Source organism: Dasypus novemcinctus, chromosome 1, assembly GCF_030445035.2.
Source record: "Dasypus novemcinctus isolate mDasNov1 chromosome 1, mDasNov1.1.hap2, whole genome shotgun sequence".
Taxonomy (NCBI): Eukaryota; Metazoa; Chordata; class Mammalia; order Cingulata; family Dasypodidae; genus Dasypus; species Dasypus novemcinctus.
The window spans coordinates 162,045,635-162,117,723 of NC_080673.1; positions in this window are offsets into that span (position 1 = coordinate 162,045,635).

Here is a 72,089-nt window from a genome sequence, read left to right on the forward strand (position 1 = left end):
TCAGAGTGAGGTAGCTGTAAACTTTACTATGCCACAATAATCAATAATGTTATAGTTTCAGCATTTTACTTGTGTATTCGGTTATAATACTTGATATTGCATCTAAAATTGCTGTCAGTGAAATGAATTAATGAATCTATATTTGCCATCTCTGGAACATTTCTCATGAGTGCAATAAACAGTTGTGGGTGTTAACTTCCTCCCTTTGTTACATAAAGCTATTTAAATATATCCTCTCCTTTATATATTTCTGACTTATTTATTCTTTGGACCCTGCACAATGAATTGAATTAGTTACACTCCCCAGTAATTCAGAGTTGTTATTATCTGTTCATTTAAATAATTTGTATTGTTTATTTATATTAGTGTTGTACTGTATTGTATTATATTATATTGAATTATGTTGTGTTGTATTATTTTCCCTTTCTCTCTAGACTTTACTCCTATTTTCTCTCTCCAATAGCACCCACTTCATATGCTTGCCACACTTAAATAGTCTTAAACATATATGTGTGTTTGTGTGTGTAAAATCATTTTCTTGATGCTATTTTCTGCTTCTTTACAATTTAACTTTCTTTAAAGACATTGGTCTGTTCGTAAATTTCCAGTTCTTCTTAAATTTTGGCATTTTATCGTGACTCTGGAAATTCATTCCTTTGAATGATATATAATTATTAACATGTTATTTCACAATTCAAGTTTTCTTAAGTATTAGTCCCTTGTTTTCATTTTGCTTTATTTTCATCTTCTTTCTTTTTAATGTTTATTGTTTCCCAGAAGATTGTTGTGTTAGTCAGCCAAAGGGGTACTGATGCAAAGTACTAGAAATCTGTTGGCTTTTGTAAAGGATATTTATTTGGGGTAAAAGAGTCAGCTCAAGGCTGCCTTCTCACCAAAGTCAGCTGCCATGTGTTGAAGCAAGAGGGCAGGTCATCTATGCCTGGTCTCTCCTTCCTTCTTCCTCTTAAGGCTCCCAGGGCCCCCAGCTTCTTCTGATCTCAGCTGTAGGCTGGTGTAGGGCTCATATACTCAGGCTTCCTATATCAGTCATTTCCTTCCAGGCCTTATCAGCTGCTTGGCTGCTCTGTTCTCTTCAGCTAAAAACTATCAAGTGAATGGCTCATCTCTCCCCAGGGGCCTAGGATCAAACATGACTGAGCTATCTCCTCTTCCATGTCTTCTTCCATGTGTCTTCTTGAGTGAGTTCCTGTTTATATCAGTCCACCAAGGGGGCAGGGACTCAACCCTGATTCACATCCTACTGATGTGTTCAAATCAAAACCCTAATCTTTACAGGTAATTTAATCAAAGAAGCATCTCAGGTGAATCTAGTACAATCAAAGAGGATCACACCCAGAGGAACAGACCTTTTTTTCAAACATAATCTCTCTTTGGGGGATGCATAAATAATTTCACACTATCACAATTGTCTATGATATTGATCGTTCCAAAAGTTTGACTTTGCTATCTTTTTAAAACATTAAATATGGTTCATACTTATTATTTACTTAATTCTTTACTCTTCTGGAGTTTTGTTTCTCTGTTTTCTCAAGTTGAATATTAATTTGTTTTACTAATTTTAATTTCTTCTGATAGACTAATTAAAAGCTACAAATATATATGTATATACACTATTTCTGCTGTAAATACTGTAGAGTATTTTCACGGCAATATATTTTTTTTCAGTATTTTGCAAATTTCCTTTGGATTTCTTCTTCAATATAAACTATATTATTCATATATTTTTTAGTTGCAAGGAGGCATGTAGTTATTTTTAGTTAATTAAAAAATTTTTAATTCATTTTTTATTAGAGATGTTTTAGATTTACAGGAAAATCATGCAGGAAGTATAGTCTGGAAGATGTTTCCCTATGTTTCTTTCTAGGAGATTCATAGTTTTGGTTCTTATATTTAGGTCTTTGATCCATTTTGAGTTAATTTTCGTATATAGACATTCAGTTTTCCCAGAGCCATTTGTTGAAGAGACTAGTCTTTCCCCATTGAGTGGACTCGGTACTCTTGTCAAAATCAATTGGCCATAGATTTGAGGGTGTATTTCTGAAATCTCAGTTCAATTCCATTTGGTGTCTATGTCTATAATTGTTCCAGTACCAATACCATAGCATTGTAATAAATTTTAAAATTAGGAAGTGAGATGATTCCAACTTCAGTTTTCTGTTTCAATATGGTTTTGGCTATTGAGGTCCCACACCATTCCATATAAATTTGATGATTGGAATTTTTATTTCTACAAAGAAAGCGGTTGAAAATTTGATTGGGATTGCATTGAATCTGCAAATTGCTTTGGGTATAATTGACTTCTTAACATTATTAAGTATTGCAATTCATGACCAAGGAACGTCCTTTCATTTATTTGGGTCTTCTTTGATGTCTTTTAGCAATGTTTTCTAGTTTTCCAGTATAAATCCTTTAAATTCTCAGTTTAATTCATCCCTAGATATTTGGTTATTTTATTTGCTGTTTTAAATGGAATTTTTCTTGATTTCCTCTTCACAGTGTTTATTAAAAATGTATAGAAACACTAATGATTTTTGTGTATTGATCTTGTACCCAGCCATTTTGCTGAATTTGTTAGCTTTAGTAGCTTCGTAGTAGATTATCTAGGGATTTTAAAATATAGGATCATGTCATCTTGCAAATACATTCAGTTTTACTTTTTCATTTACAATTTAGGTACTTTTCATTTATTTACCTTTCTAATTGCTTTTGCTATAGTGTGAGTTAAATTTTGAACAAGAGTGGTGCTGTTGGCATCCTTGTCTAGTTCCATATCATAGAGGGAAAGCATTCAGGCTTATGCTGTAGAGTATGATGTTAACTGTGGGATTTTCATAGTTGCCCTTTATCATGCTGAGGAATTTTCCTTCTATTCCTATTTCTAAGTGTTTCTTTATCAAGAAATGGTATTAAGTTTCATCAAATGCCTTTTCTGCCATAATCAAAAGGATCATGTGCTTTTTCTCCTTCATTTTATTAATATGGTATATCATATTAGTTTATTTTATTATGTTGAGCCACCCTTGAATATATAGAATAAATCTCACTTGATAATGATGTATATTTATTGTATACATTAAATATATATCATAATGATAATAATGTATATTTAATGTACTTTTATATTCTGTTTGCTAGGATTTGTCGGGGATTATTAAATCTATATTCATAATGGATATTGGTCTGTAATTTTTTTTATTTGGTATCTTTGGCTGACTTTAGTATTAGGGTAGTGCTGGCCACATATAATGATATAGGAAGTGGTCCATCCTCTTTCATTTTGGGGAGAGATTGAACAGGTTGATGTTCATTCTTCTCGAAATATTTGGCAAATTCATCAGTGAATCCATCTGGCCCTGGGCTCTTTGTTGGAAGTCATATGAGAATAGGCTAAGTTTTGGTTACTGATTGTCTTGTTTGCCAAAGGCTGCTGATGCAAAAGAAAAAAAATGTTGGCTTCATAATGGCAATTTTATTTAGGGGAAAATTTTGTGAAATTTCCAAATCAAGGCATCATCAGAGATGCTTTCGCAGGAATGTCAGGTACTAGTTTTCTGGCATGCTGCCCCATGATGAAGCAAGATGGTGGACGATCTCTGCGGAGGTCTTTGCCTTCCCTTCCAGAATCTACCTTTCCCAGAACTCAGCTATGGGCAAACAGACATAGGGTTTGTCTCTTTCTGGACCTCCTCTCTCAGTCTCTCTGGGCTTCTCTGCCTTTCTGTAGCTGTAGGCAAACTGCGAGTCCTCTCTCATATAACAGGATCGATATAATTCAGCAGCTTCCTTTCCTTCTGTGAGTCTCCATTTATATCAGACCCAGCAAGAGGGTGAAGACCCAAGCTGGGTCATGCCTCACTGACAATCAAAAGGCCCCATACTCATAGGAATGGCTTAGTTAAAAATACAATCTTTTTTTTTTTTTTTGGAGTCATAAAAAAACTTCAAACTGTTACACTGATTCCATATCTTTTCATTAATCTATTGCGATCTTTTATTTCTTCTTGAGTCCATGTAGGAGGTTTGTGGATTGTTAGGAATTTGTCCATTATGTTTAGGTGAACTAATTTTAGTTCATCTTTTTACATTTCAAGTTATATTAATTTGAGTTGGAAAAGAGCCTGTGCTACATTAAAATTGTAGAATTTATGTTATTTCTGTTTGGACTATAGTTTCACCTATTTTTGCTTATGTTCTTTATGTACTTGCTCTCTGCTAATTGATTGTTAATTTTATATACACATAGATTTTTGCAAGCTTATTATTTGTAATGTTTAATTTTGGCAGAAGTTATATTTAAATTTTTTTTCTGCATGATCTTTTAAGCTTCTGAGTGTTGTCATTTTTAAAAAAAGCAAATGTTGATTTATCTATTTCCCTATGATTCTTTAAGTTGCTGCTTTGTTCTTTTTAAGTTCTATATTTATGTGCATATAATCATGAACATTCCAAATTTAGATTCTTTTAATAAGATATATTTTATACTTTATGATGTTTTTGTCTTAAATTTTACTTGATGTTTTATAGATGTTTTATCTGTCCTTTCTTGTAAGTCATAATTGCCTGATATATCTTTTTCTGCTCTTTTATTTCTACCCTTTCTCCATCATTTTTATATGTCTTTTACAACACATATTGCTAGATCTTTTTAAAAAGTTTTCTTCACGGGAAGCGGACGTGGCTCAAGAGATAGAGCATCCACTTACCATAGAGGAGGTCCAAGTGTTCAATACCCAGGGCCTTCTGACTCGTGTGGTGAGCTGGCCCACGTGCAGTGCTACTGCACACAAGGAGTGCCAGCCCACACAGGGATGCCCCCATGCAGGGAGTAGTCCCTGTGCAAGGAGAGCCACCCTGTGACAAACTGCAGCCCGCCCAGGAGTGGTGCCACAGCAAGAAGAGAGTTGACACAGCAAGAAGAGACCCAGATTCCCAATGCTGTCTGATGATGATATTAGAGGACACAGAAGAAAACACAGTGAATGGACAGAGAAAGCATACAATGGTGGGGGAGGAGGGGAGGACGGAAAAATAAATAAATAAATCTTTAAAAAAAGTTTTCTTCTTACCTGAGAATCTCTGTGTTTTGATAAATGAGATCACTCTACTTACGTTTATTGCAAAAATCACTATTGTCAGACATTTTTTCTGTTTTATTGCATGTTTTTAATTTACTTTCTAAATTATTTTTCACTCCTATCCTGCCTTCCATTGGTTAGATAAAAATTTCCCCTTCTGTTTTAAAGGTAATATTGTCAAACTAAATATTTTGTATAAATCTTTTACTTTCTAAGACATATAGTTATGTTTACATTCTTACATGTTTTTTGAGGTTATCAACATATTGATCTTGTCATAAAGCAAATAAATGTTTCAGAACATTGTCTTTTCTTCTGCTCCATTACACTGGGTCATGTTTTCTTCTATGCTATCTCCAGTGGTAAAAGTAGCAGCCTATGCTATCTACTTCTTAGCTTCTTTCTAGCACTGGGTATTTATGAGGACTCTCCAAAAATGTCATTTGCAAGGCATTATAAAGACAAAAATGAACAAATACATACATAAAATAATGTCTCTCACATCCTACTATTTTTATTTAGAAGAATGCTTTTAAGAACAACAAAAGTAGGGGTACAATTTGTAGAATATGTACATAAGGGATTACATGTTCTATCAGTGGAAGAAGGGCTAGATGATTAGTACTTTTATTCAGAAATTTATTTTAATTAAAATTTCAGTTTATCATCTTAGGTTAGCCTTAACCAATTATGTGAAAAGAAAATGAAAACATGGACAAAAATATGATGGGCCTTACCTAGCAAATTCATATCCAACAGGATATAACGATGTGTTTTGGAGGGTACACTAAAAGGAAAACGTCACCTATTACTCAACTGAGGGGAGGGATTTCTGTAATAACTAATGAAATTATGATAGTTTCATTCTTCTACCACCATCATTTGTTTCATACAACCTGAATCTTCCTAAGTATTAGAACTACTTGCATAATGCTAGTATGTAATACAAATCCAGAACAAATTAAGAGTTAGACCATCAGGAAAACCAGTCTGCTGGAATTAACATAGTGTATCACTGAGTTGCTGTTAATGGTCTGTAATAGTAGTGATTTATCATTTTGATCATCATGAAAATTCAAACCCATTTTCAAAGAAGAAAAAATTTTTTGAAAACAAATCCGTTTTCTAGTCATGTTTAAACAAACAAGCAAAAAATAAATGGTCATTTAGTTTTATTCCATTTTATTGCTTTGTAGTGCATGGATTATCTTTTTATTTTATTTATTTAGCTTTTTTCTAACTGTCACTACCTCCCTTCACATTTCTTCCCTTCTTCCTCTTCATTTGGGGGCTCCTCCTTTATTTAGCCCAGGTGCTCTACTGAACACTACTCCCTCTTTACCAAGTCTTTTTTTCTGACCACAGTTGACTAGAGCTAAGCTGTATAGTTATTTCATGCCTTATCGATCACGATTCTTCTGTGAAATTGTAAAATGAGAACTGGTAGCAACCCTGTGATGTGAGGTTTTTCAAAGCTTTTGTGCCTATGTTTCCCACTATGTGGGGAAACTCTACATCACAGAACTTCAAAACGGACATGATTTAAAGAGGGGAAAGAGAGAGAGATTGAGACACAGACAGACAGAAAGAGAAGAGCAAACCTTTTTTTTTTCTTAATCCATTTTCTAATCTCTGGTTCCCATCATTCCTAAAGCCCACCTCTGCCTTTTCTCTGCCATGCTTAGGTTTGTTTGCTCCTCCTTCCTATAATCTCATTATCTTCAACTATTAAAGGACAATATAAGTATCCACCTAGAATACTTGTGAGGTTTGAATGATGATATATATGTATGTACAAACTCAGTGGTGCCTAGAAAGAGTAAGTTATATACAATATTATTTAATGTTTCCAATGTGAGCTTCTGTAGGTCTTCATATATATGCATATAAAACAATTCACATTCTCCTCTCCTAAAGTACATCTAGAATCACCATAAGTATTTTTTTTCTGTGCTGAACACCCTAGTACCCTATCTGAGGTGCAACCTTATCGCAAAACAGCAAAACAATAATGGCAAAAATCACCAAAATTGCTTCTTGTGCTGGTTATTACAGTGGTATTTGTTAATTTTACTTTTTAGTTGGATTTTTGTCTTGATAGTTTCTTTTATCTGCACTGCAGTGATTTGTGTGATTTATTCTGAACTGTATTAATGATGGTTTATGTTTATGTAAATATTTAGCTTTTTAATATTAGAGATGATGATACATTTTGATCTTGCAGTGCAAACAGAACTGATGGATATTTAATAGTGCTGTTCAAGAATGAAAACAGTCTATTTCTGTTGATTACATTTTTCAAATCAAATTCATATAAAATAAACAGACCTGTGAATTCACTTATTATATGACATATAAGGTGCACATTAGATTTATAGTGCTCTAAATTTAGGCAACTTTATAACACAATTTTAGGTCCTTTTTGTCACCTGACATTCGTTTTGTAAGGACGTAAATCATTATATGTCACTATCTATCTAGTCAAAATGGAGCAAAAGGAAAAGATTTAAACTTTAACACCATATGGAATTTTCTTAATTTTATAAGAGCACAAACATAATATGAATGTGTGTATGTATGTGCATGTATGTAAATACTTGTACACATGACCTGATTTTATATATGTTCATTTATATATTGAGGTCATGTCTGTAAATGTGTATTAGGAATTATATCATAAATCTGGTGAAATTAAAGAAAGCAATAGATGATTAAATGGGGGAAATAAAATCTAAACCAGGAAAAAGGAGCTAGGTAAAATGCTTAAGGCTCTTTGCAGCTAGAAAAGGCAAAGTAAGATCAAGGAAAATTCAGCAAATCTATGACAAAAGGAGCCATGATTAATGTTGCAATGTTTGGAGAATGGGTTTATGGAGTGAAAAAAAAAATTAGTGCTTCACAGATTAGGATTTTGAGTGACCTGATTTGTGTTGTTCTCAAAGTAAGATTTACAGTGAGATTTGAACATAGGAATATACAACTAGCAAAATGTCATAAAAAAATTTGCACAGATTAGATCAGAGCTTCATGGAGTTACCTATGGAGTCCTATTTGAGAGTTGGTCTATCTTTAGCCAAGTAAAATATACACATTTCCTTCCTTCATATTTGGAAAGTAAATCCTCTAAAAACCTTAGGTCTTCTCCTTATACATACCTACATTTCAAATCTCCTCTCAACCACACATACTTTCTATTAGTTTCCTTTAATATTTCCAAAAAAAATTTTGCTGTACATAATCCATTTATTTTAGCTTCAAGTGATATTAATACATGAGAGAAAAACTGTAAAATTTCCCTTTTCCTGTTTAGAACATATAATCTCCAGTGAATTTTGAAACATATTTCATTTAGAATATTCTTACCCAGTCATATCTGATTTTAATTTCACCAATATAATTGATATATCTTTAACATCCCAGGTGATGAGAAAGTGAAACAGTGTCTATAGATCTGAATTTAAAAACTGCTTGCCGACTGAATATGCAGGCTTGTTAAGAAGATAATTGATGTTTGTAGGGCAATAAGAGTAAGTCCAAATACTAAATTATATATTTGTTGCTGCTGTGCCATAAAGTCTGAACTACCAGGTGTGTTTATAAATTTTAAATTCTACTTGCAAGGAAGATATACTTCTAATAACTCTGCCTTCATGGTGAAATTAGGCTTTGGAAACATGATTCAAATACTTTGACACTGCCTAAGAAGATAATCTTTCTTTATCCTGGGATGAATATTTTCTGAGTAAAAAGTAGTTAAACTGTATTTCTCGGTAATATGGAAGGATAGAAAAGTGCCAACAGTTCTAGAATAGTTTCAAATGAATGTTTAGTTCCTTTTTCATCATCAAATTAGAAATTGATATGGGACATACCCATTGGTGTAGTTAAATTTTGACTGATGAAGATATAGAGATAGTGTAGAAAAATATACATGGGCAAATGGCCAAAAGGAAAAGAGGAAAGATACTCTATGTGACTTTAGGATACCTTAGGTCAAACTCTTCTTCAAGCATATGAAGTATTAATTAGAGATATGGGGAAGAGGATAGCTAGAGGGTTAAAGAAAGTACTATTTAATTTTCACATCCCTAAAAGCCACTACTGAAACTTCTCCAAAATGCATTACTGTCAATCAGCCTCCAGCATACAAACAGATTGGATTATCAAAGTTCATTTCTGCACATTGCATGTTTTGAAAGTCAAAATCCATTTTCCTGTGAAAATAATAACAGCATTATAATGTTTAAATGTGACAATTATATTTCTAAGCCAGACAACATAAATTTACTTAATCTGCTATATAGTTTAATTATGATCCCAAAGATATTATAGAACCAGTCTAAGAGTTATAAAAATTAATTGTACAGGAGATGTTTACAACTGGGTATTTGAAAAACATCTTCTCCTCTAACCTAGGAGTGAGACTTCTAGAAAAGGTGGTTCCGGAGGATGCTTTATAGAGTTGTATGTTTAAAACTGATGTAAAACCAGATTATCCATGATCAATAAATTCAAAGGCAATTTATTATGTTTCCTCCTATGAATAGGAATATAACGATAATGGCATTTTCAGTTGGCACCATTGTGTAACAGAAAACAAAATCCACAGTGAATAAGAGAAGAAGCAAACTTTAAGAGAGGTTAAGGGATTTGCCCAAGATCATACATCTAGTAAAGGGGTAGATTTAGGATCAGGGACATCTACATCAATTGTGGGACCACAGTGGAGAATGAAAATGCAGAGCTCCTTGTTCAAAGAGCAGGATGAAAGGCTTTTCCTTTCTTCCACAGACTCTCTTGACCTGATTTGTTTTCTGTATGCTATTTAATATCATGCTTTCTTTGGTATGGCAATATTTTTGGGATGAGTGCAGATCTTCAAAGGCACCTGGAGTTTTGGCCCATGACTCTCTACGTGTAACATGTGCATGACACTGACCCTCCCACTGCCTTTTCCTAGCCCTCCCCCCCACCATGGGTAGGGTGACGTAGCTATGCTAACTGGGGATGGGGGAGCAGATGATGGAGAATGCATGCAGGGGAGGTGGGGAACCAGAGGGAAGCATTGAAGCTGCAAGTCCCAATGCATGCATGCGCCATTGTCCCATCAGACTTCATTTATAAGACATAAATTCAAAGCTAAAATTATTAAGAATTTCAAGACGGCTACTTTAGAGCATTAAACTCCAAGTTTGTATGTGTTGGTCAAATGTACATTTCTGTGTGACAGTCAAATGCACTTGAAGTTTATTTGGAGGATGTTTTTCTTGAACTGTAAGATTCCCATGGAGAGGGCCTGAGATTAGAGGTCTTATGACAGAGAACCCTGAGCACAAGGTTCATAAACTTGGGCCTTTGAAATGACTCTGAAAGTGTGTCCTTCACACCAAAGCACAAGGACTTTGCTTCCTTGTCACCAGCAACACAGGACTGATCTTAGCAGGACATCCTCTGTATCCTTTTATAATAAAACTCATCACGTACAAAATATACATTCTCACTTGATACATATTTACAATCTGTTACCGAAAATGATAGAACTAGATATCAGCGTTTCAGTTTCATGTTTGATGCTTTCCTCTCTTCACCATGCAACCCCTATTTCAGCTGGGCTTTAACAATTATTGCCTGGTTCACTCTAATATATTAGACCCATCGGGGACTCATTCCATGATGTAACTTTAGTGATATTTTTATGTTAGGGATTTAGGTGCAAATTGGGAGAAGAAATATGAAAAGGAAATATTATTCATATAGATCTTATTAATAAAGATTCATATAGATCTTATTTATAATGAATAAATTAATATACTTTCTCAAGAAGATGATGAAATGTATATTGTTGCACATTTTTTGCCAGTTAGCTTTCGAATTCTGATGGAAAGAAGTTTAGATATGTGCTTGGTTCTATAAATGGAGACAAGTATTTATATTTTTTTCTCTAGGAAAATTTTAGAGTTTTGAAATATTAAGTTTCTAAATATGCTATCAATTTGCTTACCAGTAGTTTCTCAGCCACATAAGCCGTTTGTGCTCATCTTTGTTTTTATTGTGAGGTTGACAGGCATTTTAACGGTCCTGGCTTGATCTAGAATGATAGTTATAGCTTTTTGTCAATGTCTCAAAAGCACTCTAAATCTCTGCAAGTAAAGAAAGCTAGTTAAGATTGACTATGTTTTATAAATTTGCTGAGATAGAAATTTCTAAATATTTTATGTACTCAAGTACACATGAAAAGTTATAGGAATGCAGTATTTATTTGGGAATAGATTAAGAGCTCAGTTCCACCTATGATTGATTCCAGAGATTTCTATTTTAATAGAGTGAATATGAAGATGGTGCTACTTTCTTATCTTTCCATCTTTTTCCATCTAATTATCCAATTTATTTATCTTAGTGGAATAAGAAAGAAGGCTCCATTTTGAATCTCTCCTCTGTCTTCTATTTGCAGGTCCACCAAAAGAAGGTGGCAGGGTAGAAATGATGACATAGAGATACAGCTCACCTCTTCAAACCTACCCAACCAGAATATCCACGGTAGGAAACCAAGAATCAGCATAAATAATGCACTCTCTGATGATTCTTATGTCTTTTTTATTCAGACCCCAGGAATCCTTCTGCTTCTGTTATACTTCCTAAGACCATCACATAATTACTTTCTTTTTTTCTTAATTTTTTTATCTTGAAAGAAGATTTATATTACATAAATGTTACATAAAAAATAAAGGGTGTTCCCATATACCCCACTCTGTCCCTCTCCTATACTTTCCCACATTAACAATATCCTTCACTAGTGTGGTACATTTGTTACAATTGATGAACACATATTGAAACATTGCCAGTAACCACGGACTATAGTTTTCAGTGTAGTTTATATTCTGACCCACACAATTTTTCAGGTTATGACAAAACATATAATGGCCTGTATCCGTCATTGCAATATGTAGGATGATTCCAATAACGTGAAAATGACCTCATATTACAAGTGTTCTTCCCTTTCCCTCCTCTCAGAACATGATTGTTTACTTATATCATTCAGGTCTCATATTACATGTCCCTTCTGTAGAGGAATCTTTCCTGAACAACTTAGCTAATTTAGGTAACTTCCTTCATATCTTATCCTGGTCACTATTCATTACCTTCAGTAATTTTCTTTGCTATATTTACTTGAATGTACATTTTACTTATTTGTTTTTGTTGATGTTTTAATTGTATAAATCTCAGTAGAATTTAAGCCTTCATGGAGTCTGCCTCTGTTGTTTATTGGTGACTTATAGTCACTACTATTTTAAAAGTTAATTAATGAATGAGTTATATAACTGTGTTATATTGTTAACAGTCACAAACAATTTTTGACATTAATACAAAATTAACCCTGCTTTATTGATTTTTCTGCCTGGAAAACAGTGCTTGGGGACAACAAATGGTTTCTCTAATACCTTATCTCCAAGTTGCTTTCTTACAGGTAATGTCAAAACTAAGGCCAGATGAAAGATGCCATTAAAAGGTGGATCATTAGAACTAATAGGGAAATTAGGAGAACAATCTGTAATATTTTAAATTTTAACAGATTATGAGAAAGGTCCAGGCTGAATAAGTGACTTATTTTAAGACACAAAGATCTAAAGGGGCACTAAATCCAGAATTTAGATTTATCAATTCTCTAATCTGGCAGAATTTCCACAGCTGCCTATCGTTCAGTTAGAATTTTTAGTATTAGAAATCCAACTCAAACTACCTCAAGAATAAAGGGAATGTGCTTATCATCCAAGAGAGGAAGAAAAGAAATGCCTGCCTCGTAATTTAGCCTAGACCTCACCCAAGATTGTGTGTGCCTTTATCTCTCTCCCCCATCTCTTTTCTACTTCTCTCAATGTATTGGTCTTATTTTCTCTGAGGGCAGATGAGAGCTTGCTGGTGATAAGACCGGTGTTCACTCCTTTATACCAGATCCTGGTTTAGTAATAGCAATGAGAGGAACCGGCATATTTCCCGAGAACCATACATTAATCCTTCAAAAGACTCCTGAGTTTTCCATTCATATCTCTGAACCAATCACTGTAGGAGACAGATTGGTGGTGATTAACCCAAACAGTGTTACATTCTCACCCCTGTGTCCAGAAACACAGGTTCATTAACAGAACCAGGAAAAGATAGTTTTATATTTTACAGAGAAAAAAAAAAAAGCATAGCCACCTTAGAGAACTATTTACAACTTATTTCTCTACATCTACAGAGTTATATATATATAAAATTTATATAAAAAGAAGTTACCAAATACCTTCTGCTTGATTCTAAGATCTAAGTTCAGGAGTTTCTTTCTGTCTAAATATCCAATATCTCTTTTGTGATTATCATATATTTTCTTGTTGATCCCTTGTAAATAATATCTCAAAAGGGAAAAAGATTTGTATTGTTTGAATATACATCATAATTCAAAAGGAGAAATCTAGTGCCTCCACAGAAGAAAAATATCTAAAAATGTAATTTCAGCTAATAAACATTAATCAATGTTATGAAAAGTTTTATACATATTTCCTTAACTACTATTGAGAGTTACCCATATTTTTCTTAAAATATAACTTATAGAGAAATCACCAAATATGTTCATAACATTTAAGAGAAAATTATTCCATATAAAAGGCTGAATTCTCTTTTACTTTCTTGCCATGCCAGATCTCTGGACTGGCTCCCTCTGCAAATATTGCCTTTCCCATAAGTAAAGATGCCCTCACTATTTTTGGGTAAAGGAAATATTGCCTTTCTTTTTGAAAGAACTACATTCCAAACAAGAGACAAGCAGTTTCCTTAATTCTTCACAGGTTAGTCAATTCTAGCCATCAATGATGGACAAGATTTTCTAAAGGTTTAAAATTTTGGAATAGAAATAAAACACAAGTTAAAGCTACTGCAGAATTTCTGCCTTCTGGGACCTTTAATGCACTACCTCTCTGCCTTGCTTTTGTATCCCCAGCATGTGGCATTGCATCAGAATCCAGAGACAGAACGATGCTTGTACTTAGCAAGATAAAAAGTTCCCTCACTATTTTGGAAATCCTCCTTCCTGAGACTTTATTTCCTGGGTAATTACCAAGATAATTTGCAATGGTTAAATCTAGTCCTTGCAGAGGGCTACCAACTCCTGTTTACATCATAGAGCTTCTGCCAGCATTATTCATAGTCCATGTGTGAATTCGAAAAAGCATCGTCTTTAGGCAAATATTGAAGGGTGCTCTTCAAAGGATCAGATCTACAGGGTTCACAGCTCAGTGAGTAGATTCCACTTATGTGCCAAAAATTAAGGCTGCCCTTTCCTCTAGTGGGAACCAGAGCTATGCCAGTCTGCATTTCAACCTTTATCTTTCCCCAAACATGTTTTCACAGTGCCCAATTTGACAGTATGCCTAGCTGTATGAGTATTTGCCAGAAGATATCAGAGAACAATAGTTCAACATTATTTCATTTCCCCCATATTAAGAAATTTAGTCAGAAACAATAGCACTAGTACCCTCTGAGCCTGCTACATCATCAGACTGAATCTGGTTGTTCTTTGCCAGACCTACCAATTCATTTGCATTCATTCTCTGAAGATAAAAGCTGCAGAGCATATCACACCTGGAGATATGCCATATTGTTTTAAGGGTCTACACTGCAGACCCCACAGGAACAAATGTTCGAAGAAACACATGCCCAATTCTGAAAGAGAAAACAATGACTTAAAGATATAGGAGGGTCTAAATTCTTCTTCAGAAAAGACATTCAGCTGTAGGAAACCTAAGCAGGGATATAAATCTGCTGCAATAAACAGTGATTTTTACATTACTAAATTTAACACTTAAATGTTTGATCCATAAATTCTTCCTTTGGGCTGCTTCCCTGCATTTAAGTCTTGCCTAATTCACAAGGTTCTCTTTAGTGATTTATTTCTCATTGCCTAAGGGGAAATGGCACAAAGATAAATTTAAGTTTTAACACTTGTATTAGTCAGTTAAAGGGGTGCTGATGCAAAAATTTGAGAAATCGGTTGGTTTTTACAAAGGGCATTTATTTGGGGTGGAAGCTTATAGTCACAAGGCCCTAAAAAGTTCAACTCGTACCATAAGAGGTACTTTCTTACCCAGAGTCTGTTGCCACATGTTGACCCAAGATGGCAGGTGATGTCTGCAATGGTTCAGTCTTCCTCCTCCTACCAAGACTCCATGGTCCCAGTTTCTTCCAATCTTAGCTGCAGACTGGGACAAGTCTTGTCTCTCGCCTGGGGCTTGTTTCTTGAGTGCTTACTTTCCGGGCTCCAGGATCAAAAACTCCAACTAACTTGTTTGTGGTGTAGTTTTCTCTGTGAGTCCCAGCCCATCAAGGGGGTGAGGACTCCATGTCCTCCTGATGTGGCCCAATTAAAGCCTTAATCATAATTTAAGCAAGTAAGAGTGAAACTTCTGAATCCAATCCAATATAATATGCCCAGAGGAACAGAACAGTTTCAAACATAATCCAATATCTAGTTTTGGAATTCATAAGCAATACCAAACTGTTACAACATTTAATAAATTATTTCCAATGTTCAGATGATATTTTCCCTACCTTTTTTATAGGAAAATGTCTATACTGTCAAAGAAAATCTTGATTAGACAAGTAAAGGGAGACAGGAATGTATTAATTAAGTTCCAAAATAATCTTGAGACTAATAGAACTTGTGGTGATTTGAAGCTGTATGAACCCCAAGAAAACATGTTTTTAAATGTAATCCATTCCTGTGGATGCGGATCCATTGTAAGTAGGAATTTTGATGAGGTTACTTCAGTTAAGAAAGTATGGCCCACCTCAATCAGGATGGATTTTAATCCTATTACTGGAGTCCTTTGTAAGCAGAGCAAAATTCAGGCAGAAAAAGAGAAAGCCATAAGAAGTAAGAAGCTGAACCCAGAAAGAAGGGAGAGGCCAAGAGATGCTGCCATGTGACTTGCCATGTGACAAGCTAAGGCCCCCAGGATCACCAGCAGCCAACCCCAGAATGCCACAGTCTTCAGGGAGAAAGCAGCACATTGATGATGCCTTCATTTGGACTTTCCTTTAGTCTCAAAGCCGTGAGCTAATAAATTTCTGTTGGCTAATGTGGCAGTTGGATATTTTCGAAGAATTCCAAACAGAAATAGTGGATTATGTTTGTAAACTGGTTTTGGTGGGTGGGGACTCACAGAGAAACTGTACCACAGAGAAAGGAGGTGGGAATTTTGATTCTGGAGACCGGGAAGTAAGCATACAGAGGAGCAGAGCAGCTGACCCTGGAAAGAATTGGGCCTTGGGGTGAGAGAGCCAGTTGCCTGACAGTCTACAGCTGACCTTGTGTGGAAAACAGAAGCTCTGAGCCCAGAGAGAAATGAACCCTGGGACGAGAGGAACCCAGGAAGCCTGAACCCTGGCAGACATTGGCCACCATCTTGCTCCAACACATGGCAACAGACTTTGGTGAGGGAAGTAATTTATGCTTTATGGGCTGGTAACTGTAAACTTCTACTCCAAATAAATACCCTTTATAAAAACCAACCAAATTCTGGTATTTTGCATTAGTGCCCCTTTGGCTGGCTAATACAGCTAAGCCAACCCATTTCATGGCATTTGCTTGAGCAGCCAAAGGAACTGAAACAGTGCTTCTCTTTTTCGCGCTTCTCTCTCACTCTTTAATGCCATTAGCTATCGAATAGCCTCTTCTAAGGTTACTTACCTCCTAAATTTTCATAATTGTGTATCCAAGGAAAAATACCCAACATAACTTTGAGTTCAATAAGAAGAGGGTCATCCCCAGATGTGTATTCAGCTATTTCCATGTTTACAATATAATCCACCCATTTCTGGTTTGTCTCTCAACCCTGGGAGCTGATCACCATAATAAGTGTGGATGGCAATCAGTAGGATAGAAGAGATTTTTTTTCCCTAACATGAATTTGTACAAATACTTTATCAGTAGAGCCAAATTTTGCCTTAGCTTCTTTTTAATTGATCAGAGTAAAGAAATGTTAGCCAGATTCTCTAGTCCTTACTTGATCAGTGACCTCTATCTGAAATGTCAAGAAAAATGTTTGTAAAGTTTTAATTTCCCTTAAAATATAACAAATTTTTCTCATTAGATTCATGTACCCTGCTAACTATCAAATTTGTGGAATTTTACTTAGAAGTTAATATTTTCAGCCTTAATTTTCAGAAAGCATAATCTTGGATAAATAATTAGATAATTATATATTACATATATCTAAACGAATAAAAATTTCTATTTTTTAAATCTACATTTCAATTATTAAAAATAGTAAAGTGACCTTTATTGGTCTATCAGTGATGTGGGCTATGGGTGGGAGGCTCTTTGTCTCTTCAGAGATAACCTAAGCTGTCTGACTTGTGGGTGTGGAACGGTATGAGGCTGCAGTCCTGCCCTTAGTGACAATGGCAACGACTCCAGTCCCAGGAAACAGTTTAACAATGCAAGGTCTATAAATTTTAAGTATTTAGGGGAAATGCAAACTAAATATGCTAAAGCTTATCTAGAATGTCTGAAGTCCATGCTAAAAGCTTACCTAAGATGTGGAAGATATGTGTGCTAATTCAAGCCTATTGAGAACTGAAACAAAAGGACTCTTTGGGCTTTCCTCTCTGTATAAAAGGGACTCAAAAATCTTGTTCCGGGCTCGCGATTGAAACAGAAAGCTCCCGAGTCCTGCTGGCCGTCAATAAACCATTTTTCCTTCTCAAAATCATTCCTGAGTCCTGGCCTCTCTATACGCAAATAATTGAACCTCTCTCAAATTCTACAACATCAGTAGAAGGGAAGAACATACAAATGTTTAGTAGACCCAAAATTATTGATCAGACATTGCTTCTTTTCATTGAGATTGGTTCCACACAATATAAAATTATTATTTCACTTCTGTACAGAGAAGTCATTGATGTGTAACTTATGTTTATAAATGCAAAATGACATTTTATTTATTAAGTATAAAGCAATATTCAAAGAGCGTCACCAAATTACACTTAGAAAAACATTGAGGGTGTGCCAGTTTCAGGAAATTCAATCTCAAGTAATTTTAATGAACTGCGTATTGACTTATCCTCTGTTACAGTTAATCTCATTTTCCTTGTATTATAATAAGAATAGTAAAGTCATTTTAAAGTTACTAAAAATTATAATACAGAAATATAAGTCCCAATTATTTTCTTATATTTATCCAAATTTGTTGCCTTCATAAATTTTTCATTAGCAGATGTTGTTTCATTTATTAATTGTGTATCTGTTTATATTCTTTCACCAACTAAAATATTAACTAATAGGTCATTTTTCAGCTCTTTCAATGTGGTGTCTCTAGTGAAAGTATGACATATTATAAACACCTCATAAATATCTTTTGAATGAAACAATGGATAATAAAGTATACTATATTATGCAAATATTAAAACATTCATTTATTAAATAAACACTTATTTACACCTACTAGATGAAAACTACTTTTGTAAAACATGATAATATCTTACCTTACAATGACATGGAGAATAATATCAGATACACACCTGCTTTGTTTTCCATCTCTGCTGAGTTTTACTTGGCTTCAAGATTTGATTTCTGTTTAATCTGTATCTGTTTATATTCTGCTTTCAATGATTACTAGTCAGGGTTCTCTAAGGAAACAGAACAGGCAGGAAATACATGTAAATATTATGAGATTTGTATGCGAATTGACTCATTTTACTGTGGGAATAGGTAGGTCCAAATTCTGTAGGGCAGTCTGCAAGCTGGGAAATCTGTCCAAAGTTTTTGATGAATTCACCAGGAGAAACTGGCTGGCTTAAATAGAGTTGAAAATTCTCTCTTTGACTGCTGGTGTGATCACTTCTCCTTCTAAAGCCCTCAACTAATTGCATGAGACTTCTCTCACTATTGAAGGCAATCCCCACAGCTGATTGTAAATATAATCAGCCATAGATATAATCAATTTACTGATGATTTAAGGCCATGAATTATCCTCACAGGAACAATGAGGTCACTGCTTACTTACTTGGTCAAATAACTGGACACCTTAACCTGCTCAAGTTGACACATGAACTTAAGCATTATAACCAACTAAAATATAAACTAGTATGTCATTTTTGTCTTTTCAACAAAGTGTCTGTAGTACAAGTCTGACACATTATAGACAACTAATAAATATCTTTTGAATGAAACAATGAATAATAGTGTACTATATTTTGTATATATTAAACATTGTCATTAAACAAATGCTTATTTTTTACCAGATGAAAAATACCTTTATAAAACATGAAAATATGTTATCTTACAATGACATGGAGAATTATATCAGATACACAATACACAAATGTGTTTTCCAAATCTGCTGAATATATTTTACTTTGATTCCAGTTTAGATTTCTATTTTAAGACTCAATAGAGGTCAAGGAAAAAGAAACTTTGTATGTGTTGTGTGTTTGTTTTTTACTAAGTAAGCTGGGATGAAAAAAATGGGAATTTTAAAAAATTATAAAACTCTTCCAGAGATTTAATGATAAAAATCATTTCCACATTTTAATGGCAAAATCTCAAAAATAATATTATGACTTCAAACCTTTATAAAAGGACAGAAATTTATGTCTATATTTAAAAGAGTACAAGCAAAGGTGCTTTCTATTAAAACATTTGAGTTAGTTTCAATTTATTTCAATCTCTGGTTATTCCATGAAATCACAGGAACAACTTTCTGTTGTTTTTCTAGCAGTAATTTTATATGTATGTGTGAGCCAACCCATATATATATTTCCATTCATTTAATATACACTTAACAGTAAATACTGTTCCTTCAACTTTTCAAATCTATAACACAACTAAAAGTAATTTCATGTGGATTTGGTAGTACCATGAAAGCAATGAAATAAATGTTACATGTGTAATTGTGCTTGTTTTCTTATTCATCATTCATTCATTGTCCATGCATTTATTGAGTGCCCACTCCATACCTGACATTGAAAGGTTTACTATGAGAAACATAAATGATAACTATTCCCTGCAAAATGACTTGAAATCATATATAAGTTGGATAAAATAAAATATTTGTTAGACTCTGGAATAAGGAGGTGATATCTATGTGCAATAAATAGTTTCCCCAAGTGCTTTGGGATATAGATCAATTTATTTTAATCTGAATATTTTGCATAAAATAGCCAATAAAATGCTTTCTATGATCCTAAAAGATGACTATATGTGAAACCATTCTACATTAAAAATGTTAGGTACATTTTTATTCTTCATTAGCTGCTCCTCAATTAATAATTTTTAAATAGCTATCAATAAGTGCCATGTCAGTTCAAAAATACACATGTTATAAATTACTTCTTTGAATGTAAAGAAGAACTCCTTTACATTGAGGTTTATCATTTGCATTGGGTTACTGAAAGATATTATCAAATGATGTCACCAGATAGCTTTATAAATAGGATTCTCAATAGATAGTTTATACGTGATACTCTGAGGGAGACATCCATGTTGTTTCCCAAGGTCATGTCTTTTCTCTATGTATGGCAGGTACATTTGTAATATACTATAATTCTTGAAAGTGCTAGATCAAGGTATTACCAGGCCATAATTTCATCACCCAAAGTCAAGGGCTGCTGTCTAAAGAGTTGCAATTACGGCAGAGACATTGAAATTTGTTACAAATGTCTAACAGTTCCCATTCCAACTTCTGCCATATGAAAGGATTAATGTTGTGCCATTTAAAAAAAGTTTTATGTTGCATTACCTTTCTTAATGATTAGTGGAGCTATAATCAAGTGGGATAGAAAGACCAGCTATTCAAACTACTGAATACTGAAAAGGTCACAACATTGTAGCACACTCCCATAATTTACTGTCTTCTATTACATACTCTAAAAATGATCACATTCACTTCTCAAAGGCAAAACACTAACTATTTGACACAATGTCACTATACACACTGAATCCAGATCCAATTTAAGCCAAAGCTGATATATACATAACAATATAACATTGTTACCTGCATGAAAGTGTTACTGTGAATAAAAGAGTATAATTGAATTAAATCAGAACATATAAAATTAAATTTGCAACCATAGTTATCATTAGGGATGTGGAATTGAAAACATTGTATTTTTATAAGTAATGCATAAGATATTTTTTAAATCCTAGGTGGTGCACATATAAGGACTAGACACTTTAACCAGCCATTGTTTTCCTGATGAAACAGTCATCCAAGGCATTCCGACCTATGTGTTTCACCAAGGCATCTGGGATTCTCCTTGCATCATTCTTGAGGTGATGTCCTGTATTAGTCAGCTAAAGGGGTGCTGATGCAAAATACTAGAAATCTGTTGGCTTTTATAAAGGGTATGTATTTCGGGTAGAAGCTTACAGTTACCAGGTTGGAAAGTGTAATTTACTTCCCTCACCAAAGTCTGTTGCCACGTGTTGGATCAAGATGGCTGTTGACATCTGCAAGGGTTCAGGCTGATTTTTCCTCCCAAGGCTCCATGGTCCCAGATTCTTCCAATTTCAGCAGCATACTGGGACAAGTCTTGTCTCTTTCCCAGGACTCATTTCTCTCCAGGCTCAACTGCTCTGCCCTCTCCAGAAGACCAGCTGTAAACTGCCAGGCAAATGACTTGTCTCTCTTCCTGGAGCACCTGCTGTGTCTAATGGAGCCTTCTCTCTTTCCTCACATATCTATTTCTCTCTGTGCTTACTTCCTGGGCTCCAGTAGCAAAGCTCCAACTTTCTCTTCTACCATGTCCTTTCTCTGTGAGTCTCACTCAACATCCTACTGATTTGGCCCAATCAAAGCCTTAATCATTATTTAATCAAGTGAAAGTGAAACCTCTGTACCCAATCCAATCCAATCCAACATAATATTCCCAGAAGAACAGACCAATTCATAAACATAATCCAATATCTGTTTTTGGAATTCATAAACAATATCAAACTGCTACATTACCCATGCCTTTTCTTTCTTCTGTTGACTCTTCCCCACAGTGATTTTCACAACATACTCATGAAATAGCAGAGTACAACTTGTGAGTAAATATTACTAATTTCCAGGTTCATACTATCATATTTTAATGTCACACTATTCCAACTTTAAAAATTACTTCTTTTTTCTTTGCTCCCAGATTTGCTTATTATTTCAATGAAACATTTGGGTTCCTGCGTCCCTTTATTCACGAAGTGTAACCATTGGTTTTAACTGTCTTCTTTGCCATTTTGTGGACCCAAACATGTAAATTCAATGTTTCCCTTGTAACTTCCCAGAATATTTTAGCATATGTCATTCTTGGAGGATATCATTCTCTAATTCAATTACAGAAAAAAGATGTCTTACATGTTAAATAACTTAAGACAAAAGTAAAGCATCATAACTGTCCCTCACATTGTAAACACAATAGAAATAGATTTTTTAAAATGATTTTATTTTGTTTTATCAAAGGTTCACAGGCGATTTTTAAGTAAAGAGTTCCAATCCTCCTTCCCACCACAAATTGCACTGTTCCAAACACTTTTAATCCTCTTAACCTTTCTTGTTTTTTTAACCTGCATATCTCTTAATGATATCCTGATATCAATCTTTCTTGATTTATTAAATTTGTGCATTATCTATTGACTTTTTCCTATGGCAGATTAAGATAAACACACTTCTACACCCTCTCTCCCTTTTCCTCTTCTGACAATAATTTACAGCATTAAAAAAAATCTTCTATTGATTACTTCTCTAACAATGAATAGTAAACTTATTCAAGGTGTCCTGAACCATTCCCTCTAGAGTGCATCTCGTTACTCCTCACCTTGTCAGATTACACGGTAATCTCTTATACCACCCTTTCATTTTCCCTCATTCCATTTAATTCCTTGGCTTTGTGGGCATGTAAATATATTTTTAATATTATGGTATAATTTCTCATGCTTAAGTATTCTTGCTTTCACGATCTGTTAATTCAAAAAGTTAAAAATCAATAGATAAAATGTTTATAGCTATGATAATGTAAATATTGTTTCTTTTATATTCAAGTAATGTGCCTATATTTTCTTTATATAACTTGTTTTGTTTTTGTTCTCCTGTGTTATAAATGACTAAAGATAGTAGAATTTTCCTGTATCTCTTTTTCCTCAATAATAAAGTTCCCTCTTGCATTTCTTCACTCTCTTGCTCTAATGTGGAGTATTTTCTTTACGACTAGTTGTACATCTACATAACTTTTTATATCAGCTCATCTTTACTCTCTTGTGACAGATTCATTTTTTTCAAGATACCATATTTCTTTTTTCCTGTCAAATCCCTTGATTTCCTGGAAGATATTTTAACATGACATTTAAATTAAGAGGTATGAGAGAACTTGCTTTGCTGCAAGTCTTTGTTCTCTCTCTCTTCTTAACTGATAGTTTAGCTGAAACTTGAACTGGCTGATGTGGTTTCCATGGTGTTCATGGAAATCCTAAATATTGTTATTTTCTTTCTGTCATTTATTAGTGTGTGATAGTGATACTCCACATTGAGGACTTTTATCTTTAAAAATAATTTATTTACTGTATTATTTACATTTTAAAAAGTAAACTATCTAATATTAACATTGCCACACTATATTTCTTCTGGTTAATATATTCATGCCATATGTTTTTCCATGCCTTAAATCCTTCCATGGCATTATGCTTTAGGTGTGTATTATACAAAGAGTATAGACCTGTATTTTCATTTAACCCAATTTCAATCCTTTACCTCTGATTGGCAATCTTAATCCATACACATTTATTGGAATTACTAACATATTTTGACTTATTTCTGTCATTTAACTTTGATATTTTATTTATATATTTTAGTTTGATCTCACACATACAGATGAGAAACTTACTGCACATATTCTTTATGACTTTTCATCTTTCAGTTACTATTATGGTTACAACTGTCATCTATGTTTATTGTGTTCTATAGTACTTTTACTTAATTTGCTTTGGATTAACATCTGATTATATTTTAACTTAAAATTTAGGGACATCTTCATAAATATCCATTTTTTAAAATTAATTTTATCTTGATTGGTATCATCTCTAATTATTTCTTGATTTTTCAAAGCAAAAATACTATCATATATTCAATTTTACATATAATTTTCATCAAATGCTAAAGGAAAGCATTTACTATAACAATTAGGAAATACAGATAAAATTAATAATACAATGTAGATTTGGACTACTGATAATCTAGAATGATTCACTCTTGAAATAATGGCAATACATATAGCAAAGTTACAAACTCATAAATGAAAAATGCATTATATCAAAATGACTATTATAAATCATTGAGGATATTATGTTGACTAAAATAAGCCAGACACAAAAGGAAAAATATTGTATCTTCTTACTAATATGAACTAAATATAATGAGTAAACTCATAGCTAAACTCTAGAGTATAGGTTAGTAGGAGACAGGATGTGGGTTGAGAATTTGAGCTGATGCTTAATATAAGTAAAATTCTTAATAAGGTTTATTGTGAAGTATGCAAGGATACAAGGGAAAAGTGAAATATTTCCAATGATCCTTTGGTGATAATTCAAATAGATATTATAATATATAATAAAATCCGAAAAAAGAAGAATGCTGCTTTTCATATTGTGTAACAAGATAAAATCTTATAAAGATTAGTATAAGGTCTTATTGAGCATTTACACTAATTAGCTGGAAGACAAAGTGAATACAATATCAGTAAGATTAATAAAGAATTATGGGTATTGGAAAACTTAAGGAGGACTACTAATATAAGAGCTATGGAATTTAGTTAATGAATATTGTTGAGTTCTCAAATTAGGGTTCTCATTCAAATGCTAAAGAACAAAATGTTACAATAAAATAAACACTTGATAAACATTCAGTTGGAGAAGAAATAGTAAGAAATTATTTAAAATATGAATACTGATTTAATGGAAAAATTATTGTGACAACAATGAACAAAATTTCTTAGTTCTCAATGAAAAACAAAACACTCTTTTAGGACCAACATATGCTAAAAGCTTTTGGATCAAATTCTCAGCAAGCCTACACTGAGGATAATTTATTCCATCCTGGACACCTCATTTAGAGAAATATTCAGTGGAACTAAGGACACTATTTTCTGAGAAGACAGTAAAACATGCCATACACAGTTGCACGATTTATAAATCTCTTTATAGCATATAAACTACTTGGCAGGAACAGGTTAATTCAATGTGATGAAAGAACATTGATTTCATCACAGATTGGAAGTTTTTATAAAAGTGAAATTACATTCAGAACAAGACCATTCACTGGGATGTTACTTTTTAAAATTAATTTATTGAAGTATATCACTCATACATAAACATACATAAACAATAAGTGTATAGTAATAGTTGTGAACTTACAAAATAAACATATATAACATCATACAGGACTCTCTTACTTCACCCTAACACCAATACCTTGTATTGTTGTTAAACCTTTTTAACTAATGATTAAAGAGCATTGTCAAAATATTACTATTACCCAAAGTATTTTTCCCCAACACACCCTATTATTACTATCTTTATATCATTTATATATGCACATACATAAACAATTAAGTGTATAATAAAAGTTGTGAACTTACAAAGCAAGCATGCATAACATCATACAGGGGTCCCATACATCAACGTTCCACCAACACCTTGCATGAAACATTTGTTACAAATTATGAAAGAATATTGTCAAAATCTTAGTGCTAATTATAGTCCTTATCTTATATTTGGTGTGTTTTCCCCCCAACCCACCATATTATTATTTTTTAAATATATTTTTTATGACAAAAGTTGTAAACTTATAAAACAATCATGCACATGTGCAGAATTCCCAAACAACACCCTTCCATCAACACATCACACTGTGGTGGAAAATTTGTTACAGGTAAGATAACATCTTTGATTGTTACCACATCCATAGTGTACATTTGGCTCACATTTTCCATACTACCTTATTATCAACACAGTACATCTTTGGCATAGATGCAAGATTATTATATTATTACTGCTAACCACAGTCCATAGGTCACTCCAGTTGTATTTTTCCCATGCTTCTCCACATTCCCAACACCTTGCAGTAGTGATATACAGTTGCTCAAGCTCACAAAGGACACTCTTATATCTGTATCATCAACCATAATTCTCATCTACCGCTTGGTTTACTGTGCTGTTCGGTTCCTAGGTTATTCTCTAGTATTCTGTCAATTGGCATTTACATACCTGCACTACCATTTTCAGCCACATCCCTGATTACTCACATTCCTGATTACCATCTATTCTATGCATGTCCACACTTCTACAGTAGAGCTAATTAAAACTTCTACATACTTTGAACATCAGTAGTCCATCTCAGTCCTCCTCTTATCTCCTTTAAGAATCCACCATCTACCACCAGCCCTTGAAGATATTTTCCTACAATTTCTTCTAGAAGTTTTATGGTTCTTGCTTTTATATTTAGGTTTTTGATCCATTTTCGGTTAATTTTTGGATAAGGTGTGAGATAGGGATCCTCTCTCCTTCTTTCCACTATGGATATCCAGTTCTTTCAGCACTGTTTGCTGAAACCGTGTTCTGCCCTAGCTGTGTGGGTTTGACAGGCTAGTCAAAAATCACTTGACCATGTGAGGGTCTGTTTCTGAACCACTAATGTGGGTCCATTGATCTATGTGTCTGTGTTTATGCCAGTACCATGTTGTTTTTACTACTATAGCTAGGTAATATGATTTAAAGTCTGGAGATGAGGGTTCACTTTTCCTTTTTATGATGTTTCTGGCTATTCAGGATCCTTACCCTTCCAAATAAATTTGATAATCATGTTTTCCATTTTTTTTAAATGCTGGTGGAATTTTTATGGGATTGCATTGAATCTGCATATCAATTTTAGTAGAATTGTCATCTTAATGACAGTCTTCCAATCCATGAGCATGGAATGTTCTTCCAGTTATTTAGGACTTTTTTGATTTCTTTTAAATTGAAATCAACATTGAGTTGCAATTTTCTGAATGCAAGTGCTTTATATCATTGGTTAAGTTTATTCCTGACTATTTGAGTTTTATCTGTCATATTTTATTTTCACCACTCTTTTGACAGTTTTAGTTACTTTTATCGATATAATCTTCTTTTCTAGACTCTCTTCCAGGCCTCACTCTCCTGATTTTTTCTTTTCAGGCACTAGCACACTCTTTAGTATTTCCTAAACATATGATCTCTTGGTTAGAATTCTCTCAGTTTCTGTTTATCTGTGAATATTCTAAACTCACCCTCATTTTTTGAAAGACAGTCTTGGTGGATATAAAATTCTTGTCTGGGTATTTTCCTCTTGTAGTATCTTAAATATATCAGACCACTGTCTTGCCTCCATGGTTTCTGGTGAGAAATCAGCACTTAATCTTATTGAGTATCCTTTATATGTTATGCATTGCTTTTCTCTTGTTGTTCTCAGAATTGTCTTTGTTTTTGATATTTGACATTCTGATTAGTATGTGTTTCCGAGTTGGTCTATTTAGAATTTTTCAGATGAGAGTATGTTGTGCTTCTTGAACATGGATTTCTATGTCCTTCAATAGGACTGGGAAGTTTTCTACCATTATTTCTTCAAATACTCCTTCTGCCCATTTTCCTTTCTGTTCTTCTTCTGGGACACGCATGGCATGTATGTTTGCATGACTTTTGCTGTCACTTAGTTCCCTGAAAACCTTGCTCAACTTTTTCCATTCTTTTCTTCATCTGCTCTTTCGTATGTTCACTTCAGAGGCCATTTCTTCAAGCTCACCACTCCTTTCTTCTGCCTCCTTAAAGCTACTTGGATATGATTCCAACGTTTTTTTTTAAATTTAATTTACTGCACCTTTCATTCCCATAAGATCTGCTATTTTTCTATGTATGCTTTTAAATTGTTCTTTCTGCTCATCCAGTGTCTTCTTAATATCCTTAATATCTTTAGCCATCTCATTGAATTTATTAAGGAGATTTGTTTGAACATCTAGGATTAGTTCTCTCAACTCCTTTATGTCATCTGGAGGCTTATATTTTTCCTTTATCTGGGCCATATCTTCCTGTTTCTTGATGTGGATTGTCTTTTTTTTTTTTTTTTTGGTGTTTTGGCATCTGGCTTACTAGAATATTTATTCTGGGTGCAGATTTTCTCTTTTGTTTAGGGCTTCCTGCCCTTTCTTCCTTGCTGATTGTGCAGTAGGAACCAAAGATGTAATTGGTGCTATAAGCTGTGGAGGCTCAAGTTGCCCTCATTTCCCTAGGGACCAGTGAAGCTTTTCCCAACTTTCTCCTTTGCCAGGGGTAGGGACAGAGTCACAGCTGTGTGGAAAAATCCAAGTTGTGCAGTTCTAAACTGTAGTTGCCCAGAGAGACTCATGAATCTTCACACCCCTTTCTCCCCTGCCTGTGGCGGGGATGGAGTTGCAGGTGTGGGCAGCAATCTCAGTAGTGGGGTCCAAGATGACTGCAATTGCCCTGATAGACTTTCAATTATTCAGTCTGTGCCAGCCAAGGTACCTGCAGTTACCTGGATAGGCTGGTGCAGGGCCCATCAGCCTCCTCCTTGCCAGAGGTGGGGCTGAAGCCTGGTCTAGGGCTGCAGGCCTATATGGGTGAAAAAAACCAGTTCCTACTGTCACTGTGATTCTCAGTAAGCCCAGCTTCCCCTTCTGCTGGGGGCAGAGTCAAAATGGCAGTCATGAATCTCTTTCTGACTTGGACTGATTCATACCCCAGTTGTTTCTAGGGTTATACCTTAGCCAGACAAGCCTACTAATTAGTAGCCAAAATTGGTAGCCAACCGTCTCCTCCTCTCCTGTTTTTAGGAAATGGAGCTTCAAATTCCAGTCACAAAATAGCTCCCTGGTGGCTTGTGCCACCAGAGTAGGATAATCACCACCTTCTGCAGCTTGGCTGGTAATTTCCCAAGAGGCTGGCACAGGTAACCACAGCTTCCTCCCTACTGGAGCTGGCACTGGGCCTAAGCTAGAGCTGCAATCTGATCTGTATGGAAAGAAGCCAGTCCCCACCAGCACTATGATTTTCAGTCTACCCTGCTTCCCCTCATGTCAGGCATGGAGTTAAGACGGCAGCTACCAGCCTCTTTCTGGATTGGACAGGTTCAAACTTTGTTCTCAGGATTATACTTTATCCCACTGAATTGACTCACCAGTAGCTGAAGTTGGTGTCCAACCATCTCTTCTTCCTCCATTTTTGGGAAATGGAGTTCTCAATTCTAGCCATGGAACTACTCCTGAGGCAGCTTGTGCTTCCAGTGAAGGATGAGCACTGACCTCCATGGCATGGAGAGCTCTACTTATGAATCTTTCATGCAGATGGGCAGTCTCCTCCTTCCATTCCTTCATGGATGTTGCAGGATGCTCTTCTGGCCTCCTGAAGCCCACAAACAGGTGTTTCAGATAGCTCCAGAAGCTCTGGGTGTTTACTAACTGCCCTGTAGCAGGGGCTGACTGTAGCAGCTCCTTCTGGGATGTTACTTTTAAAACCTCTTGAAAAATATGTCTGTTTGTGCATATTTAAGCTATTTATCTGCTTTAACCCTTTCAAAAGCTAGTGGGTGAACAATTGGCTGACAGCTTTTGAGAGCTAGAGTTTGAATTCAGGTCAGTTGCAGTTTTCATTAAATTACTTATGTCATTTGAGAGAATAAAAAACAGGAGTTTATTTTTCATTGTTTACTTTAGTTTTTTAAAATTTCCTGACATATTCTATGTTCATCCAGGCAGCTTTTCTAGAAGACCATGTGGTAAGTAAAATTCTTTCAGTTTTACTATTATCTAAGAATTCTGGTTATTTGTATTTGTTAGATGATTTGCTGTGTTATTAGAGAATAACATAAAGTTGGTAAAATATTGTTATCCATGAAGTTTATCAATAGGGATTTTTAGAAGATATTTCAGGACGATAGTTGAGTGGTAAAGTGAGATAAATAATGGACAAGAAGTCAACTGCTTATAAATTGTAGTTTAACTCTTCTAATATTGGCAAGACCACATAACATCTTCAAGTTTTTGTTTTGATTTTCCCTAGTGGCAAATTAGAGAACACAGTGTTGACTGAGTGTCATAGTCAATAGAGGAGGGAGACTACCATGATTACGAAAAAGAGACATGTGAGTAAGTTGATATCACAGGACAGGAACTAGAATTTATCGAGCATCTGTGAGGTTCCAGGTACTCATATGACATTTTAAGATATGTTATTTTACTCGGAAAATAGTCTTCTGAATAAATATTGTCCCTATTTAAGCTACAAAGAAAGAAAACAACTGATAGGAAAATTTATCAACAATGATGAACTCATAAATAAGAACTTTATAAATATTATTGAAATATATGTAGAATGAGCTTTCGGGTTTATTTATTTTCATCATCTTTTTACTGGTTTTGTTTTATTGATATATTTTATCTTTATTCCTTAGCTTCCCCTGCTTACTTTGGATTTTATTTGTTCTTTATCTTTCTAATTAATTAAGGTAGAAGCATAGCTTATTGATTTTAAACCACAGGTTAACCAACTATGGCCTCAAGGACAAATTCAATCCATATCCTGTTTTGAGGTAAGAAATGATATTATATTTTCCAAGATTTATTTAGAAACAGTAAACAAACCAACAAGCAAATAAAGACAATAGGTGAGACTGACTGTATGTAACACAGAAAGCCTGAAGTATTTACTATACGGACCTCTAGAGAAAAAGTTACCAACTTATGGTTTCAACCACTTTTTTTTTCTCCTGGGAATATTGGGAGAATATCCCTTTATCCTTCAAGGATTGGTGCTTGCAGAAGATTCTTGTAGATTGGTTGGGATAATTTTGTTCCCCTGGTAGCCTCCCATTTATAGTTTATCCATGTTTTTGTTGTTGTTGTTTCCTTTTTGCAGACAAATGCTCTTCCATTGCCGTCCCCAAACTTTCCCTCGCATGGTAACCTACATTTTATTCCTGAAAATTTTCTGTTTCTGGTAATCTCCTATAAGCGATATTATACAATTTTTGTCTTCATGTGTATTGCTTATTTCACTAAGCATAATGCTTTCAAGATTCTTCCGGTTTAGACCATTCACATTTGATGTAATTATTGATAGTGTTGTTTCTACAATCTTGTTATTACTTATCACAATTTGTATGCCACAAATGGGGTTAAAAAAAACTTACAAAAGTCACTTCCATTTCATCTGTCCTTTGTCCTGTCATGGTGATATATTTTGTTTCATCATACTAGGGACTACATAATGCATTGTTATTATTTTTGTTTTAAGCAGAGTTATATTTAAAGGAGACTGAAAATTTTAAAAAGTATTTTATATTTCTCCACTTATATTCAAATTCTGTCACTCTTTAGTTATTTGTACAGATCTAAATTTATATCTGGTAACATTTTTCTTGTTACTGAGAACTTTTAGAAATATAGCCTGTAGTAAATGTCTGCTTGATATGAATTAGGTCAGAATTTTTCATGTTTGTCTAAAAATTCTCTCTTTGTTCTCTGTTGTTGGAATATTTTTGCTGGACAAAAATTTGGGGGTGACTTTTTTTCCCCTGCAATATTTTAAAGATGTTGTTCCATTACCTTCAGTTTGCATACTTTCTGAGGAGAAGTCTGCTGTTTATCTTACCTTAGTATCTTGGTACATGAACATACTATTGTATTTTTTTTAAATGTTCTCTTTTTCAATGACTTTTTAAGTTTTATTATAATGTACCTGGATTTGATTTTTATTTATGATATTTGAGTTTCATTGACTTATTGTTTCTGTAGATTTACAGTTTTCATTAAATTTGGAAAAAAAAAAATTACCTTTGTCTCATCATTTATTATTGTCTATGTCCCAGATTTCCTTTCTGTCTTTCCAGGACTGCTTGTTACTCTCTCAGATGTTTCAAGTCACTACACATTTTTGCTAGTCTTTTTCCTCTTTGCGCTTCATTTTGGAATGTTTCAAAAGCTATGAATTCTAGTTCACAAATTTTTATTTCTTCAACTATTAGACTCTTCCACTGTATTTGTCATTTCAGATATATTTCTTCTGGAGCCATGAAGCTGGGGACTTTACTCCAGGAATCCCCCTCTTAATAGCTCAGAAAGGCCATGTTATTTGAATAAACAAAATAAAAATTCTCATCATTTAAAGCTGTAAAATATTTTTAAGTATAAAAATTAACATACTGCTATTATGATCAGCAGTGAGAATAAAGTACAAAATATGTTTCGAAGTACATGAAAGCAAATGAAAAGTATGTCTAATATTTAAAAATATGATAAAAGAAATGCTTAAACGAAGCATTTGAAAGAAAAAATAGTCAAAAGTTTTAAATACTGAAATAAAAATCAAACAAATATGAAAATAGGACATAAATTACAAAAAATAAAAAATAAAACAAAAATAAACTAATTAAATCAACTTAAAAATTCTAAAAATTAGTAGAGAATATGCAACCAAATCTGACAGTTCTCATTAATTCATTTAAAAATTTTTTTTAAAAATCAGCAATGAAACCTGAAATAGAAGAAACTATAGGAATGCAAACCACTCTATATACTGTTTTCCTTGACATTAATTCTTCATATTATTTATTTTCTTTCTGAGTTACAATTTTAGGGCTATGTTTTTCATTGTATATCCTTTTCCAGAGTCTGAAAAACTCAGGGCAAAGACAATTTGTCTGAGTTTCTTTTGGGAATGGACTCTCTTCACTCTTTTCAGATTCAAATAAATTTCTTTTGCCAGAACTTACTCTGTTCCTCTTAGGACATAGCCTCAGACTTTGGATTTTTCTTTCATTTTAGGAGAAAACATTGGAAAACTTAAGCCTTTGTAGATTTTACTGCCTCTGAGATAACAAAGTGATGTATAAGGGAACATATTTATATGGATTTTATTTGCCTTTTTATTTTTCTCATTAATAATTTTCTTCAAAGCATTAATGGTAAGTATTAGGTTATTCTCACTCAACTTCTTTCCTCAATGCAACTCCCTATTCTGTTAGGAATTAAGATCAGTACCAAACTATAAATGAATCTCTTGTATCTGTCCTTGAATACTATTATTTTCTAATTTTAAAACGAGTTTTTGCCCTCTTCCTATTAATTTATTGTTGCAAGTTTATTTCTTTGCTATTAATTTCTTAAGCTCTTGAGGGAGAATTTTGTCTCACTCATCTTTAACTGCTTTAACTGCATTGTTTCCACTAAATATACTCAATTTTTTTTTTTTTAAAGCTGGCTATAGAGCTACAAAGGAAGACTGCTTCCTCATGGGTGCATTTAAATATTTAGTGAACACTTATATGAATGTCATTTTTGTAAGTTCATGCTATTGCATTTACTTACCTAATTTTCACAAAAGTGCTATGAAGAAAATAAGGTTATTATTCAAGGTAATACTCTTGGTGTGGTCATGGTGGAAATATGAACTTCAGAAAATTAGTTTCAAGCATGCATACTTAACTAGTACACTCTACTTCATTCCCATTGAAAAATAAGGAACATTCATGTTGCATATTAATAAAACGGTGGTATTGCTGTATGGTAAAATCATGTGATTTTAGTTAAATTTTTTATATTGTACATGTGCTACTTATTTAAATAAGAAAACTATTTTTTATATATGAGAATTAATTTTGAAAGCAGGCTCCTGAGAACAATTCCTCTGGAATTTTATTAAATAACTTTACAGTGTTAACATTATCAAGAATTCTCAGAGGCAAGAGATTAAGATAAAACAGATTTTATAATTTAAGACAGCAATCATATATAAATCTGTACTCTTGATTTGAATTAAAAAGGGAGGACTCAGATGAGATTTACTCTGAAGACCAGAGGATGTGAGGAAAAAACCTGTTTCATTAAATAATATTTTGACAGACTTTACCTAGAACTTTTCTATTATGCTTAATTATTCTGACTTTTTCAACTTTTGTTCTTTTGCTATCCTTTCCATAATTACATAATATCTTTCATTCTGCTCCTACAACATTTAAGAATATGCTAAATTCTATATGAAAAATAATTTAAAGTATAAATAATTTAGTTAGAAATAAGATATTATTAAGAAAAATCCAATCAGGCAATGATTTACCAAACACCTACTAGAAGAAAAGACTTTATTTCATTTAATGTTGACAACAACCTTTCAACTATTAATATTTCCAATTTAATAAAGGGAAAACTGGCTCAGGTAATTAAATAACTTGCAAGGTTTCTTGCATCTAATGAATATCTGGCTTCATAATCAAAATCAGATTTATCTGGTTGTATATATAATGCTCTTTCTATCAAATACACTTCCAAAGAGGAAAAGACATAGTCTTCGCCTTCAAGGAGGTTTCAGTCAGTTACAGCATTTAAAAAGCAATAAAAATTATTATAGTAATATAAAATAGGTAAAGGTATCAAATATTAGCTAAGCTCTCATTTTCAGTATACTGACTTTTTGTTCTGCACTTTGCTTTCCATAGTCTCTTGCCAAAGCTCCTAAAATACATTCCATACTTATGACTTATTTCTGAGTTTCCTCTCCATAGTGCATCATGTCACATCCTTGAAGACATTTTTAATATTTAGAAATAATTCATGAATATCCCACACTGCTATAAGTTACACTTGAATGGTTTCCTTTGGCAGTTCACTTATTGATCGGTAGGAAAAAAATATTTTTGAAGGACTATTGAAGCAGCATAACAGATGACTGGTGGAAAAAGTTTTGTTTGTTTATTTTTAAACACCTAAATCAGTGCTGTGGATTAACGGTGAGAAAATCTTTGTGAGAAAATTGCTAGGGCCTCAATAAAGCTTTTAAACAAGGGAATGACTTGATCAGATTTGAGTTTTAGAGTGACGAATGGAGAGGAGGAAGGTCTGGAGGAATGGAAGACTGGAGGCAGAGGAGCCCATCCAGCAAAAATTCATCTGGAGAGAGATGAAGAATGCAAGAGGTAAGGGAATTGTAAAGATTATGAGGAAGGACAACTGGGGGAGGTGAAAATGAGGTAGAAATAACAGCACTTGGTAACAAATTAGATCAATGGTTCTCAATTGTGTATGTGTGATGAATTTGTTGGAGGAAAACTAGCAAAGAAGCAAGTAAAAATTGTATATAATATGCAGCCTTTTTTTTTTTTCTATTTTGCACCTCTTAAAAATTGGAGGCTGTCCATGGAAATACAAGTATACTCCTAAACAAGTGTGTCTGTGGGGTAGGAGAAGGAGGGAAGGTGAAAACAGCTTGAACATGTGTGGTGGAAGATGGAAAATCATATATCTAGGATAATTGTCCAGCTCCAATCTCAGTGTCTAGATTATAGTCCTAACATTTACCAATGCAGGAATAAAAGTGGAGATATGAAGTTGATTGGGGTGGAGGTTGAATTCTTCCTTCTGAGATTAGCTACTTGGATAGTAAATGGATTTATGGATAAAAGAAAAGAGTTAATTCTTAAGAATGTTTCCAGTTTTTAGAAGTGTATTGTTTTCTTCTGACAAGCAGTACATTTTCTCAGAATATAAAAGGCATTTTCCAAGAAGATGGCAGACTAGAAAGACATGAGACTCTCTTCTCCTCCAGAAAAATAGTGAGAGGATAGCCTGAAACAGCCTGGAAAAAGATCTTCTAGGCATGGAAGAAGACTTCTAGGTAAAGGCTGGACACCACCCAGAGGAGAAAGGTACAAAGGGGGAAATGGCGATGACAGAATTGTGAGTTGAAATCAGCAGTTGCTTTTGCCAGCAGCCTCCCACACTAAAGACACCTGAGAATTCTCAGGCCCCTTTGTCTGTATTTGGCCTGCAGGGCTCCAGAGATCCACAACCCCTGAAAAGTGGGGAGAGAAGGAAACAGCCTAAGATTGACTCAACTTTTGATTCAAAATTTGGTCTGCTATGTCCCAGGAGCCCTGCTGGGGTGGGTAAGGCTGCACCATTGTTTGCCTTAGGAGCCAGCAAGGGGGGCTAAAGATATACAAGCATCCCAATCTCCTTCTATACTAACCTGGACTGGTTGTTGAGGAATCAGAGGGGAGTGGAAATATTTCCTACTGGGAAAAAGGAGGGGGTTGCCAGAGAAGGCTGGAGAATTGTATCTGAGAAAGTTTGAATTACAAAGCCCTTAGCCTCCAAGCAGAAAGCTCTATCACATTGATCCACTCTGTGTTGCAACAGATACGCTCTGACAAGGCACTGAACTGAGAGCTGCCAAAAAGTGCCATCTGTTGGAAGACCACGTTAGTGCAAGTGAGAAAATTAAAAATAAGTAAGAGGCTTTTTCCAGCCTTTAAAACTTTCCTCAGAAAGACCCTAGGAAGTGGGTCTGCAACCAATTACTGGGTCCAGAGCCCAGTTTGGGGCAACTAGCAGGAACAATCCTAACAATCCTGGTCAAGCCAAGAATCAAAAAGCAGTGATAACACAAGAGACTCTCACCACTAAATCCCTGCAAAAGAGAAAGAAATTGAGAATCTGAGTCAACTATGTGCTAATCTGATGCCTAGCCATGAGCAAAAAATTATGAGCCATACTAAGAAAATGGAAGACATGGTCCAAGAAAAGGAATATATCAAAGCTCCAGAAGAGACACAGGGTTTGAGAGAACTAATTAATGAGATGCACACAAATTTCCAAAATCAAATTAATGAGTTGAAAGACAATATAACTAAAGAAATAAATGACATTGACATTGAGTGAGCACAAAGAAGAATTTGAAATCCTGAGCAGAAAAGTAACAGAGCTCATGGGAATGAAAGATACAATAGGTGAGATAAAAAACACATTAAAGGCATACAACAGCAGACTCGAAATGATAGAAGAGTAAGTGATACAGAAGACAGAACAGCTGAAATTGAAGAAAGAAAATAACAGAGAGAAAAGAATGAAAAAAATTGAGCAGGGGCTCAGAGATTTGAATGACAACATATGTGTCATGGGAGTTCAGAAGGAGAAGAGAAGGGAAAAGGGGCAGAAAGGGCATCTGAGGACATAATAGCTGAAAATTTCCCAGCTCTCATGAAAGAAATGAATTTACATGTCAAAGAAGTGCACCATACCCCAATCAGAATAAATCCAAATAGATGTACTCCAAGACCCATACTACTCAGAATGTCAAATGTCAAAGATAAAGAAAAAATTCTCAGAGCAGCAAAGGAGAAGCAAACCATCACATAAAGGGATGCCCAGTAAGACTTCAGTAAGACTTCTCTTCTGAATCCATAGAGACAAGAAGACAGTGGTATGATACAATTAGGATACTGAAAGAGAAAAACTGCCAGCTGAGAATTCTTTATCCAGCAAAATTGTCCTTCATATATGAAGGTGAGTATAAAATATTCATAAACAAACAGAAACTAAGAGAGTTTGCAAACAAGAATCCACCTTTGCAGGAAATATTAAAGAAAGCCTTAGAACCTGAAATAAAAACATAGGAAAGAGAGGCCTGGAAGAGAGTATAGAAGAAAGAATAGAGAAAGGATAACCAAAAGAGTAAAAAGACAGACAAAAATATGATATAGCATATGAAAACCAAAGAATAAAATGGTGGAAGTAAATAATGCATTTACAGTATTATTATTTAATGTGAATGGATTAAACTACCCCATCGAAAGATACAGGCTGACAGAATGGATAAAAAAAAACCATGAGCCATCCACTTATAAGAAACTCACCTTAGACCCAGGGATACAAACTGGCTGCAAGTGAAAGGTTGGAGAAAAATATTCCATGCAAATAGTAATAAAAAAAAAAAAAACACAGCGAAGTAGCTATATTAATATCTGACAAAACAGAGTTTAAATGCAAAAAAGTTATAGGAGATACAGAAGGCCATTATGTATTAATAAGGGACAATCCACCAGGAAGATATAGCAGTCATAAATATTAATACCTACACACCTAACCAGTGTGCCCAAAAATACATGTGACAAACCCTGGCAAAACTTAAGGAGAAATAGACATCTCTACAATAATGGTTGGAAACTTCAATACCCCACTCACATAATTAAATAGAACAACTAGAGAGAAGACCAACAAGAAGATCAACAGAGAACTTGAACAATATGATAAATGAATTATACCTAACAGACATACAGAATGCTGCATCCAAACTCAGGTTATACATTCTTCTCAAGTGCCCATGGATATTTCTCCAGGATAGACCTCATTTTAGGGCACAATGGAGTGCTCAATAAATATAAAAAGACTGAAATTATACAAAACACCTTCTCAGATCATAATGGAGTGAAACTGGAAATCAATAATAGGAGAAAGGTAAATTCACAAATATGCGGAGGATGAACAAAACACTCTTAAATAATCAGTGGGTCAAACAAGAAAATGCAAGTTAAAAAGTAAATATATTGAAACAAATAAAAATGAGAACACAACTTATCAAAACTTATGGGATACAGTGAAGGCAGTCTTGAGAGGGAAATTTATAGACCTAATCACCTATATTAAAAAAGAAAGAGCTCAATGCAAAAGTTTAACTGAGCAAGTAGAGACAGTAGGGAAAAAAAACAGCAAACAATCCCAAAGCAAGCAGAAGGAAAGAAATAATAAAGATTAGAGCAGAAATAAGTGAAATTGAAAACAAGAAAACAACAGAGAAAATCAACAAAACCAAAATCTGGCTCTTTGAGAAGATCATTAAAATCGACAACCCCCTAGATAAACTAACAGAGAAGAAAAGAGAGAAGATACAGATAAATACAATCAGAAATAAAAGGGGGGAAGTTATGACTGACCCCACAGAAATAAAAATGATCATAAGAGAATATTATGAGAAACTTATGCCAACAAACTAGACAACCTAGATGAAATGGACAAATTCCTAGAAATAGATGAACAACCTATACTAATGCTACAAGAAATATGAGAACTTAACAAGCCAATCATATTTGAAGAGACTGAATCCATCAACAAAAATCTCCCAATAAAGAAAAGTCCAGGACCAGATGGCTTCACAGGTGAATTCTACCAAGTATTTATAAAAGAACTAACATCAATCCTGGTTAAACTCTTCCAAAAAATTGAAGAGGAGGGGAAATTATCCAACACATTTTATGAAGCAAACAATACCCTAATACTAAAGCCAAATAAAGATACTACAAGTAAAGGAAATTACAGACTAATCTATCTAATGAAAGTTGATGCAAAAATTCTCAACAAAATACTTTCAAAACAAATTCAACAGCATATCAAAAGACTTGTACACATCATGACCAAGTGGGATTTATTCCCGGCATGCAAGGCTGGTTCAACACAAGAAAATCAACCAATGTAATACACCACATTAACAAATTGAAAGGAAAAAAACACATGATCATCTCAATCAATGCAGAAAAGGCATTGACAAAATTCAGCATCCTTTTTTGATAAAAACTCGTCAATGGATAGAAATAGAAGGAAAATTCCTCAATATGATAAAAGGCATATATGAAAATTCCACAGTCAACATCATACTTAATGGGGAAAGGTTGACAGTTTTCCCTCTAAGAGCTGGAATAAGACAAGGATGCCCACTGTAACAATTGCTATTCAATATTGTGCTAGAAGTTCTAGCTAGGGCATTTAGACAAGAAAAATAATTAAAGGCACCCAAATAGGAAAAGAGGAAGTAAAACTCTCACTGTTTGCTAATGACATCATCCTATATTTAGAAAACTCTGAAGTATCCATGACAAAGCTACCTGAGCTAATAAATGAATTCAGCAAAGTGGCAGGATACAGGATCAACACGCAAAAATCAGTAATGATTTTGTACACTAGTACTGAACAATCTGTGGAGGAAATCAGGGGAAAAATTCCATTTGCAATAGCAAAAAAAGGCTCCAATACCTAGGAATTAATTTAACCAAAGAAGTACAGGATCTATATACAGAAAACTATGAAACAATGCTAAAAATAAAATTAAAGAAAGACCCACACAAATGGAAAGATATTCTATGTTCATGGATTGGAGGAATAAATATTGTGAAGGTGCCATTCTTAACCAAACTGATTCATGGAATCCATGCAATAACAATTCAAAATTCCAACAGCCTACTTTACAGAATTAGAAAAGACAATTACCAAATTCATTTGGAAGGGAAAGTACACCTGAATATCCAAAAATATTCTAAAAAAGAAGAGCGATGTGGGAGGAATTTCACTGCCTGACATTGAAACATATTACAAAGCCACAGTGGCTAAAACAGCATGATACTGGCATAAAGATAGACACATTGATTAGTGGAATAGAACTAAGAACGCAAAAGCAAACCCTCACCTATACAGTCAACTGGTTTTTGAAAAACCTACCAAGTCCATGGTAATAGGACAAAACGATCTCTTCAACAAATGGTGCTGAGAGAACTGGGTATCTATAACCAAAAAAAATGAAAAAGGATCCCTATCCCACTCTCTATACAAGAATCAACTAAAAATGTTTCAAACACCTAAATATAAAAACCAGGACCATAAAACTACTAGAAGAAAATGTAGGGAAACATCTTCAAGACCTTGTAGTAGGTGGTGGTTTCTTGGACCTTACACTCAAGGCATGAACAACAAAACAAAAAAGAGATAAATGGGACCTTCTCAAAGTAATCATTTTGCACCTCACAAGATTTTGTCAAAAGGGTGAAAAGGCAGCTGACTCAAAGGGAGAAAATATTTGGACATCACATGTCAGTTAAGGGTTTAATATCCAGGATACATAAAGAAATGTTACAATTCAACAATAAAAAGAAAAATGACCCAATTTTAAAAAATGGGCAAAAGACTTGAATATCCAAAGAAATACAAAATGCAAAATAATATATGAAAAAATGCTCAATATCACTAATGGTTAGGGAAATGATAGCAATGTGCTATCATTTCACACCAATCAGAATGTTCACTGTCTTCTATTATGACAGAGAACTACAAGTGTTGCAGAGGATGTAGAGAGATAGGAACTCTTATTTAATGTTGGTGGGAATGCAGAATGGTACAGCCACTTTTGAGGACTCTTTGGTAATTCCTAAAGAAGCTAAATATAGACTTGCTATGTGACTCTGCAATTACCGCTACTGGCTATAAACCCACAAGAACTGCGAGCAGTGACATGAACAGATATCTGCACACCAGTGTACACAGAAGCATTATTTCAAGATTGCCAAAAGTTGGAAACAACCCAAGTGTCCATCAAATGATGAATGGATAAACAAATTGTGGTGTATTCACATAATGGAATATTATGCAAGTATAAGAAGAAATGAAGTCATAAAGCATATGATAACATGGATGAACCTGGAGGACATTATGTTGAGCAAAGCAATTCAGACACAAAAGGGCAAATACTGTAATGATTGCATTACTATTAACCAAATATATTGTGTAACATATCGTATAATTTTTAAAATCATATTGTATGATTTTAGTACATTTAATTGAGAAATGTATGTTTTTATTCAACTGTGTTTTCTTTTTCTTTTTTATTATTTATATTTTCAGTTATTAAGTATACAAAATAAAGTTAAAAACAAAACAAAATTAAAAGAACATAAAAGGCATCTGAGGAGATAATGCTTAAGATCTTTGTGACTTGTTTCTAATCCCTTTGCTCTTTCATCTTATGAAGGTATTTTATGATGTTATTTTCCTTGGAAAATAGATACTATTTCTAAATTATATTGTATGTTCTTTCAGCAACATAACACTATAATTGATAAATTACAATTGCAAATTGCCCAATTTTCTTAATTACTTTATTTTTAAGTAGTCTTTCCTATCCCATACATGGTTGTTGAAACAGTCTCTTTTATGGGTAAGGGACAAATAATTTTCTCTGGAACTTTTGAAAAACTTGAAATTGCGTACAAAGGAACATTTTCAAATATTTTTAATAAAACTGTTCCATATCATTTTTTTCCTTGAGACTAAGCTCTGCATTAATATGAAATTCCAAGGTATATATTGAAAGCAACAAATATATTTGGGATTAACTTCTTTTCATGTGCACTCTTACATATTCTACAAAACAGCCATCACATTATTTAAAAAAATTCAAATTTTTAAAGCGTAATACAAATTACACCTAAGGGAATATGGACATTTGGTGTACAAAGCGTAAAATGAGATTGTTAATTATCAAATAGCAGACAAAGAAAGATTATAGTATTTCTTTTTATTTAACTCATACCAACTATAATTCTCAGATTTAAAGAGACCTTAGAAATCTCTTAGTCTAACTCTTTCTTTTTAAAATAATATAAAATTTAGAGATAAGTAAATTTACACTGTTATGAAAAATTTAGCTAAAAATATTTCACTCATAAGACAGTATGGTGTACTGACCACAGATATTCTGACCCAGTTCTGATTCTGGAATATCTGCCAGAATCAGAACTGAGTGAGAATCCAGCTCTGCTACTTACTTGGTCCTAGAACCAAGAAACTTATTCCTCTGCTGCACATGTAAAATATTTTTTAGTTATTTTACTGAGAAGTCATTAAAAATGTTCATGGAGCACCTATAATTAAAATATAGTAAGTTCTCGGTTTGTGAGATCTAAAACTATTTTTACTGAATTTTTTTTTCAGAAACTGGAAAGTTAGACATTAGAGAAAAATGGTTTGGTTTAAATTTGATAATTGTGTCCTGGAAAGATATATTTTTGAAGATGAAAGAATTGCCCACATTTGAGTCATCTGGAGATTTTTGAGAAGGCGTACAAATAAAAATAACATTTTGTATCTTTATAGATCTTAGCTTATAATTGTTTTTATTGTTTTTTAAAATGATCCATTTGACTGATACCTCCTTAAAGACAAGGAGTATGTTCTGTTCCTCTTTGGACAGTAATATTATGTAGTGGCTAAATCATAAAACTTGTAACCAGGCAGCATTCCCTCTTTCCCCTCCTCTTACCAGGTCATTTATAAATGCCTTTGCCTTTTAGTAGTGACCAAATCTACTATGGGAGAATGTGTTTTCAGACATCTGCTTGAAATTTTAATTTCTCTTTATCATTTCAGTATACAGTAACAAAAGTCATTTTGCTTTTTGACTTTCTGCATTTCATCAGCTAGTTTTATAGCCATTCAGCAAACTCTAATTATAACCCTCATGTAAACTAACATGGATACTGAGGGTATATCCCTATCACCAGGGAGTCAACACACTAACCCTCTCACAGAGGCAGGAGGGAGTGTTGGAAAGAAGACTGATTAGGCCATGGGCACCCTCCATCTAAAATAAATACAAATATGGAAAGATTAAAGCAAGTCTTAAAATTGTCCTTATACTGGATTACTGCTTTTCATATGGTGAGAGGTACAGCAGCAGTGATAGCTTTTAAAACACTAAAAAATAGCAAAAAAAAAAAAAATAGCAGAAAATCAATAGTAATAGTTTAGACATAAGGCAAACAATGTAATTAGTCGAGTCTGACACTTTCTGTACATCACAAATCTAATGTTCCACTACGGACAGGGAAATCAATTGCATGGAAACGTTAGTTAGCAGACTTGCTTTCCATGAAAAATCACCAAAGATACAAACACTTCTTCGTACATGTCCTCCTTTTGTTGATTTCTTTTTAAATTAAATTGTTGATATAAGGTCACTATAAAGGCATTATTAATACATTTCTTTCATGTTATTTTGTGAAAAAGCTTATAAAAAATATCTCTACTAGTTACATATTTTCCTATCCATTTTCCTACTTCCTTGTGAGTATTTTCAGTCAACTTTGAAGTATCTATAATCCCACAGAGTGTCCTTCATTCAGTTTACTTTTGCTGTTTTCAGTTTTAGTAAGTTTTAGAGTAAATGAATCTGTAAACATCTTTGAGGTACAAATGATTCTCTGTAAGTAAATGAAAGAAATGGGAAGTCTAAGGAGAAAAAGTTGAGAACCAGAAAATACTTATGTCCAGTGTCCAGGGTAAGCCTCAGAATCACATTCTAGAAGCATCAAGTTCTTCTTAGCATCTGTCCATGCATCTATAAAAAGATTTCCTTTGTTTGATGTAGTCTGCAAGCTTCTCATCTTCAAAACCTGAAAGCACTTACAGCATTAGTAAGTGTCTTTGCAGATCATAAAAAAGATGGACTTCTACTTAGTGTCTAGATCACATCTGCTTAGTTTCAAGAAGGTCTTACTGCAGGATGACGGCAGGAAAAGTTGCATTCAATAAATTCCATACCTTGTGGCTAATTGTAAAGGCATCTGGCTCTACTATATTCACTTAAATCCCTACCTTATTATCAACAAATGGTGGTTTATTTTCAGTCTTCTTGCAGCCTACGGTGGTGGTTTATAAGGCACTACGTTATTTTTGCTTACTGTAATAGATATTTTTATACACATGCTCTTTTGGCTTCAAGTACTTTCATTTTGTTGTCAGAAATTTGGTATGCATAAGCAGAGAAATGCTGATGAATCACTACACTTATCCATTGCTCAGAGAGATGATGATGGGTCATAAACTTAGATATTGAAACAAACAGCAGAGAGTTAATTTCTTTCATGCTGGATGCCTGAATGTTTTTCTTACCTCAAGTGAGACAAGCAACAGAAGGTAGTCAAATTAATATTCACCCTACATATCATGCTTACTTATACCATTGTTATGCCATCAAATAGAACAAAATCAATATTTATTGAGCACTCACTCTTCAGTGGACATTCTTCAAAATGATATAAGCGAGTCAATGCCCTTGGTTCTCAACATCACCCTATGAGGTAGATACTAGTATTATTTTGATTTTGCAGATGGCTTAACACACAAAGGAAAATTTTGCTCAATATCAAGTAGTTGGCAGGTGGTAGAGGTGAAATTCACACCTAGAAACTACCATGTTATACTGTCTCTCAACGTAAGTTGATAATTGTAATATTAGAATGATCCAACAGTGAAGGGATGATTTCTCAGTGACAGAAATTTGTGAACATTGTCTAACCTAATCAATGATCACAAAATGCATCTAGTTTTAAAAACATCCTAAAATTCAGGAATTGGTACATCAGTGAATTCGTTCTGAAAAAAAGAACAAAATGGGAAAGAAGTCATAAAGATTAAAAGAAAAAGAATGTAAAAATTACTAATGGCTACTACAATCACATGCTTTAATTATATGTATAAGATTGAATTGAGTAACTTCTGAGAAAAATTCAACACTAAATTGATACAATAGAATTATAAAATGTATTATAGAGAGTAGCTTATAGAAAAATTGCCCTAAAAATGAAAATTCTACATTAAAAAAACATGATGTCCATGTTCACAGATGAAATCTTTCAAAGTCAGAAGAAAAGAGAAAGAAAATGGAAAAAAATGGAAATTTCTTGATTGTATTTGTATGAATACCTATAAACTGGAAGTGAAAACATTCCAGGAACCGAAGCATCAGAAGAACCAGATTTTTGCAAGCTGGTCTCTCATTTGTGGTGTGGACTTATGGAACCTCACCCTATCTTCTGTTCCACTCATTTCTTTTTTTGCTGTAAATTAGCTTAGTGTTGCCCTATTCTCTCCTTATTTTTCCTAACCATAGCTTCAGTTTCCTTCGATTTCTCCTTCTTCATAATGTTGACTCTATGATCCCACATAGTTCTCATTGTATTTCAACCTACTTACTTCAAAACATCTCTCCAGCTTTGTTCCCTGACATTATCTCTTTAACTTGATATTTGCTAGATCAACTTTAGAAGACAGATTATGATTAGATTATTTAAGTTTTTTAATGTTATGTCACATTATAGGACTCTGACAAGCTTATGGATTACTCATTTTTGAGTTACATAGGGAATGGTTCTAGTCTAATCAGTAGTGATCCGAGATAGTAGGGTAACCGGGGGGAAATGCCAATGAATTGTGTCATTTCAGCTAGATGTAGCTATTCATTCAGTTAAGTGTAAGATAAGTACCTACTTATTGTACTACTTATTAAGTACCTACTGTGTACCATGTTCTAGACAGTGTTCCAAAGTCTGATTTACAACTATGATCAAAACAGACAAAATTTATCTCTAATTCTGGTTATATTCAGGAAGTGAGAGGTATGCAGTAGGAAATGGATACATAAATACTCAATATACCAGGAGGAAATGGGGTTTTTTAAAAAAAACATAAAGCAGAATACATATGCTACTATTGTTAATGTAATCAGACATGACTTCTCAAATAAGGTGACACTTGAAATGTGACATTAAGTGTCAGATGGAGGAAGCCAATAGCTATCTGAGGGAATGGTGTATGGTGTTCTGGTTTTCCTGTGATGTTAGTATGCTTGAAAAGTTTGAGGAAAAGCCAAACATCAGACTTGCTAAAGCAGTGAATGATAGGAAAAGTGATAAGAGATGAGCTCTGACAGTTAAAGGAATTAGATTCTTTTTAAAATTTATTTATTTTTACAGATACTTAAATTACACAAAGGCCACATAAAAAATACTGGGAATTCTCATATGCCCCGCTCCCCACACTTCCCACATTTTCCCACATTAACAGCATCCTTCATTAGTGAGGTACATTCATTGCAATTGATGAACACATTTTGGAGCACTGCCCCTCAGCATGGACTAAAGGTTACATTGTAGTTTATGCTCTCTGCCACCCAATTCTGTATGTAATGGCAAGATATATAATGGCCTGCATCTGTCATTGCAATGCCATTCAGGACAATTCCCAAGTCCTGAAAGTTCCTCCTTATTACACCTGTTTTTCCCTCTCCTTTCCCCCAGAACCGCCAGTGGACACTTCCTCCACATCAATGATACAATTTCTTCCATTGGTAGAATCACAATAAGTCTGTAGTAGAATACCAGTAAGTCTACTTTAGTCCATAGTTCATTCTCTAATCCTGAGGATTCTGGGGTGGTGATGTCCGCTCCACTTCTGAGAGGACAGCTGCAATTCCATGGGGTCGACAGATGGCACTTCCATGCTTTGGAAACTCATTTGCACAAAGAAGTGGAATGAACTGGTTTATGCTTTTAAAGAAACATTATGGTGGCTGGCTGTGAAATATTGAGTAAGAATGAGAACAAGGAATTTCTTTTTAATGTAGATGTGAATAATGGAGTAACCATTGTTGATATATGTTTATGTTCATTTCATAGCAAGTTTGACCATATCAAGCATATACTGTGAAACAAGATATTGATGCTGTATATAATACTTACGGGGTAAACAAAAGAGTCCCATACTTTTAGAAATTCATTTTCTAGGAGGATAGTATCAATATCAGGAGACTTTCATATTCATGGAGAGCCCCTCTGCATAGCCTGAGAAAGTTAAAAAAATTACCAATGCTCTTTTTCACTTCGTTCCTTCTGCTAATGCATTAAAGAGGTTTCTGTGTACACGAAAAGTATGACCTTTTCATTTCATACTCATTAAGAAATCAATGTTTTTAGAGCAAATGTTACAAATGAATATTTAATTTAGTTACAATTAAGAATGTGTATTTACAGAACATTTCTAATTAATTAACACAAACTCAAATGGCTAAAAATAGAAAAGTTTGACCTTCCAATATAACCATTCACTTGTCCCTGTCTTATTTTCAAAAGCACAAGAATTTGAGCCAACCTGGTCTTGTCTCCTTCTGTAAATACATCCCCTCCTAATGAGGTCTTGCTTCCCAGGTGGTATGCAGCAAGTTCAGTTTGTTTGTGTGTGTATGTGTGTATGTGTGTGTGTTTTGCATTTCTCTGCAAACACCTAAAATTTCCAGCTGATTCTAAGGAAAGCTTAATATCCAGAAGCAGTTCTGATAAGCTACTGTTTCAAAGTACATTCTCATTCTTGTTTGAAATGGGCAAAAATTAGTGACTTTCCTCAAAATGAAATCTTCAATAAAATTATTGAAACCCTAGGAATCCCAAATTAGAGGGAAAACTGCTGCTTAATATACCCAGTCCTTTCTTACCTTTTTCTCCTTGGGCTTTTCTCCTCATTAAAACCAAAAATGACATCAAACAGTTGCAAACTGCTGTAAAAAAACTTTTGCTAAACCAATTGACTAATTTTTGAATGCAAGTGTTAACTAAAGCCAGAGCACTGAAGAACATGTCATCAGCCTCGACCTAGAAGCTTAAGAAAATCGCCTGTGTTCTTCCTGATCATACTTCCCCACTGAAGAGATTATATTCTGTTTATGTTAAACTTTATTGGACTTGAATTAAGTGCAACACTTAAGCCAGCACCTCCCACCCATAGACTACGATGATTTCACTCCTCACTTCATCCATATTGGATTAAATACCCAGCCCCTTTCAGCTACTAGCATTTCTTATAATTTTGATACAAATGTAGTCATTTTGCTAAATAGAGAGTCACCAAAAATAACAGACAGTTCCAAGTACTGTTTTATCATCTCTGAACATGTTTTCTGGGATTTCAAAATTGATTTTTTGTCTGCTATTTATTAGCTATTTATAAGAGAATTAATATGGCATAGAATATTAGGCATTAATGTTGTGAATAGGTTGGTTGAGGATTGGTATCTAACATTATTAGAGTTAGTCAGAAATTAATCATTGCAGATTTATGCTGTAATATATTTAAGTAAAAACAAGCTATTTTCTTAAATGTTAACTACGGAATTTCTCAATCTATGAAACTCTGTGCTATTTCTGTGAAACACTGAGCTAGACCACATACTTTGCCAAATAATTTACTCTAAATAAATCAGGTTTCATGAATGATCATTTCATTTTTTTTGTCAATGAATGATAGTTTAAAGAATACCATGCCTGAAGACACTTTGTAGACCCAACAGCTACAGAAGTTCTCTTCTCACATGCGATTATTGAGATGATTAATGATTTTTCTCATTTGGTATGAGGAAACTTATTTTTGTTATGGAATTTATTTTTTATGAGAATCAGTAATGATTTACATCTTTCATTTATCCTAATTGCTCAGGATATATGCATTTTCAATTATAAAAATGAACTGCCTAACGGGGATCCTTTTTGGACTGTTGTATGGATATTTTATGATATATATTTCTAGTTGGTACTAAAACAAATATTTAGAATATTTAGGGAGAAATAAAGAGTTCAATCAAATTTCTATCTTGTAAGACTCAAAAAGGAGCAATGGTTATTGTAGCTTAATATTGTCACAGCAAACACTTTTCTTATGTCATTTTATGCCAGGTACTATTTGCCTGGTGTGTGAGTGTTTGTGGTCATGGTCAAAAGTTAACTTCCCCAAACCTTTACAATATCTTTTGATAAATCCATGTTACAAACAGAAGAGCATAAACTGATCTAATAATATATATTTTTTCCTACTTTTTTACCTTCATATGGAAGGTGTGATAATTACAAAATCATAGAAAAAAATGGAACTGTGATATTTCACAATTATTAACAAATTTTTATACCATAATGTTTTATGGTTTATCAAATCTAAGACAGCTGTATTTTCTGATATTCACATTTTAATTTTTAGTCTCTGAGTTCTAGGTCCATATTGTGGTTACATTAATTTTGCACAACAGCAGTGACAATCCATGCTTCTTCATTTGAATCAGTATCTAATAAAGACCTGGAAGGATATTGAAAGTATATAAAAACAAAACTTGCTTCTCCTTGGTTCCAAACTGGTGGATTTTCTATTTTAGGGAATAATTTCATGCTGCCGTTCAATTGTCAGTATAATTCTTGGATTTATTTTTAACTCATTACCCAGTTTCATAATGCTTTTCTACATGAAGAATATTTTTCTCTCACAATATAGTCATGTGATTATCCAATGGCCATATTAAAAATCCTTTGATATTCACCAATCTCTGCACTACCAATGAAGTCTTCATATAATAAAATGAATTCTTAAAAATGGAGGTTGTAAAGTTATATTTGTAAGAAGGTTTGGAGCCTATTTAGAGAGTAATATTTATGTTATAGATGAGAAAAATGAGTTTTACAGTTATTAAAAATTATGAATATTAAATTCCACAATTTCCCTGTTTCCCTATATCTAGATATATGAGGGCTCTTTGGATGGGAATTGTGTTTGTTTATTTGGTTAAACACCTTGTATTCTTTCTGGTTCTACAGATTAATACTTTGAAATATGTGGTCAGGACAATGATTTTATAAACAAAAAGACAATAGAAAGTTTACATATTTTTTACTACGAGTCAGTAACTAGTGCTAAGTTCTTTACAAGCATCAACATTTTGTTCTCATAGCCCTAGGAGATGAATTATAATTATAATCTCAGTTTCACAGAAAAAATTACAAAGACAAAAAGAAGGTAAGAAACCTGATTTGACTGACTCAGTAAATGGCAGAACCAAGATCTAATCCAGGATCCATCCTCATACTCTTTTAATCTTTATAGAATATTCCTTCCTATTTAATGTTTTTAAATTTTATTTTATTTTAAAAGAAGCTTTAGATTACATAAATGATACCTCAAAAATATAGGGAATTCCCGTATACCCCACCGCTCCCCCTCCCATACTTTTCACCATTAACATCTTTCATCAGTGTGGTACATTTGTTACAATTGATTTATTACAATTTGTTACATATTGAATCATTGCTACTAACCATGATGAATAGTTTGCCTTGTAGTTTACCCTTTGCCCCACACATTTTTACAGATTTTGACAAAATGCATAATGGCCTGTATCTGTCATTGCAAAGTCATTCAAAACAATTCCAATGTCCCCAAACTGCCCCATGTTACACCTATTCTTCCCTCTCCCTCCTCTAAGAACCCCTGGTGACTACTGTGTTTATATCAATATCACAAGATTTTCCATTGCTAGAATAATAATAAGTCTACTCTAGCCTATAGTTCCATTCCTCCCTTATGCTTGTTTATTCCCTCAAGATTGAGGATTTTAGGATGGTGATGCCCTCTCTGGTTCTGATTGAGAGGGGGATTAGATCCCCAGATAGATGGAACTGTATTGCTTGCAGTTGTAGATATTGTCTGTTTTTTGGGATGGGTATTGTTTATCATTATCCTATTGTTAGTTGTCCTGGGTGAGTCCGATGAACTGGAGAGTAGGTGTTGCAACACTTCTGAGACTCAGGGCTCAATCAGCATATGAAAAGACTGAAGATTTAAGTCTTTGGTACATATGTTTAATGAGTATAGTGCTAGTTATAGTTTCAAATAAGAGGTGCAGAAGAGCCATGTATACAGAAATTATAAATTAGTCTAACTCTGTTACATTGGGGAACATATATTCCAAGTTAAGACCCACTGACAAGGTGCTGAATTCCTGAGATGGTCTGTCCTGCCTGAAGTGTCTAGCTGTCTCTAGCGCCCTCAGGAGCCCTCTGCTTGAGGTACTGTTTACAGTGGCAGTCAGTGAGATCTTCCTGAGGTGCTTTGGTCTATCCTCCTTCACTAGGCACTGCCCATGCCCTCTAGGGATTCTTGCTGCTCTATTAGAGAATGTAGCAGGACTTCCCAGGATGGGAATTCAATATTCTTTCAGTTATTGTATGGGTCTCCATCCCTGAGAAAACACCCCATGAGCACTTTGGACATATTCACATTCCATAGACCTAGGCCTCAGGTGCATCTCTCCCCGCATATCACCCCATCACTGACACCCTGCACCAGTGATCCTCGCCTGCCACAGTTGTGGCCATTTTGCAATCCAAAACCTCCTCAAAAACGAAGCCAAAAAATGAATAAAAATAATAAAATTAAAGCAGTAATAATTTAAAAAAAACAAAATAAAATGTAGAAATTAAAAATAATAAATTTTTTTCATTGTGTCTTTCATCACCATACAGTATGTTATCTTTTACATACAGTGACAATTTCTTTTGTGTATTGCCCCAGTGTCTTATATTTTCATGTTATTTTCAAAGAAGTTTTGGGTTACAGAAAGTCACATAGAAAATAAAGGGGATTCCCCTATATCTCACCCCTTCCCCTTCTCCCATTTTTCCCTATTGATAACATCTTACATGAGTATGATACATTTGTTACAATTGATGAACAAATATTGAAATATTGCTACTAACCCTGGTTAATGGTTCAAATTATGGATTACATTTTGCACCATAGACTTTCATAGGTTTTGACAAAATTTAAAATGTCCTGGAGCTGTCATTGCAAGATCATGCAGAACTATTCCAATGCCCTAAAAATGCCTAATGTTCCATCTATTCTACTCTTCCAACACCCCCACCCCCAGGACCTATGGTAACCACTAAGTTTCAATTTTTGAAGAATAAAGTTCATAGTTACATGCATTAATATTGAGGGTTTGACATATTTGTCTGTTTTATTAGGCACTGCCTGTATTCTTGAGAGATTCTTGCCCCCCTAATTGAGAACATGGCAGGACTCCCCAGAATAGGAATTTAGTATTTTCTTGTTTATTGTGTGGGTTTCCACCCACTGAGGTATCATACTATGACGAGATGAACATTTTCATATTCCACAGAAGTATGACCCAGTTGCACTCTAACCCACATATCTCCCCACCCCTGACACCCTGTAGCAATAACCTTCCTCTGCCATACTTGCCAAAAGAACATTCTCACTATTGTAGTTTTAACCACAGTCTTACAAATCCCCAGAGTTCACTTCTGGGATGTTTTATATAACAAGAATGCATATATCCTAAATTCTTATTTTTTTTAAATAAAAAAGTGAATAAAAAGATATAGGAAAACATTACACAGCAACACAATGTTAACAGCCAGCTATGGTGTAGAAAATAAATACTAATTTAGCTTTCAAAGATTTAATTTAAATTTTTACTCTGGTTCACTATAAAATGTTTTAACATTTCTAAGTGCTTTTCTCTTCACCTATAAATAAGGGATAATAAAGGTTAATTTAAGGATTTTTGTATGTGTAGTACTTAAAGTATATTTTTAAATTAAGCTTCTTATAAATGTTAGAATTCATGTGTGATCTGTCTAATATTGCTATAATAGCTACTTTCCTACTATCTTCTCCCCTAGAATTAATGGTATGCATCTCGAAGAATATAAAGATTTTAGCGATAAACTAGTTAAAACTTTTTTGACACATGATGGAACATATCCTGGAAAAAAAAAGTCACTTGCAACAGATTTGATTAGTGGCAGAGCTTTGAAGATCAAGCCCTAGTTCTGAGGACCAGTTTAACCTTTTACTCTTCCTGGTTGGAGCACTGTCTGACAATGAACAAGGAAGACATTAATTGGCCTTTACAAGGCAGTAATAATGAGTTAACTGACAGGTCTTCTGCAGAAGGAAGCAGTTATCATTTGTGAGATAAAAGGTGTCCAGGAATGGTTGCAAATATCACGGCATTCCTTCTCTGTGTCGCTTCCCTTAAATGCTGTTCATCAACTGAAGTTGCAGAATATTCATTAAAATGGTATTCTCTAAAAACAGTCAACAAATATAATTGTGCAAGGCAATATTCTAGATGCTTAACTAAATGAATGGAGGTTAACAGTACTGGGTATTAATTAAAGGTGGACTTGACTTTAGTTTTTAAATCAAATGAAGGTTTTAGGCCTAATTTCATCATTAACTTGTTAGGCAAGCATGAGAATTATAATTGACATCCTTAAATGAGCCCAACTTTTTTTTTTTCAAATTCTACTCAATTTATTCATTTTTTAAAAAATATTACATTAAAAAAAATGAGGTCCCCATTCACCCCCACTGCCCCCACCCCACCACTCCCCCCACAGTAACACTCTCCCCCATCATCATGACACATCCATTGCATCTGGTGAGTACATCTCTGGGCATCGCTGCACCCCATGGCCTGTGTGTGGTCCACACCATAGTCCGCACTCTCCCACGTTCCATCCAGTGGGCCATGGGAGGACATATAATGTCTGGCAATTGTCCCTGGAGCACCACCCAGGACAACTCCAAGTCCCGAAAATGCCTCCACCTCTCATCTTTTCCTCCCATTCCCCGCACCATGCAGCCACCATGGCTACTTTTTCCATGCCAATGCCACATTTTCTCAATTATTAACCACAATAGTTCATGAATAGAATATCATTAAGTCCACTCTAATCCTTACTGTATTCCTCCTTCCTGTGGACCTTGGCTTGGTTGTGTCCATTCCACATCTATGTCAAGAGGGGGCTTAGATACCACATGAATACTGGATGCAATCCTCCTGCTTTTAACTTCTTACATCTTTATATAATATACTGAGGGCATATTATATGTCAGGCATTTTAATAAGGGTTTTTGTATAGTAATTAATATAATCTTAAAATTGACCAGCAAGGTGTTATAATTCACCTCTACTTTGCAGATTAGGAAACTGAGAAGAAAATAGTTTAAGTAACTTACTTAAAACTAGACAACCATTGGGAAATCTGGGATTCCAATCTAGGAATCTGTATCTGTCTGCAAAGTAGGTTTTTAATCATTCCATTATACTCTATCCTTACTAAGTTGCACAACTCTACTCTTTAAGAATTGACTGAGATGCATGCAAAATACTCTACCTATCACACATCTCATTTTGAGGGCTGTAATAAGATTTATCTACTATTGTTATATACTAAGGCCACCTTACTAAATCTTAGGCAACATAGAAAGTCAAATGATAAACATATTGGACCAGATGCTTTCTATATATTGGTTTTTATTATGACAGCGTCACTTATCTACATCTTAAAGAGCAAATAGAGTTGAAATACAGGGTTTGTCATCTCAGTCAGCTATTTTATTCCTCGACTGCTTTCTCTCTCACTATTTTACTGTTCATTAATATCTCCACAAGAGGGTTGGGTAAATTAGGGCACATTTGTGGAACGCAATCATTCAGTTTCGCAGCATGTATAGAAGACATGGAATTAAAAGAAGGTGGACATGAAACATTGTTTAAAATCAACCTCAAGAGTTCAAAGATTCCAATTATTTATGTTACCTTTCCCCCAAAGATATAAATAGAATCCTTGTTTACCTCCATTCCACTTTACTATTCATAGCCATCTTTGACTATAATCAGTCAAAGATATCTTATTATTTTGATGGTTTCATGAAAATTCAGATTCAGAAGGTGTAAAAGTCACAAAATTCATCTAAGCATTTTGGAAGCTCAGAAACCGTTTATTTTCCAGTCTATTTTTATAGACTCTTATCTTTTCAGTGGTAAATCTTTATACTATTGGACACAATTGCTACAGAATATTCATTTCCCCTTATTTGTGATACATTTAAAACCTGCCATGATTCTCAAACCATGGGCTGGAAATATATAGATGACTGCACTGTTTTTGGGTTTCAGTGTTTTGTTTGGTGAAGATCAGTCTCTTTGGAATAGGAGGAAAGCTGAGCTAAATCCATCTCTTTTACCTTATTCCCCACTTTAAATTTTTGTGAAGTATGGCTCATCTCATTACCAGCAAAGCCACTCTAAGCTCTATATATGAATTTGCAAATAAATAAATAATTAAGATTTTTATAATGTTCTCAACAGGAGTTCCTTATGGTTTCTTTTGAAAACCAGAACTAATTAGCTGAATTTAGACTTCCAATTAATGCTAGAATAGAACATACAGGAAGCCACAAAACATAAAAGAGAACATGGTGTTTATATAAGTGTTATCATTTATTTTTTATGTTGGTGGATTAAGCTTACTATAATACGTTTCTCAAAATTCTGTTATAGTTAAAATGAACAAATAAAACAACAACTTCTGAATTCTCCAGTGGTTTGTGGGGGTAGGGGGTGGAAGTTGTGTTAAGGGGTGGAGGAAGGAGACCTCACAGAGCCACCTACCTTTCTTCTCCTATATTCTCCTACATGGTTCTTACGTTTATTACATATTAATGTATATCACTAGCCAAAGAGCAAATGGATACACATTTTATTTCTGCATACAAGCATCTAACAGCCCTCAATGCAAAGTTCTTTCCTTAAAGCCAGAATACAGACCACAGATTAGATTGAGGCTATAAGAGGAATATTTTATCTTCCACCTGTATCTCAATCTTAGGACTGATATGTCAGGCATGCTGGTTGAAATATGACTGATCAGACAGCACTTTCTCTTAACGAGATCGTTTCATGGACAAGGGTATCAGATCTGATTTGCACCTTAATTCACAAGAGAGAGATCAAGAGTGAGTTTTCCTGCTGAGAGCTGTGGGAAAGTCCACAGTCAGATATGCCTTCCAGAGTGAAGATAAGTTCAAGGGAGTTAATTACTCTTTGACCAGAAATTGAGAATTGCCTAGAAGACCTACTAAAACTGATTTAGGCAGTTGAAGAAGAGGTGTAAGCTGTTAGGTACGTACAGAAGGAAGCCTTCAACCCAAGGTCCACCAGGCTCTTTTGAATCCTATTTAGAGCTTTTTCAGTCAGTATTAGTTAGTTAGAGAACCAAGGAAAGGGTGAGGTTAATACTCAGGATTTTCAGAGGGGCAGAATTCCAGGCCCCAGAAAAAAAGATGAAAAGAAGTTTTCTCTTTAACAATTTTCATTTTTATTTTAAAAACATTTTCTGACTGTATGAATAAAAAAACATGGGGACAGATTATTTATATTTAACATATTTACTCCACATTTTTATGAACTACAAATCAGAAATCAGAAATTTCTAGAGCAATGCTTACCAAAGTGTATTCCATAGGACATTAGTTTTATGAAATACAATGTAAGAGAAGGATTCTACAGTCATCAAACCATGTAGTTTTCCCTAAAGTACCTATACTTATTCATACCTTAGCCCATGCAGAAGACCTTTTTTAAAAAACAGATTTATTTATTTATTTATCCACCCCCCCTCCCTGTGGTTTTGCACTCACTATCTGCGTTCTGTGTCCATTAGCTCTGTGTTCTTCTGCGTCTCCTTGTCTTCTCTTTAAGCAGTAAAGAGAACCAATCCTGGGACCTTCCAGAGTGAAAGAGAGGTGCTCAATCTCTTGCACCACCTCAGCTCCCTGGTCTGCTCTGTCTCTTGTTGTCTCTTTGTTGTGTCATCTTCCTGTGCCATCTTTCCATGGGGGCCACCTCTGCACTCCATGCAGCACAGCACACCATGTGGGTCAGCACTCTATGTGGGCCAGCACTCCATGTGGACCATCTCTCCACTAGAGCCAGCTTGCCTTTGTCAGGATGCCCTGGGACTCAAACCCTGGACCTACCAAATGGTAAATGGGAGCCCAATCCCTTGTGCTACATCTGCTTTCCCAGAGGACCTTTTTATTCCTATTCTTTCTCTGGCAAACTAATTCATATCTGTCTGAGCTTAGTAAAATTCATTCTTCCATGCATTTGTCATTTTCTTTATTCTTTCAGCAAGTGTTTATTGTTTATTGCATATCTACTGTGTGTTGAATATAGGACAAATTGCCAGAGCATGGTGCTAAATAAGACATAATCCCTGCAATCATTGAATGTTCAGTGGAAACATATCAGCCTCTTCACGGATTACACACTAATCTTTCCATAGAATTTTATACATTCTACTACTATAGTTTTTTCATCTCAGTAGAGTAAATTTTTAATGCTTTCATAAGTGTCTTTGAGAAAGGAGAAGCTGGGAGAGTGAGCAGAACCTTTGACAGGAGAGAAGAGCATGCTAATAATAGAGAATATCAAAGAAAGCAAAATTGGAGGCTTAAAAGAGAATAAAAGCCATAAATTCATAGTAAGGCTGTCAAAGGAAAAAGAAAAGAAAGCCCAAATGAATGATATCAGGGATGAAAGAGGAGACAGCCCTACTTCCTTTAAACAAACATTAAAGGAATTTAAGGAAATAGTACTGGCAACTATAAAGGCTGGCAAATGGAAATTTCAAAAATTAATGACATGAGTAGACAACTTGGGCAAAAGGGAAAATTTTGAACATGTTTTGTATCTGTTAGTGAAATTAAATTAACAAAAAATTACTTCCTATAAAGAAAATCCTAAGTCTACATGATTTAATTGATAAATCCTAGCAAACATTTTTTGGAAGAAATAATACAAATTCTACAAATTTCTTTCAGAAAATAAAGAAGAAAGAAAAGTTCCTAATTAATCTTTTTAAACAAATCAATTTTATTGATACATATTAATAAAGCATAAATTCATCAAAAGTGTAAAATCAGTGGTATTTTGTGTGGTCACATATTTATGCATTCATCACTTCCGCTATTCTCTTTTTTTAACTTCAGCCATTGTTAGAGCACTTTCATTATTTCAATATTATTAATTATAATGAAAAAACTCATCACCTCTCAATCTCTCTGTGCTTCCCTTGCTGTACATAGCTATGATTCTTTTTAATTCTACCTAGTATATTCTTGTTTACATTTTGTAAAAAACAGTATTATATATGCAATATTACCCATATTTGTGTTTTACATGAGGTTTTACTATTTTATACAGTCCCATTTTAGAGTTTTTAGCTTTTCTTCTAGTATTATGCATGACCTTTGACTTTGTCATACACATATAATAGTTCTGCTAGTTATAAACACCATGATATGCTTTTACAATTTCTATTCATTTCCAAAGATTTATGAACATCCGTTTTACCAATTCTGCACAGGTTAACCCTCAGCTTGCCATTCTCTACCCTCCTTCTATTTTCTGGTGAACTATATTCCAATTATTAACTACGTTAGTTTACACAATATATTTAGTTCATAATAGTGCAACCATACAGTATTTGTCCTTTTGTGTCTGTCTTGCTTCACTCAAGGTACTGTACTCCAGGTTCATTCATGTTGTCATATGCTTCATGACTTGATTTCTTCTTGCTGCTGCATAATGTTCCATAGAGTGTATACACCACAATTTGATTATCCATTCATCAGTTGGTTTGTTTCCATCTATTGGCAATCATGAATAATGCTGTTGTGAACATCAGTGTGCAGATGTCCCTATCTCTGCTCTCAGTTTTTCTAGGTATATACTTAGTAGTATTGCTGGGTCCCATGGCAAGTCTATGCTCAAGTTCCTTAGGAACTGCCAGTCTTCCACAGTGGCTGTACCATTCCACATTCCCACCAACAATGAATAAGCATTCCTATCTCTCCACAACCTCTACGTCATTTGCAGTTTTCCTACTTTTTAATAGCAGCCAGTCTAATAAGTGGGAAATGATATCCCATTGTAGTTTTGATTTGCATTTCTATAATTATTAGTGATGTTGAACATTTTTCATGTGTTTCTTTGCCATTTGTAGTTCTTCTTTGGACAATTGTTGTTTTCAATTCTTTTGCCAATTTTTAAATTGGAAAATTTGTTTTTTTATTGAGTCATGTGATCTCTTTGTATATAATGATATTAAACATTTATTGTGATTGCCAAATATTTTCTCCTGTTGAGTTGGCTGCCTTTTCACCCTTTTAGCAAAGTCCTTTGAGGTCAAAAGTATTTAATTTCGAGGAGGTCCCATTTATCTATTTTTTTTCTTTTGTTGCTTGTGGTTTTGGTATAAGATTTAAGAAATATGGCTATGAGTCTCCAAAAAAGAGTCAGGAGGTCATCAGAGGGGTCATGCTTATGCACGCCTCAGCAGGATCCCAGAGACAGTCAAAGAGGATATAAACCCAGGTACTAGTTCTCCTGAGTGCTACAGAGACCCACAGATTCTATGGTCTTGGCAGATGGCTCTGGAGTTCAGTGCCATGTCAGTTGGCCCTCTTTGGAGTTTGTGTTCCTGACTGTCATGGAGTTGTACTCAGATGTAACCTTTCTACACATGCCTCTTCTGTCACTTTTACTGGACCTATGTTTGGCACTGGGGTTGGTGTATACTCAGGAGACCTGACTCTCTGGACTGTCCATGTGACAGCCAGGCCCTGAGCCTCAACAGACTTGCAACTCCTACCCTCTGGGTTATTGGACTTACCCCGGCCAGCTAACAGAGTGGTGAAGATGATCAACCACCACACCAGGCAGCCAAGAGTGCCTACAACTGCAAATAGGAGAATTGCATCCACCATCCATATGGAATCTAAGCCCCCTCTCAATATAGAGATGGAGTGGACATAACCATCCCAGGGTCCACAGGATAGAGGAATAGAGTATGGATTAGAGTGCACTTATTGATATTCTATTATGGAACTATTGTCATTAGTAATGGAAGAAATTGTAGCACTGATGTGGAAAGGGGCCACGGTAGCTGCAGAGGGTAGGGAGAAGGAAGAAGAGATATGATGTGGGGGCATTTTCAGAACTTGGAGTTGTCTTGGGTGGTACTGCAGGGACAGATGCTGGACACTGTATGTCCTGCCATGGCCTATTGGATGAACTGGGGGAGAATGTAAACTACAACGTAAACCATTATCCATGTAGTGCTACAGTGCTCCAAAATGTATTCACCAAATGCAATGAATATTCCATGATGATGAAAGAGGTTGTTGATGTGGGAAGAATGGTGTGTGTGTGGGGGTAAGGGTATGTGGGGACCTCTTATATTTTTTGAATGTAACATTTTAACAAAATGAGAGAGAAAAAGAAATATACTGCCTACTACAAGATATTGAAGATGTTTTCCTACATTTTCTTCTAGGAGTTTTATGATAGTCACTTTTACATTTAGGTCTTTCACCCATTTTGAATTAATTTTTGTATAAAGTGTGAGATAGAGGTCTTCTTTCTTTCTTTTAGTTGTGGATATCCTGGTCTCCCAGCACCATTTGCTTAATAGACTATTCTGGCCCAGCTTGGAAGGATTGACCACCTTGTCAAAAATCACTTGACTGTAGATGTGAGAGTCTTTCTGATTTCTCAATTCAGTTCCATTGCAATGTGTCTTGCCAGTACCATGCTGCTTTGACCACTGTAGCTAAGTAGTATGATTTAAAGTCTGCAATTGAAAGCCTTTCAACTTTTTTCTTTTCAAGATTATTTTGGCTATTTGGGGCCCCTTACTCTTCGAAATAAATTTGATAATTAGTTTTCCATTTCTGCCAAGAAAGCTGCCAGGATGTTTATTGGGATTGCATTGAATCTGCAAATCAGTTTAGGCAGACTTGACACCTTAACAGTAATCAATCTTCCAGTCCACGAATACAAATGTCCTTCCTTTTATTTAAGTCATCTTCAGTTTCTTCCAGCAACATTTTGTAGTTTTCTGAATACAGGTCTTTTTTGTCCTTGGTTAAGTTTAATCCTAAATATTTGATTTTTTGCTGTTATAACTGGATTTTTTCCCTGATTTCCTCATCAGATTGCACATCAGTAGTGGACAGAAACGTTACTGATTTTTGAGAATTAATCTTGTCTCTCACCACTTTGCTGAGCTTGTCTATTAGTTCTAGTAGCTTTATTGTGAATTTTCCAGGAGATTCTAGATATAGGATCATATTATCAGCAAATAGTGAAGGTTTTCTTTCTTCCTTTCCTATTTGGGTGATTTTTCTTTCTTTATCTAGCCTAATTGCTTCAGTTAGAACCTCTAGCACAATACTGAATAGCAATGGTGACAGTGTACATCCTTGTCTTTTCTCGATCTCAGCAGGAAAGATTTCAGTCTTTCAACATTGAGTACAATGCTAGCTGTTTGCTTTTCATATATGCACTTGACCATATTGAGAAAACTTCTTTCTATCCCTATATTTTGCAGTTTTTGTTGTTGTTTTTTAAATCAAGAAAGGGGTGCTATATTTTGTCAAATGCCTTATCTGCATCAATTAAGAGTATCATGTGATTTAATGATAATTTATTATAGGTATACTATAAACCTAGGGAGATAAAACCCAAGCCAAAAAAATTTAATCTTTTATAGTTTATGCATGCAATGTTCTTTCTCTTTCCTTTACAGGAGGCTAAAACCTCTTTTCTTTAATAAAATTCTAAAACTATAAAAAATCTTAAGCATATTGACTGCTAGATTCTGGAATTTATTATCATTATTTAATATATACCCAGATCTGGGGCTGGGTATGTCAAAGATTAGGAAACTCTTTTCTCTTTCCCAATATTTTCTATATTCAGATTTCTATATGACCTTTCCATCCTGCTTATCCTAATTTGGGCTCCAGGAATATTCATTTACATATATAATCACATATTTAATTTTTAACAATTTGAATAGAACTCTTTTAAGAATTTTCATTTGTTAATTTCATATTGCCATTCCCATGCATGAAGATATACACTGAGCAAATAGGCAGATGCAAATAGAAAGTTGACACAAACACACAACTCACTGATGTTACTTATAACTTTCATTCTTTTACAAAATAAGTTTAACTCTAAAGTAACATTTAAAAAATTTCTTTGAAGGCTGTTTCTAATTACTCTAATTTGTACTGTGAGGATGCAATTTTGTACAAGAATTTCTTTCCTTTTAATTATTGGCTTATAGCCAAATTGTTACCAATGCTTTAACATACAATTTGCAACATTTTACTTTATGTCAGCTAGACTTTTTTGCTGGATGGATCAGAGTGCTGGAAGGGAATAGGCAGGGAGCTAGGAATAGCCAGGAACCTTTTAATCTTAATTGATTATGACATTTGAGGAGGTTCCTAAATTTACAGGGGAGAGGTTTAGTAAATGGCCTGGATGATGATTCCCCATTCACTTCCACACAACCAGGGTTAGGAGTGATTCAGAATGCAGACTAAGACTGAGTAATTGGCTCCCATGTTAATTAAGAAATTAACACTCTTACCTGCCACATCAAGGTCACCTGAGGCCTCCTTGTTGATGGGTCAACATGGCTTCAGTCTCCTACCATCCTCCCCTGGGGCAAGGCCCCAGTGGTCTGTGTGGTGAGGCAGCTTGGGGCCAGGATCCTACTGACGGGGAACCAGGATTTGGGTACCCTAAGGTGACAGTGCCTTTAACAGCAGCAGTTAAAAGGTGAGCCTCTCCTGGATCCTGTGCCTGCTGATCCTTACCTTCTCCATCCTGGCAGTGTGGAAAAGCTTATTTCTAAAAGGGAAGTTAATGGAAGTTTGAGAACCCAGGGCAAATTTCTGCAGCTTTCTATGGATATCTGATGAGGACTGGCTGGGTGTCTAGATTCTGCCTCTGAATAATTTCCCTGGCCTTATTTTAATTTGACCAGATTGGCAATACATTTCCTCATCCCTTTCAGGAGACATTACAAAGTGGAGACTAGCCCTCAGATCTGTCTGTCCTCTTCTCTCTTAACACAGGTTTAACTGGAATTCAGGGTCCTATGCAGAGGCCACGCTTGGCCATATTGTGGCCACGTGGTATGGCAGGGAAAGATCAACCTCTTTCTTTTTAGACTATCAGTGAGCAAGTCATCCCATTTAGAAGTTACCCATTATCCTGGGTATCCCCAGAGCCTTAGCAGTCTTGGGACACATCTGGGTCTGCTTCCCAGAACTTAGCTATCAAATTGGGCTTTCCAGAATAGGAAACAGACTGGTTAGGGACCTTTCTTTTGCCTACTTTGCAGAGGTTTTAAGAGATAGCAACAAGCAAGCTCATCTCATGGTCACTCCGAGGGACTGAGTTCTTCAGTTAAACCCAACATTAAGCAGCAGAGATTGTTCTGTAGCTTATAGGCAAACAGTCTTAGGGATCTCAGAGTTAGTGGATTAAGAGGAACTTCAGGGCCTCCTGGGGCTGAGTAAGGAATGAACTTTCTGGCCTGACCCAAGGTGAGAATCTTGGGGCCTCTCTAATAAAACAAAAGAGGGCACAGACAGGTTTTAATTAAAAACCCACCAATTTCTGGCAGGGGTCAGGGAGCACCACTTGCCATTCTGTGTCTTGGTTGGCTCATCAAATAATGTTACCAGACAGCTCTGGGTTTCTCAGCTGCTTGGTTCTTGGGTTTATGTTGCATAAAAGAATTTAAGGACACACCATAAGATAGGCAAGGAAGTAAAAAGTTTATTAAGAAACAAGAAGCTGTCTCTGCCTGGAGGAACCTGCACCAAATTTTGGTGTGCATTTCCATCTGTCTTTCTCATTTCTCAGTGAGCTCTGTTCTTTTCCCCCATTTCTCAATAAATTCTTTTTACTGGTCTAACAAAAAGAAAACAGAAAGAAACAAGTAAGGGAGAAAAGTACATGGTCTGAGGCACAGACAGCAGATGAACTGTAGAGTGAGTTGTACCCTGATTCATTTTATAAGGCTACAAAAATCCTGATATGAAAACCATACAAGAAAAGAAAATATACACCAAAATCCCTCATAAATATAGAAATACAATTACTTAAAAAATATTAGTAATGGATCCAATGATCTATAAAAAGTATATTGCTTATATGACAAACAGCATTTATACCAAGAATTCAAGGTTGATATAACATTTGAAAAACAATAATTTTATTTACCACAACATTATAATGAAGGAGATAAAACCAACTGACCATCTTGGTAGATGCAAAGAAACATTTTACACAATATAACACACTTTGAGAAAAAATAAAAAATTCTCAATATATTAGGAATAGAAAGCATGTTCCCCAGTATAAGAAGAACATGTAGCTATGATCGTACTTAAAGGTGAAATATTGAATATGTTCTCCCTTAGATCAAGATGCTGAAGATGCCTGCTTCTACTACTTCTATTCAGTGCTGTACTCAAAGTCATAGTCAGTCAATAAGACTAGAAAAATAAATAAAAGGCATGAAAGTAGGCAAAGGAAGGGATGAAACTCTTATTTTTCATAGACACTATTCCTTAACATATAGAAAACCCTATGAATCTACAAAGAAAGATACTAAGGATACTAAGAGAGTGAAGTATACAAGGTCATTTGTCAAAATCAACCTTTTTTTTTGTGTACATCAAAGAACAACTGGGAAATAAAATCATAAGAAAATGTCATATTCATTTGCACCAAAACACAAGACAAAACAAAAGAAAAACCTTAGGCTCCTGGGAAAAATAGCATAGTCTTGAACTGAGCAGGAAATATACAAGATTGTCCTACAGCAGCTCTAGTGCCAGAAAGTAAGGAAGTTCCCCCCAAAATTTTCAATGATGTGAGTATATGAAAAGGATAAGGAGCCACCTGAAATAGCTCTCAATGGCCAAAACTGGAATAATTTGAGCAATAAAATCACTTAAGTAGTATTGAATTCTAACCCACAATAAAAAACAAATATCTATGAGCCAATATTGATAAAGATAAATGGTTGAATACTTGGAGAGAATAGATAAATCTTCCATGCAAAAGAAGTCCAAATTACTTATATAGCTATACTACCCTCAAAGAGGTAGAACATAACTTTCCACTCTGTAAGTATGGGCTGTGAATTGTAACTTCTTTCCAAAGTATGGTATGGATATGGGAAAGTGGGGGAAAGGGGTAACTTTCCAGTGGAGACACCTGACAAACACATCTTCAGCTAGGTGGTCAAGGTCAACATCAACATTGATCAATTATCTTCATAGTATATATCCTTGATATAATGTGATGGAAATGGTACTTTACCTCTATGCTCTTCTTCCTTAAAATCCATAACAATAAACAAATTCCATTTAATAGACAATATGAAATGTCTGCTCACTATGTCTCAAAAATGTCAAGACCATCAAAAGTCTATGTGAAACCATCACAGCCAAGAGAAGCCTAACAAGAAATGACAAGTAAATGTGGTATCATATCCAGGATGGGATTCTGGGACAAAAAAGACATTAGGTAACATACAAGGAAACTTGAATAAAGTGTGGATTTGAATTAATAATAATATATCAATACTGGCTGTGACAAGTGTTCCATACTATTGTAAGATGGTAATAGTAGAGGATACCATTTTATTAATAATAGAGAGGTATATGGAATCTCTCTGTACTATCGTCACAATTTTCTGTACATTTAAAATTATTCTAAAATAGAAAGTTTATTAAAACTTAGGGATGAATTTAAGGAAATACATACTAGAAATCTGCATTGCAACCATAAAACCGATGCAGAGAGATAGAAGACTTGCATAAACAGGGAGGTATATTATGATCATGAATTAGAAGATTCAAATGTTTAAATATAATTTCACCCCAGATTGGTAAATAGTATAAGCATAACTCCAAACATTATTCTGTAGAAGGATTGTTGTAGAAATTGACAAATAAATCTGAAAATGCAAAAAAATAAAAACACTAGAGCAGTGAAACAAATTTTGAGAAGATTAAATTTGGAGGACTTTTATTACCTTTCTTCAAAATTTACTCTAATCCTATAGTGAACAGTGTAGTATTGGCTTAAAATTAGACTAAATTAGATCAATGGAAGAAATAAAGAGTTCAGGACTAGATCTCCCAATTATATAATCAGTATTTTTTGACAAAATTTGCTAAAATCATTTTAAATCTTTTGAACAAATGGTACTGAAAATTCGATATCTATATAAAAATAAACCTTGATCTTACCTTATGCCAATCACAAAAATTAGGGACGGATCATAGACCTAAATGTAAAAGTAAAAAAAAAAAAAAAAAGCTTCTAAAAGAAAGAAGGCAATATCTTCCTGACCTTGCATAGGTAGAGATTTTTTACAGATCACAGCTGAAAGAAAACATTTTTAGTACACATATCTAAAAAGAGGCATTTATTCTGAATATATGAAAAAAAAAACCTCCTGCAATTCAATGATAAACAAGACAACAACTGAGTTTTAAAAAGGCAATAAACTTAAACAGGTACTCCACAAATGAAGAAATACTAGTGATTCATAAGCTAATTAAGCAAATAAAGTATGCTCAACATCTTTAGTCTTCAGAAAAATGCAAATTAAAATCACATTGAGACCCTCCTTCCCACTAATTACAATGGCTAGAATTTAAAGCCCTGACAACACCAGGTGTTGATGTGTATGGAACAAATGGAATTCTAATACTTTGTTGGTGATTGAAAAAGGCACAACAGGTTTGGAAATCATTCTGACGCTTCTGTATAATTAAACATATATCTATCCTATGACTTAGCAATTGTACATGTAGGTAGTTACACAAGAAAAATGAAAAATAAAGGCCCAAGAAAAGATTTGTACAAGATAATTATAGCATCTTTATTGATAATAGCCCCAAACTGGAACCAGCTCAAATTTTTAACTAGGAAAGACTGGATAAACGTAATGTGTTAAATTCATACAACATAATTATACTCAGCAAGATAATAGAAAGATAACACCAAAACATGTAACAGTGTGAATGAATCGCAAAATCATTATGCCAAATAAAAGAAAACATATGCAAAGTAGTATATACTTTATTATTCTATTTATGTGACGTTCTAGAATTGTGAAAGCCAATCTATGGTGAAAGAAGTCAGAACAGTGTTTACCTCTCGGTTTGGAAAGGCTGGGAAGGAAAGAAGCACAAAGGAACATTCGGGGGTGGTGGAAATGTTCTATGGCTTTATAAGCATGTACATTACATGAATTTATTCATTTGTGAAAACTCATCAAACTTGCATACTTTAAGATAACTGTATTTCATCATATGTAAATTATAAAATAACAAAAACTTTAAAAAATATTCATTTAGTGGCGATTTCTATGGACAATAAAAATATATAGGTAAAAAATAAAAACATGAGGAAACTCAATCCAAATCATCACCAAATTCTGCCCATTTACCTTCAAAATACATCAATACCTACCACTCCCACCACTTTCACTGTTATAATTCTACCAACTATATTTCTTAGATTGCTTCATTAATCTCCTTATTTGTCCTTCTACTTCAATTCTTGCTTCCCTACACTTATTTTTTCTTCTAAGCAGAGAACTCTTTCTAAAAAAATAACTCTGTTTCTATTACACACTGCAGAAAACTCTCATTTCTTTTCATCACACGTAGAAGAAGAATCAAATTCCTTATTGTTATATGCCAGGACTTGAAGGATCTGACCCTGTTCAACCCAACAAAGTCATCTCCAGCCCTCTTCTCCTTACTTACTCAGTTTCAGCCAGCTGGCCTTCTTTCTGTTCATTGATAGAGAAAACACTTTACCATCTTAGGGTTTTTGCACTGCCTGCTCCCTTTTCCTGGAACTTTCTACTCTTTATTTTTACATGACTTACTTATTCACATCCTTAGAAATATTCAAACATCATCTCTAAAAGTACACCCTACACTAAATCACTATCTCTGATTTTATACATGACACTTTTCATTTCCTGGAAATCTTTCATATATTTATCATTCATTCTATTTTCCTCCAACACAATGCACATTCCAAAGGACAGGAATATTTCTCTTTTCTTCACAGTTCAATTCAAGTGCCTAGGAGAAAGGCTAGCACTTAGTAGGTACTCAGTAGATACATGTTGAATAAAAGAATGAATGACTGGAATTTCTATATGAAGTTTTCTACTTTTACCTGAAAATATTTTTATCACTGCATAAATGTTGGTTACACCTCTAATTTCAGGAGAAGAATTTACCAACCACCCAGAAAAAAGGGCCTACTATTTGTGAAGTTGACTTAAGCCTATTCTCAAAGGATGCATTGGCTACTTGAGGATTATATGGATAAGAAATATTGAATCTGATGAAATCTAATAAAGAGTCAAAGCATTTATTTTATTAACAACATGTACACTGGGAAAAATAAAAAGCAAAAACCCAAACATAACAAGAATGGCAGACATGGATAATATTTAACTTACCCTTATTCTGCAATGTTCTTAACTGGATCTTACTCCTTTTCTTTGAGACAAATTTATACTACTATTAGTCTAGGATTTCTCTCGTAATTGTTATTTCCTTTTTTAGTAAATTACTAGAGCTCTTCTGCTTACAGAATGTGTCCATCACAGACCTTTCAACAACCTGAAATAAAGTAAGCTCTTTCTTGAAAGGAAAAGAATGGGCATTTGATAGTGATGATGAAAACTCTTATGCCTTACATTTCTATTGGATTAATGATTACCTATTTATCCCAGGGACATGGATGTCTCCTGAATCATCATTAATCTCCAAGAATTCACCAGCACTTTGATCACGATCTTTAATTTTAAACCTAGGGAGAAAACAGAGGACAAAGCAACTGATTCCTATTCTTTTAAATTCAAGTAACAGATTATGTCCTGATAAATGACTCTGGTCTTAGAGAATCTCATAATAAATGGCTGAAGAAATAAGTAACTGTGACTTTTTATAGGCCTAAGTCAAATGATTGAGAAGTCTTGGTACATGTAAATGTTTAAGCAATAACATATGTGAATCACATATGCAGGCCATGAATGAGAAGTTGTTAAATTCCGAGTAATATTTAACTTGCTTAAGGCAAAGTACAGTGGCAGCACTTTGAATTGTCTTAGAAAGGTGAACTGTCTTTAGGAAACCTAAAATAATAAATTAAAAGTAACTGATGAAATTAAATGGGTGGTTCTGTTTTATTACAAAAGTAAAGATGCATATAATTAGGAATATGTATATCTGTCTATACATATGAATAAAAAGAACTAATATAAAGTGCTTTGGAGGAGTTATAAACTGTGACTCTATACCAACCAATAAATACAAGCAAATGAATAAGTCTTTGGACATGCATTCTTAGACTGGGAGAGGAAACCATAGATAAAAGACAAAAAGACATCACTTTACTAGACAGTGAAGAAGAAAGTGGAGGAAAAGGATGATGTGAAATAGAAGTATGACAAATATTGAGGCAGGGCAAAGATGACCAAAATGAGGAGAAAGTCTTCTTGACCCTTAGGATAAAGGGTCAAACACTAATTCAGAAAGTAACTGGAAATCAGATGATTTTTAACCATGATATGTAATATCGATTTGTACTTGACTTTTCAATAATCTTAAAAACTCTAGAAAAATGTAGGGAATCTTTCATTATTTTCTTTTCTGGTTCTCTTAAGTAGATGCTCCAGGACTAAGTTACTGGATCTTTTCTCTATTTGAATTACTCCCTTAATGGTACCTTGAAATTCAGATGCATATCCAACTTCCTACTAGATATTTTTACATGAATATCTAACAAACATTTGAAATGTGATATGTGTAAAATGAGTTAATAATATTTCTACCTAAGCTTATTCCTCCTTCACTCCTTTATCAGTTGTAGGTAATTCCATTACAGCCTTTGTTCAGGCTGAAACACCTAGAGTTATTCTTGAACTTCTTATTTATCATATTCCATGTTCAATTCATAAAAAAAAATCATGTTGATCATATCTTTAGAATATTTGTATAATTTGACCTCTTCTCACCACCTCCACTGCTATCCCCCTAGTCCTAAACACCCTTATGATACTAGCTGGTGTTCTTGCTTCCACTCTTTTACTACTACAGTCTGTTTCAACAGTCAGAAACATGCTCAAAATAAAATGTCCAATGGCTTTTCACCTCACTCAGAATATGAGCCAAATTCTTTACAGTGATTTATGAGACCCTCCTGGAATATGACTGTCAATATTTGTCTATCACCTCTTCCCTTTTCTCATTCTGGTCCAACCTTGCTATCCCTAGATCATACCAAGTATGTTCCTATCTCAGGGCCTTTTCATGTGCTGTTTGCACTTTTTGGAAAGTCACTCCTCCAGATTTTCTAATTGCTCAGGCCTTCCATTTCTTCAGATATTTCATTGAATCAGTCAAGACTGTTCGTGACAACCTATTTAATCAACGTGCTCCTGCTCCCACCTCAACTCCAATTCTCTATCTCTCTTTCTTGGTTTACTCTTTTTCCAGAATGTTTATCCATATATACATACTATATATTTTATTATGTATTTTGTTTGATTTTAAGTTTCTTGGTTATGATGTTCATTTGGTTCCTGCTGTTTCCTCAGCAAGTAGAAATTGACTGGCACATAGTGGGTTCTTAATAAACATTTATTGGATGATTTAATGAAGGTTAATATTTGTCAGTTGTGACCAGAAATTTATCAACATCTGTGTCAGTTTTTTCCTCAAGAATAATACAGGAAAATCATTTAAAAAAGCCTTTACTCTTTTACCAATAGGCAGGGTTTTATTATTAACAACATTTTAAAAAACAGATATTAGCAATATAATAATATGGCCATTTAAATTCATTTAGTAAATTCTTTTTTAAATATTACAATTTTTATTTTAAAGAGGTTTTTAGATTACAGAAAAGTTACAGAAAAAGTATAGGGGATTCCCATATACCCCACCCTTCCCCCTCCTGCATCTTCCTCTATTACTAGTGTCTTATAATTGTGTGGTATATTTGTTAGAATTGATGGATAAATATCAAAGCATTGCTGTTCCCCAAAGCCTATAGTTTACTTTGTGGTTTACTCTTAATTTCAATGTCCTAAAATGCCCTAGGTTTCATCTATTATTCCCTTTGTCTCCCTTCAAAACCTCTGGCAATAATTATCTTCATAACAATGTTACACGTTCTTCCATTACTACAATATTAATACATTTACTTTGTCCATGATTGCATTCCTCCCTTATGTTTGTTCATTCTTTAATGTTGGGAATGGTAATGCCCCCTCTGCCTCAGATGGTGAGGAGGCTTAGATCTTATGGAGCAAATGGAAGGAACTAGTTTGCTTTCAGTTATAGATACTCTCTGATTTTTGGGGATGGGGGTTGTCTATCAATATTTTTGTTAGTTGTCTTGGATGAGTCCAATGATCTGGAAAGCATGTGCTGGCCACAACTCATCTGAGAATCAGGGCTAAACCGGCAAATGAACAGGCCAAAGACTTAAGTCTCTGAGGAATATACTTAATGTGTATGTCCAGAGTGCTAATTATAGACTCAAATAAAAGGGATGGAAGAATCACATGTAGGAAAATTATAAAGAAATCTCTCCTGTTACATTGAGAAACAGCTTGTCTTATATTTCAAGGTAAGGCCCACCAACTCAGTGCTGATTTCAAGGGATTGTGTGCCTTGCCTATAGTATCTGGATGGCTCTAGAACCCTCAGGAACACCCCTACATAAGGCTTTGTTCAAACTTGCACTTAATGAGACCTGCCTAAAACATACATAAGTGTAAACTTTGGAAAGACTTCCTGACTCATTCTGAGGTCTCTTAGCTGTAAAAATCTCTTTTGTATTTGAAGTTTCCTGTATTACTGCTTGGTGCTTAGTATTCATCCCTCAGTGCCAGGAAGGTTCATTCCCAGGAA